Source organism: Oncorhynchus mykiss, chromosome 5, assembly GCF_057628025.1.
Source record: "Oncorhynchus mykiss isolate SJ-2025 chromosome 5, ASM5762802v1, whole genome shotgun sequence".
Taxonomy (NCBI): domain Eukaryota; kingdom Metazoa; phylum Chordata; class Actinopteri; order Salmoniformes; family Salmonidae; genus Oncorhynchus; species Oncorhynchus mykiss.
The window spans coordinates 9,356,538-9,428,626 of NC_143026.1; the positions used below are offsets into that span (position 1 = coordinate 9,356,538).

Here is a 72,089-nt window from a genome sequence, read left to right on the forward strand (position 1 = left end):
ATATATATATATATATATATATATATATATATATATATATATATATATATATATATATATTGTAACCAAAATTATTTAAACGGCCTCTAAATATGGCATCAAATATGGCATCATATCTAGTTTTGATATATTTTAGTCAATAGAGGACACTCTTGTTTTGCAGGGTCACGTCATTGTTATAAATGTACAATATATGGTGGTGTATGTTAGCTCACTAAAGAGTTGACTTTGATTACTTTAATGCAAAAATCTTTAACATTAATGTTTTTTTTTTCTAGAATCATATTTGTACTCGAAATGTTTCCATCTAATTAAAATATTAAAAATGGCCATCAATCAAAATTCACAATGTTTTAAATTCTTCCATTGATATGAATATCTCATTGTTACTGTGTTCCCCGAAAAAGATTTGCGACTTCAGGAGCATCAGACTTGATATGTCTACTGGAATAAAGAATCATTGGCTCAAAACAGAAAATGCTGGGTTTCAATTGGCTGCGTGGGCTTTCACTCACTGCACGCCGCCAATACACTTCTCCACTGACCTACTAACACAAATTCACGAGGCAGCGGTCACTTCGATTACTGTTCTCCTGGCAACAGGATATTATGCTCGAAGCACGATTGCAGATTTTTTTTTTTTCCTAAGTAGGGTTGGGAATATTCAGTAGGGTCTGTAGAATCTATATATGGGTTTTGTTTTGTGGGTTTTGTGGTCTAAACACCCAGCATCACTTTCTACTCCACCCATTCCATTGGTCCAATTCCAACACACTGTAGGGCCTATCAATTACATATTGGCTTATAGAGAAATACAATTGGCTAAAGTGTTATATTTTTTTTTTATTACCTCATTTTTTTCTTTATAAGCCAATGTGTTATTTATAGGCATTACAGTGAATGGAATGGTTGGAGTATATACTGCTGCTGGGTATATAGACCTAAGTATCCCCCAAAACACCATCTATAGATTCTACAGAGCCTATTGAGTACACCCAACCACACTTTAACAAAAGGCATATAGAATCGTTTTTTCTCTATAAGCCAATATGTAATGTATAGGCCCTACAGTGCATTGCATTGGGACCAATGGAATGGGTGGAGTGGAAAGCCCAATATTGTGAACATTGTCTGAACATTGTATTTTTTCGATATGGTTGTCTTAAAAAATGTTTTTAGAAGCATATGTGTAATTGTTTCCATAAAGTCCTTATTTCATTCGCTTCTAATCACAATAACATGTCCATTGATTAAAATCTAATATCTTAAATGAATTAGTTAACCACATTGCAATGTTTTGAAATGCGGGCTTTTATTTTGAAGAATTCTTCATTAGCATACGTCACTGTTTGTGCTGTTGGCAGAATACTAGTGTCACTCCGAAAGGAAAAGCGAAGCAGACAAGGAACGTTTCTCCAAATTTACTGGATTTTTACCTCCGGCAAAACTATTTGTTTTTGTAAATCAGAAACTCAGCCTATACTCTTTTACACGGTATACATCGGAAAACAATACTTTTTTTATCAACCTGATGCTTGAAAAGGTAATTTTTTATTTTAGTTAAGCGTTGGAAAGCCAGCCATACTGGTGGAAATTATGTTTACGCAGTCTAGTTGGCCGCCCTAACTATTTAGTCTCTATAGACAAAATCTCTAGCTATTGTATTGCACCATATTCATTCATTTTAAAAGTTTACCTGTTATTTTTTTAAAAAACGTATTACATTAACTCATAACAAGTGTATTACTGTGTAATTAGCTAGTCGGATAGCTGTGGTATCACGCATGATGTAACGTATGAGGTTCGCCTGCTTGGTTAGCTGTAACCGCTGGAGACTTCACATGTTGCTACAGGAGCGAGCGTGCGGGTTAGTTTGATATTTTGTATCATTTTAGGCTCGATAACTACCAGTAAACATTACGCGCAGACGGAACATGGCACAGTGACCTGGAATTCGATGTGGGTGGATTTGCTGCTGTCTCTCTGCGGATGGAAATAAGTACAAAAATGTTTAAAAAAATCTTATATATATAATAGCCTAATATGCCCGTGTTGGTAGCTGATCCAAGTACTGCTTTACATCACACCGTTGCAGTTTAAAATGGGCATTAGCCTACATACCCATACAGCAAGCAAAACATGCATGGGACTACCTATGTGTGATGCTTTCCATTGAGGAAATAGGCTTGGATAATGTACTTCAAGTAGACATGTATTTGTTCTTAGTGTTAGATAGTTTTTCTTTAAACCAATTTATCAGTCCTGTATAGGCTAACATTGCATAACCTCCTCAGCCTCAGAATTTGCTGGGGAGGGATGGAGTTGATCGCGCTTATTTTATAATCCTGACACAATGAAGTAATCAGGGGCAATGGGACATGACGGTGAACGAGCACCTCATTCTTTCGGGTCCTGTTCTGACTGACAATCAGAACATTCCGTCTCTGTTTAACGATTGAGGAACTTTGCACGCTACACCTATAGACTGTCTAGAGTTGTTGCCCATAGGCTAAAATGACTCACAAATCGAGCATGGTATCAAAAAAAGAGCGGGGAATCAATATTTGCGGAGTGTATTGTTCAATTTGGTACGCGTTTGGCGACATTGTAAGCAACCGTAGTATAAAACGTTATTGTACCGTTGTTGCCTACACTATTGCCGCGATATTGACTCAAGTTCATTCCAAAAAACAACTCCATTATAAATATATAGAAAAACATCGCAGACTCATTCGCACGTGTTTCGGGCCTTTAGTTAGCATAGTGTCAATTGTGAGAGTCTGACGTCATTGTTCCCTGATTTTGTTTTTATTTTGTTGTTTCTGTCCGACCACGTGTGATGATTATGACTGGACGCATTCCTTTGTTCCTTGTTTTTGGGAGTTATAGGAGCACGGTGTAGGCTTCAATATAGGAACACAATGTAACTACAGTATAGCTGTGTAGTTTTTTTTATTCCATTGCTGCTTAATCTGACTATAAGCCTAGGCGGTGGTTACTAAAGGACCACGCCTTTTGTAAAGCCCACGCATTTGGCTCCGAGTTGTTTATCTCATTCGATTTGAACGCACCGCCGAGTTTGACCATTGAAGGTCATTGTCAGGCAGTCTCTCAGCTCTTTTACGACTGGAGCTAAACATCTATGTTTAGGGTAGTGGGTTTACGGCACTAATAGATCTTGCTGTTCAACTGACTTGCCGCAAGAAAATAGCAAATAGCTTTTCCTCCTAGACTGTTTTGAAACGGGCATTGTTTCAGTGTGCATGACTTAATGCTTAGACCTCTGGCGATGACATCATTTGTAGAGCCTGAATGGGGTCGTGCGCGCTCAAAAATCGCATAATTTTCGTCACTCTCTGACCAATGGATTTCGCAGTTGTGTCATCCTATAATGTCAGAGTAGTCTTGTCCTCCATTCGTCCTGGAAAACGTTGTACTTGTTACACGCATCTACTTTGTCTGTAGATACAGATGGACAGTCTAATGTATTTATGATCATGTTTTTACCTAATTCCTACACTGTACTTTTAGAAGGAGAAAGAGAGAGAGGGAGAGAAAGAGATCAAGAAAGACTTGCTTTGGCCATGTAAACATGTTTCCCATGCCAATAAACCCATTTGAATTAGAATTTGAGAGGGAGAGAGAGAATGGGACCCAACTAATGGTAATAGTTAATAAAACATTGAATCCACTGTAATACATTTTCTCTAGTGAAGAATGAAGATAGGGCATCTGATTGGTCTGTTATAATAGGGAAATGGAGACCTGATTCAGCAAGCATATCCCTCTTGATATTGTGATCTCAAGAGGTTGCAAAGTTTAACAGTTTATGTCCCCTCTTAGGATGAGTATCATCAATCAATCAAATGTATTTATAAAGTCTTTTTTAACATCAGCAGATGTCACAAAGTGCTTATACAGAAATACAGCCTAAAAACCCCAAACACCAAGAAATGCAGATGTAGAAGCACAGTGGCTAAAGAAAAACTCCCTAGAAAGGAGAGGACCTAGGAAGAAACCTAGAGAGGAACCAGGCTCTGAGGGGTGGCCAGTCCTCTTCTGGCTGTGCTGGATGGAGATTATAAGAGTAGATGGCCATTGAGGCAAGATTGTTCTTCAAGATGTTCAAACGTTCATAGATGACCAGCAGGCTCAGAATTGTAAGATGTGTGGCCAAGGGCCACCCTCAGTGGTGTAACCTGCTCACAGGCACCCTGTCAGTAAACAATACAGAATTAAGCAATAAGGCCCGAGGGGGTGTGGTATATTGCCATTATATCACAGCTAAAAACTTTTCTTACGCATGAGCCTGGATACAGCAATATTGGCCAAATACCACAAGCCCCTGAGGTGCCTTATTGCTATTATAAACTGGTTGCCAACATAATTAGAGCAATACAAATAAAGGTTTTTGTCATACCCATGGTATACGGTATCTGATATACCACAGCTGTCAGCCAATCAGTATTCAGGGTTCGAACCACCCAGTGTATAATAAAGAATGATACATACCTATACCTAAACAGTGTATTGGACATGGACTGGTGTAAATCTACTGTTAAGCAGGAGGTGAATGTTAAAAGACATTACATAAGCTTACTATGCAGACATTCCGTCATTTGTTACAAAGCTCAACTGAGCTCAGACATTAATTTTCCTCTGCTGTAAAAGTCGCTTTACATTATGGTGTAATAATACAAGATGTCCAAAGTCTAGATTACAAAATGGGTTTTAAATAATGGCGTGGAGGATATTTCACATCTCAAAACCGCTGAGGATTTCAGCTACTTTGAGAGTCAGTTATACTAAACGTTATGAGATTATTATGGCATCACGAACTCCAGATCCAGTTTTTCAAGTTCATCCACCTATGAGCTATAAGTTTGAAGACAAAACCATATTATGGTGCCTGGCTACTCCTTTTCGGGTATATATGATATGTTCTGCACAAAAAAATCCCCGTCAAACACAATACGTGCCCTTTATTACGCAGTATGTAGAAAAGGTCAGCGTGCACATAATCTTCAAGAATGTGTTTCTTACAGTACTCTATGAGTACTAAGCAACATCTATGTTTACTCAGCCGAAAGATTCATGTGATAGTGATGTACACTGTGACCAAGCACATGAAATGGAAGCCAAAGACAAATGTGAAAAGCCATCTGATCTTAAACTTTGATATCTAAAACTTCCCTTTTTCTTTTCTCAACAGCTTTGGTGAATTCTAAAGGACCATTCCCCTGTTGGAACTACCATTGTTGGACACAAATGTCATTGGTACCTTTTGGTTTAAGATAACGAGATGTCCAGTCAAAAGGACTAAGGACCTATGAGTTTCTTGAACACAAATATCCCAATCGTTGAAATATGCAGACCATCAAGAGTGAGCCACTGTCAAATGGCTCCTACAGCGGAGAGGACGCCCTGGTTCTGGCTGTGGCCCTTCAAGGGGCCGACAGGGATCTGATGGACCACAAGCTCTCCACCATGCCCTTCAAGGCCAAAGGCACCTCCTGCCGCAGGAAACGGGAGTTCATCCCCGACGAGAAGAAAGACAATCTCTACTGGGAGAGGCGACGCAAGAACAACGAGGCGGCCAAGCGTTCGCGGGAGAAGCGGCGCCTCAACGACATGGTGCTGGAGAACAAGCTGCTGGCCCTGGGCGAGGAGAACGCTTCCCTCAAAGGAGAGCTGCTGGCCCTGAAACTCAAATTCGGCCTGGTCAGCTCTGCGGCCTACACGCAGGAAGTGCAGAAGATCTCTGTTACAACGGCCGCCCTCTACCACGACTTTGTCTCGCCGGGCGAAGCCCGAGGCTCTTGCATCAGGGACCTAGAGTCCCCTCACCTGGGCAGCAGCTGCATATCGGTCATCAAGCACTCCCCTCACAGCACGCTGTCTGACATGGCCGAAATCTCTGCAGCGACCAAGGGTAGCATGTGCAGGACCCCCGAGATCATCAAGCAAGAGCCAGCGGAGCACAGAAGCTACGTGCGTGAGAGGAGCAGTCCATACGAACTGTACAGGAACTACATTACCAGCCCTTTCCCCGGGGTTTACTCCCAACCCTCCCCGTTCCTGCCGCTCACCAGGTCGATCAGCAACTCCCCGAGGACCTCGGACGACGGGGCCGTGAGTAAGTCCTCGGACGGCGAGGATGAGCAGCAGGTCCCCAAAGGCCCCATGCCACATGCCGCTGACCCGAAGAGCGTCATCGTATCCCGCCTCAAAGTGCCAGATGCTTGTTCGTCGGCTCTGCCCCACAAACTGCGGCTCAAGAACAGGGCCATTCCAATCAAAGTGGAGGCCATCGACCCCGACTACGACTCTTCTGGAAAGTCCTCCTCTCCCATCGACATGTCGGCCAGAGAAGACTACCAGAGGGGCCAGGGTGCTGTGGCAGACTACATGCAGTCGCCCCTCAGCCCCTTGTCACTCCAAGTGACCAACATCCGGGATTGGACCCACCGACCAGAGCACTGGCACAAAGACAGCTCAGAGAAGCCACAAAATGGCTACCAGAACAGGCTCTCCCCGGTCCCTGTCTCCAAAAAACTCACTCTGGACCTTGAAGACGGCTCCTACGCCCACTCAGACTCTGAGAACTTGTACTTAAAACGAGGCATAGCTGACCTGTCTGCAGAAGTTTTGTCTCTGAAAAGACTGATAACATCGAGGCAAGGGTCCGTGATAGAATCAACCAAAAGCACTACTGATCATGAGTCATTATCGAAAGGATGTTACTCAAAATGAGTTCTGTTTGCACAATGCCTTGTTTTCCACTGTATTTACTATTGCACTGTGCGGTTGATATGGTGTATAAACGCAGTACATTTAAAATGAATGGTGTGTTGTGCACTTGCTGTTGTAGTTCGGCGTATCTTCTCCATAACTCCACCTGTAACCCAAAGCCAAATGTCAGGCTGAGGCTACTGTACATGCACATTTTATGTCAACTTTTGAACGTTTTGTTGTAAATGGTGACTTTTTTTGTTGACAATAAATATGTGTAAGCACTGAACCGTGTGCGTGTGTGTCTTTTAGCAGTGTTATTTTCAGTTGATCTGTTAAGTATTTCAACAAACAGTTCACGACAAGGATGCAAATAAATCGTTGTCTCTGACACTGGTAGGATTAATGCAATACACTCATCGGAAACGGTTCATGTCCATTACAATCTCTGAAGAGTTTAGCAGGGGAAGCAGGGGAAAAACTACAGGTGAGACATGTACATGAAGGGAGCTCTGCAGATGCCCGCTTTTGTGTTCCCAACCCAGACAAGTTAAAGAAACACTACGTGAGTTAAATTGCTTATTGTTTACATACAATTTTGGATAGACTCTTTGCTGATTGGTTCCTAGTCATATACATTTATGATAATTATCAATTTCTTACAGTATATCATGAAACCAGACAAAGTATTAGGCCAACAATAGCCTATATGCTTTTTGCTGATAAGTGTGGGGAGGTGTTGCCCTTTCTATCCATTGAGGTCATTTATGGGCAATATTTCTGTCCATTTAAGGGGACCCTTTTTGGCCCAAGAGCACCCCTAAGCAAAACAATAGTCTTTTTAACCATGAAAATCAGCTGACTAACATACAACTAACTATACAACCTTACCTTGAAATTAGAACATTACATTTACATATACAGTAAATTAATAATTATGAATAAATTAGTGCCATCTGAAGCCAACAAATATATCCCATTGAGAACTTGTTTTCTCACAGCAACCAGCCTAACTTGCATTTTGTCAATTATTTTTTTTTTGATTTCGGTCACATGGCCACAACTATAACAAAGTAAAGCATTGAAGACCATGTTGGCTCTGTCCCCAGTATCTTGGTCAAATCAAATAATCAAATCACATTTTATTAGTCACATGTGCGGAATACAACAGGTGTAGCCCTTACAGTGAAATGCTTACTTACGAGCCCCTAACCAAAAAAGCAGTACAAATAAGAATAAGAAATAAAAGTAACAAGTAATTAAAGAGCAGCAGTAAAATAACAATAGTGAGACTATATACAGGGGTGTACCAGCGCAGAGTCAATGTGCGGGGGCACCGGTTAGTGGAGGTAATTTGGGTAATATGTACAAGTAGAGTTATTAAAGTGACTATGCATAGATGATAACAACAGAGAGTAGCAGCGGTGTAAAAGAGGTGTGTGTGTGGGGGGGCGGGGGCAATGCAAATAGTCTGGGTAGCCATTTGATTAGATGTTCAGGAGTCTTATGGCTTGTGGGTAGAAGCTGTTAAGAAGCCTCTTGGACCTAGACTTGGTGCTCCGGTACCGCTTGCCGTGCGGTAGCAGAGAGAACAGTCTATGACTAGGGCGGCTGGAGTCTTTGAAATGTTTTGGGCCTTCCTCTGATACCGCCTGGTGTAGAGGTCCTGGATGGCAGGAAGCTGTGCCCCAGTGATGTACTGGGCCGTACGCACTACTCTCTGTAGTGCCTTATGGTTGGGGGCCGAGCAGTTGTCATACCAGGCGATGCAACCAGATACCATGCAACCAGATGCTCTCGATGGTGCAGCTGTAGAACCTTTTCTAGATCTGAGGACCCACCTGAGGAACCATGCCAAATATTTTCAGTCTCCTCAATTACATTATAAGATAATGCCTGGGATGTAAGTCTACAGACACGTAATAATAACAATATCTCATTAAATCTGGGTCAGTAATCCAGCCTCATCACAGCAAAAACTACTATACAGTCGGCATTCCTTCACTGGCTGACTAAGGTACTACTGAAATTATTGGTTTAAAGACTACAGTCTCAGTCATTTAAATTATTGAAATACCACATCATTTTCATGAATAGCCTACCTTAATGAGATTAATACAACTGTCTTTCTTAATCCATTATAACCATAAAACTAAGCCACAGGAGAACAATGGTGTCATGCAAAGTCATGTTTGCTAATAGCAAACTGCTTAATTTCATTGAATGTCATTCCTTGAGTACTGCACACAGGATCAAAGGGCAGTTACGATGTAAAGAGATACAGCACACTGCAGTGTTTACATTTTGTTGGTGGTTTCACTCTTTGATGGACAACCTGAGACCAATGCATCTTGAGTGCAGGCAACAATTCAAGTTGCTTCGTTTTTGTCCCATCTAATGCATGTTTGGTCAAAAAATGCGTTTGTGCCATAGCTCAGAATTTCACTGTAGTGTTTATTACGGCCTCGACGAAGATACACAGGTCAAAGTGATGGATTTCGATGGCGAGTTTTTTGTTTGTTTAAACAATTATGGAGAGAGCATTGTTTTATGGCTGTAACTAGCAGAGGGAATCCTATTCTGCGGCTGGTCACGTGGTCAACCCCACGTCACACTCGGTTCAAAGTTGAAAGTCAAAACAACACTGCAGCACGACAGTATGGCGGTTCTTGTGGGTTGCCGAGTACTTCTGCAAGCTATTCGACCCCAAACGGGTACCATCGAGGGAGTGCGCAGATTGCAGGAGCATACGAAGTCTTTGCACAATGTCCTCAACAACAAACTACAGTACATTCGTCCGACAAGCAATGGAGCGACCCGTCATTACAGCTCCGATATTAAGGATGACTTGAGCATTAGATATCTGGACGGAGAAGATTCAGGTAGCTAGCCATTGCCATTAGTGTATAAAACAATCCCAAATCGTGTTGTTGGTGTAAGACGACTTTGTTTCAGGAAGTGTGTTGCCAAATCAAAAAGCTATAACAACTCAACGCGACACGCTTGAGTTGCCTGCAGATAAAGCTGCTCTGTTAGCTGCTACGCTATCTATCGCTCAACGTCTTAACTGTCAAAAACAATGTTGCAGTGACTAATCCTTGAAAGAGAAACATTGTTTCTTAAAATATGTTACAATGTCCTATGCTAATTACCAAACGTTGAAAGAAAACGTATAGAACGAATCCTATTTCACTAGTGTAGACTGTAAAGTGAATGCTGTGGTGAAACCACTAATCATATCACTTGGTCCAAGCTTCCTGACATCTAGGCTCTTTATACCAGCCGGTGTCAGAGGAAGGCCCCCATAAATGGTCAGGTTACCCTAGTCCTAGACTGTTCTCTCTGCTACCGCACGGCAAGCGGTACCGGAGCGCCAAGTCTAGGACCAAAAAGCTCCAAAAACAGCTTCTACCCTAAAGCTAGAAGACTGAACAATTCATAAAATCGCCAACCGGACAGTTTACATTGACCCCCCCTCCATTTTGTACACTGCTACTACTCTCTGTTTGTTTGTTACCTATGCATAGTCACTTCACCCCCAACTACATGTACAGATTACCTCACCTAGAACAACTAATCAAATGGCCACCCGCCTTTGTTTTTACACTGCTGTTACAAGCTGTTTGTTATCTATGCAAAGTCACTTTACAAATTACCTCGACTAACTTGTATCCCGCACATTGACTCGGTACCGGTACCCGCTCTCTATAGCCTCGTTATTGTTATGTCCTTTTCTTGGTACTTGTTAATTTAATTTAATTATTTTACCTTAGTTTATTTCTTGAACTGCATTGTTGGTTAAGGGCTTGTAAGTAAGCATTTCACGGTAAGGTGTCTACCTACGCCTGTTGTACATGACCTATTGCCTACATAGCGGATTTGAATGACTGACACATAACACTAAAGAAAGCTTAAATTGCCAATATTTTCTTTATTTTAGTATTTTTTGGTGGGGACTATTTTGGTAAAACGATTCCCAACTGATCCAATTGTAAAACTAGATAAATCATCTCCAAAAAAGATTTGTCACATTTTCTCTAGCTATGTCAGAGATAACTATCCAGAAGTCAACTACGTACAACATCCATGTTCAAACTGACTGCAAGGTATTTGTCAGTGTCAATTACTTGACTGCAAAATCTCACCACTTCCCAACTTTGTGATCTTGTCCTAATGTCAATATAAAGGATGATGAGTTTGGTGTTATCCCTTCAATCCCCAGTCCAGGACTTGCCAGTTAATGTCAAAAGTATTTTGCTCAATTCCTCGCCTGCTTATCGAAATGTCAGAGAGAGTACTGCTTCCCTCTGACGTCTTTCATGACCCCCCCCCCGCCTTTTCATGAACCCCCCCCCCCTCGCCTTTTCATTACCCCCCCCCCCCCCCCCCCCCCCCCGCCAATTTCTGCTGCTGCTAATCGCTGTTATCAATGCGTAGTCACTTACCCCCTACCTACATGTAAATATTACCACAATTACTTAACTATCCTGTACCGTGCACATTGACTCGGTACCGTTACCTGTGTGTGTATATATATATATATATATATATATATATATATATATATATATTATTTAACCTTTAACTAGGCAAGTCAGTTAAGAACTAATTCTTATCTACAATGACGGCCTACCGGGAACAGTGAATTAACTGCCTTGTTCAGGGGCAGAATGACAGATATTTACCTTGTCAGCTCGGGGATGATTCAATCCAGCAACCTTTCGGTTACTGGCCCAAACCTCTAACCACTAGGCTATAGCCTCATTATTGTTATTTTGTGTTACTTTAAGATTTAAAAAACTACTTGAGTTTATTTAGTTTATTTTTCTTAAAACTACATTGTTTGTTAAGGGCTTGTAAGCATGCATTTCACTGTGAGGTCCAGGATTTTCCTTGCCGCCTCAATCAAAACAAATCAAATGTTATGTCACAGGTGTAGGTCACACCTGTTGTATTCGGCGCATGTGACATAACATTTGATTTGTTTTGATTGAGGAGGCTAGGAAAATCCTGGAGGATTCTAGAAAAACACTTTTGAGATTCACCCAATGGTCATTGGCCTCTGTCTGGAGACGTGGAACCAAGAATACATTCCCACAACCCTCTGTGGGCTCAGTGCCATAGTGTTATTGATGGTATTCAGTATGATCACAGACGTAGTATGTCATGGTGATGTCTCATTATTCTATAGGACACATTTATACAATAAGGGATCATATCGATTTATGGCGCACCAGATTATATAATTTCCATGTTATATCATAGTACTATGGGTGTACTATATTCAATCATAGTGCTGTGGTACTGTACTATATTATATCATAGTGCTATGGCACTATACTATATCATGCTACTATACTATATCATAGTACTATGGTGCTGTACTATATTATATAGTACTATGGGTGTCTATATTATATCGTAGTACTATGGTACTGTACTGTAGTATAGTACTGTACTATATTATAATATTATGGTACTGTACTCTATTTTATCATCGTACTATGTTACTGTACTATATTATATAGTACTATGGGTGTACTATATTATATCATAGTACTATGGTACTGTACTATATTATATAGTACTAAGGGTGTACTATATTATTTCATAGTACTATGGTACTGTACTATATTATAGTACTATGGTACTGTACTATATTATAGTACTATGGTACTGTACTATATTTTATCACGGTACTATGGTACTATATAATATCATATATCATGTTTGTTATTCATGGCCCCCACTCTGTCTGCTATTCATGGCCCCCCACTCTGTCTGCTATTCATGGCCCCCCACTCTGTCTGCTATTCATGGCCCCCCACTCTGTCTGCTATTCATGGCCCCCCACTCTGTCTGTTATTCATGGCCCCCCACTCTGTCTGCTATTCATGGCCCCCCACTCCGCCTGCTATTCATGGCCCCCCACTCCGTCTGCTATTCATGGCCCCCCACTCCGTCTGCTATTCATGGCCCCCTCTCCGTCTGCTATTCATGGCCCCCACTCTGTCTGCTATTCATGGCCCCCCACTCTGTCTGTTATTCATGGCCCCCCACTCTGTCTGCTATTCATGGCCCCCCACTCCGCCTGCTATTCATGGCCCCCCACTCTGTCTGCTATTCATGGCCCCCCACTCCGCCTGCTATTCATGGCCCCCCACTCTGTCTGCTATTCATGGCCCCCCACTCTGTCTGCTATTCATGGCCCCCCACTCTGTCTGTTATTCATGGCCCCCCACTCTGTCTGCTATTCATGGCCCCCCACTCCGCCTGCTATTCATGGCCCCCCACTCCGTCTGCTATTCATGGCCCCCTCTCCGTCTGCTATTCATGGCCCCCACTCTGTCTGCTATTCATGGCCCCCCACTCTGTCTGTTATTCATGGCCCCCCACTCTGTCTGCTATTCATGGCCCCCCACTCCGCCTGCTATTCATGGCCCCCCACTCCGTCTGCTATTCATGGCCCCCTCTCCGTCTGCTATTCATGGCCCCCACTCTGTCTGCTATTCATGGCCCCCCACTCTGTCTGCTATTCATGGCCCCCCACTCTCTGATATTCATGGCCCCCACTCCGTAGTCCTAACGTTTCATCTATCTTTTAGGGATTGTCGTCTTTGGGATCAATCGACCAAAGCAAAAAAATGCCATCAGCAAAAACCTTGTCATTCAGGTATGTATGGACATCCGTGAGGTAGCCTACACATAGTGTGGCTGTCATTAGCTCCCGTTTTGATTGTGTTCTCCGTTAGATGACTGAGGCTGTGGAGAGTGTAAAAAAGAACAGCAAAGTGAGGACTGTCATCATTTGTAGCCTGGTGCCTGGGATATTCTGTGCAGGTACACAACAACTTTATATATCTTGGGTGACAATAGGGGTCAGACAGTTGGAACTATACCCATGATGCATTTACTGTGTAAGTGATAGTCTTAAAAATAAATACAAATCTATGGGTATGTTGTTAATTTAAAGGCTGACATTTATTTGTGTACATTTGAAAATATCCTGCATGTATTTATAACTCACTGGGGTGTGGAATCAGTTACCGCTAGCCGTAATCTGTGTACATTTTTGTTGCTTTTATGGTGTCTGTAACTGTAGCGAAGATGCTGGCGGAAAAGCTGGGGGGGCGGGAGAGAGCACATTTTCATTCTATTACATGATTTATTGGATGACAATGACATGTTGTTTTCTCTGTACAGGTGCGGACCTTAAAGAGAGGGCCAAAATGCACCAAAGTGAAGTTGGACCCTTTGTGTCCAAGGCAAGGGCACTAATCTCAGAACTCGGTGAGGGAATTGTTGACGACTTATTTTATAGGGACGGTACCAGTATCGCAATATTTTTTTCCCAATACAAAAACAAAAAAAAAATGGAAACACGAAGCAGACCAAACTCTTTGCTACTTTAAACAGACATATGTTTTGTATTATAGAAATTAGATTTCCGCAGGGGCGTGGACATCGACTCATAAGGGGTTAAAAAAACTGCTGTATGTAAAATATTGTGTGCTATGGCTTGGAAAATCAGGTAATGTGACTCTGGATGAAAACATAATGATGTTTGTTTTTCTTCCAACATTAGGGACGTTTTTCCTAAAGAAGTTAAATCCGCTTCGTGTTTTGTTTCCTTTCCACGATACTAACTAGTATCGCGATACTGGTATTGTCGCGGCCCTGTTGTCGCGGCCCTAGTATTTCGCAGAAATTAGTCTGGACATTATGTCCCAAATTGTTTCATGTTCACAAAGCAGCACATGAATCATTTCATCATCCTCAAATCCATTCGAGTCATTGATGATAATTGCTCATTTCCTGTGGTTATAAATTCATGCCAGGTGGACTGGAATGAGATGACTCATTCCATTCCATTTTTAGAGTCTTGTTATTCACTAGGCCAGGGGTATTCAACTCTTACCCCACGAGGTCCGGAGCCTGCTGGTTTTCTCCTCTACCTGATAATTAATTGCACCCACCTGGTGTCCCAGGTCTAAATCAGTCCATGATTAAAAGGGAACAATGAAAAAAAAGGTCCAGAGTTTAGTTTGAGGGCACCTAGCCTATATGGGATAAACACTGAGCTGCCACACTGCACCTACAGTGCATTCGGAAAGTACACAGTCCCCTTGTCTTTTCCCACATTTTCCCCTTCTAAAATTGATTAAATAGTTTTTTCCCCTCTTCCACCTACACACTATACCCTCTAATGACAAAGCAGAAAAAGGCTTTTAAATAACAAAATGGAAATATTACATTTACATAAGTATTCACCCCCTTTACTCAGTACTTTGTTGAAGCACCTTTGGCAGAAATTATAGCCTTGAGTCTTCTTGGGTATGACGCTACAAGCTCGGCACACTTCTATTTGGGGAGATTCTCCCATTCTTCTCTGCAGAACCTGATGGTCACTTCCCTGACAAGGGCCCTTCTCCCCCAATTGCTCAGTTTGGCCAGGCAGCCAGCTCTAGGAAGAGTCTTGGTGCTTCCAAACTTCTTCCATTGAAGAATGATGGAGGACACTGTGTTCTTGGGGACCTTCAATTGTGCAGAAATTTGTTGTGACACAATCCTGTCTCGGAGCTCTACAGACAATTCCTTCGACCTCGTAGCTTGGTTTTTGCTCTGATGTGCTCTTCCAACTGTGGTACCTTTATATAGACCGGTGTGTGCCTTTCCAAATCATGTCCAATCAATTGAATTTACCACAGGTGGGACTCCCAAGTTGTAGAAACATCTCAAAGGTGATCAATGGAAACAGGATGCACCTGAGCTCAATTTCGAGTCTCATAGCAAAGGGCCTGAATGCTTATGTAAATAAGGTATTTCTGTTTTTTATTTCTTATACCTGTTTTTTCTTTTTCATTATTCGGTATTGTAATGTCATTATTGGGGTATTGTGATGTCATTATTGGGGTATTGTGATGTCATTATTGGGGTATTGTGTGTAGATTTGATGAGGGGGGAAAAAAACAATTTGAATCCATTTTAGAATAAGGCTGTAACGTAACAATATGTGGAAAAAGTTAAAGGGTCTGAATACTTTCCCGAATGCGCTGTATGTATTTACACAAGGTTCAGTTCTTCAGGGAAATGTGTTCATATTGTCTGTACACATTTTACTCTGTTGTGATTGAGGGCTAAGGACTCATTGCTAATTCATAGAGTCATTTATACATATTTCATTTTGTTATTGTTTTATGTTGTGGATGTGTGTGACACATGACTGTCTTCAGAGAGATGATCGATGGCATGTCTTCTTATTTGTGTCTACTGGAGGAAAAATGCTTTCCATCCATACTCCATTTTGACAAATACCTTCGTTTCTGTGTAGGCAATCTGCCCATGCCAACGATCGCAGCTATCGATGGAGCCGCCCTTGGTGGTGGTCTGGAGATTGCGCTGTCCTGTGACATCAGAATTGCCTGTAAGTAACCCATTGTGCTAAAATGGGTGTGCCGGTGCTTGTATGTAAACAGGTACATATAGGTAAGCAGGTAGCCTAGTGGTTAAGGGTTTTGGGCCAGTAACCGAAAGGTCACTGGATCGAATCCCAGAGCAGACTAGGTGAAAAATCTGTCGATGTGCCCTTGAGCAAGGCACTTAAACCCTAAATTGTTCCTGCAAGTCGCTCTGGATAAGAGAGTCTGCTAAATGACTAATATATAGGGGTGTAGCATAGACATTACAGTACACACAGCTAGAATTTCTCTAGAGCCTCCAAAGATTCATACTAGCAAAACAAAGTGTTGACACAGTGTCTTTGTGCTGGGTCGATTATAAGACATGATAACATTCCTGTTCAACAGAGTTAATGTACATGTTTTTTCAAATACTGTACTTCTCTAGTTGACAAAGGATCACGAGCAAATATAAGAGAGTGCACATGCCCCCACATGCCCTGATGAATGAATAGACTGTACAGAACAGATTTAGTAGAATTTACCTGACCTATATTTTGTTTCCCCACATTGAGAGATTAGACTATGGCAGTTGGTTGATTCATTTACTGATGAAATTAGTATAATTTGATTTAGCGTTATGATATTTGTAAGATGAATGCCTATCTAAAACATCACTGTATTTGATCAAATTGTTGTTGAACGTACATGTTGTTGTCCTCGTCAAGCGTTTACAAGTCCCTTCTATTGAGATGCACACGGCTTCCATTCGCTGGAGCGAATCAACGCTCCATCTTCAAAAATTACCAAGTAACAGCTGTCAGCATGTGCAATGTTTTTCCTCAGCCTCAGAATTAAATCTGTTCCTTGTTTCTAGCACGTCACTCCCCTCCCCGTACGAGAGAGCTGCGATATTCCCTATTCTTTCACACATGTTCTCTGATGAGTTTATTAGCATCTATTTTAAGCATCGGATTGGATGGGGGGAGGGGGATGTGTTCGCAGATGAAAGTGGCTTTAAAGTTTCATGGCATCATAGCACCACAGATTGGATGTGATCATCATGATGATTGGATGTGATCATGATGATTGGATGCGATCATGATGATTGGATGCGATCATGATGATTGGATGCGATCATGATGATTGGATGTGATCATGATGATTGGATGTGATCATGATGATTGGATGTGATCATGATGATTGGATGTGATCATGATGATTGGATGTGATCATGATGATTGGATGTGATCATGATGATTGGATGTGATCATGCATGTCAGACTTGAGTGACTGAAGAGTCCTCTCTGAATGAATCAACTGTCGACAGCCATAGTGGTTGTCATTGTTGTTAGTGAGGGATGAAACTAAAGTATTTTGTGAGGGCCGACTCAGTAGCTGTGTGGTTCTTGGTGCCTGGGTGGGTGCAGAAAACATTTTACAACCTAGAATGTATAAGTCCCTCCTTTATTTACATTAAAGATACCTGCAGCAGTTCTGTGGCCTGTAAGCCAAAAGGTAAACACCAAAAATAAGGGTGCATCAACGGCATGGTAGTTATGTTTTTAACCATTGCCGTCTGTTACCGATATGAATATATTGTGCATCCTTACAACAAAAAAAAAGTCACTCACATTTCACACCCTATGTAGGGATGGAGAGCAACTTACACCCTCTCTCTTGTTTCCCTTGTTTTCGCAAACAACCAACTAGACTTAAAATCTTTCCATATTTCCCTTGTTTTTAAACAACACCTGCAATGGTAAGAAAGCATACCCAAACACGCTTCAGCCCAGCTTGAAACTAAAAGGGGAATCGGGTGCTCGACCCAGGGACTCCCCAAAATATTCTTTACCCCAGGACACGTCAACTGGTGAAATAAAGAAAACAGAGCACTTTGTTTCTGCATTATTCATTCAATATTTATTGGCAGGACATGAACAGGCTTACCTTCCTGCAATGGATTCACTTTATAAGTTACTGACTATTCAAAACTGGGTGGTTCGAGCCCTGGATGCTGATTGGCCGACAGCCATGGTATATCAGACCATATACCACGGGTATGACAAAACATGTATTTTTACTGCTCTAATTATGTTAGTAACCAGTTTATTATGGCAATAAGCCATACCACGCGTTGCGTAGCGCCGAAGAACAGCCCTTAGCCGTGGTATATTGGCCATATACCACACCCCCTCAGGCCTTATTGCTTAAGGATAAGTCCCTCTAAATATACATATTCAAGCCAAGACATGTTGGATTTGTTAGTTTGCTCTGAGCCGATGCTGGAATTCCCTTTCTATTGAAAGGAAATGGATCAAAGATGTTTGTCTAGAACTGATTGATTCCAGATATTCTGACTGTCACATTTCCCTTTTTCTGTAGCTAACAATGCAAAGCTCGGCCTGACTGAAACAAAACTCGCCATCATTCCAGGAGCAGGTAAGGTTTAATTTCCTAGAGTGCTGTTGGGCCTTTGTGTGCTAAGACTACAATTCGTGAAATTGACAATCAAACCAAAAATGCTTACCTTTCAAATTTGATCACAAGCGATATGGTGAATATACAACCACTTTCTAAATTACACAGTTTTGTATTTCTAAGAAATGTCAATCTCAAGTGCATGTTGTTGTTTGAAATAAATTGCGGCATTTGTCCAGGCGTGACGTGTGGCGACATTCTCTCTCTTGGCTGTTAACACGTCCTACGTCGATGGGCCACATGGCCTTTTTCTTTCCCAGAATCCCTGAGGGTTCTTTATTTAGTATCCCTGGTGTACCAACTCTCAAATGTTGACCAGATATGAGGTTGACTGGGTCAATTTGGATAAAATGGTGCAGCGCATGACAATGTACACAGAGATATATTTTGGTTGCAGAATTGTTTAATGTGGCAAGAAAATCAAAGCTTAAGACAGTGTCTGTGTCTCTGTCTAACCTAAAAGAAAAGCTGCTCCGATATGTAAGCAAGGGAGAGAGATGTATCCTTGTGTCCTAGCCATGTATGTGGAAAAATGCCTGTTTGTTTCCTGCCTTTTTATCATCAATTGTAACCAGGAAGGAACACACTTCTCATTTGTTCGCCTACAAATGTACACAACCTTGACCTGCTGTGGGTCAGCCTTTTATTAGGAGAAGCTTACACTGACTCATTCTAGCACATATTCCTCAACAGTTTTTATGGCACATACAGTATGCTACCCAAACTCTTTGGACATCACTTAACCAATATAAGTGTGCCATATTTGCAACATGAATTGATGAGTAGTTATAAGGGAGGTCACAGTAGGGAACTAGGTCAATCCATGTCTGATTGAGCTACACTGGTGTTGAACCCCCTCCAATGATTGTTTAATAAAACCAGCTTACTTCTCTCCAGTCTTAAGAGTTGAGAGGCATCTACAGAGGTCTTGTGTCTGTTTATAGCTATTAGCTGCACAGCCACCCAAAGGGGAATGGAGAGAATTCTGAAGATGTGTAGACTGCTAAACCTGTCGAGCATAATGAAACGTAGCTCTCTATGGGAGACTGCATCTAACGGCTTTAATGAAGTGACAGCTGCGTTCATATAGATGATGTCGCCGTAGTCTAGGACCAGTACGAAAGTCGACTGAATGATCCTCGTTCTACTATTGAGCGAGAGGCTTGACCTGTTTCTATCTTTCTTGTTTTTATAGAAGTCCCTTTTTATTCTCAGATTAATAGTTAACTCATCAATGTGTTTTTTTTTTAAAAAGACAACTTGTTGTCTATCCAGATACCCCCCCCCCCCACCACCAATGTGCCACCAATGACATTTCTCTCACTCAAATGTATGGAGCACCATGTTGGACCTATCTGTCACAGAGATGTACATTTGTCTGTCGGTGTGAATTCTGTTCGGACAGGTGTTCTGACAGGTGTTCTACATTACATAGAGTATGTCAGTCATTTCTGAGGCACCACCAGCCCATTGCTGTACGATTCATCAGGGTTGATGTCAGACCTTTGTCCGTCTCTGTTCAGTCTCATCCAGGGATTCAGGTGCCCTTTGTCTTCGTCTCTCGCAAGGCCTAAGGGATTTAGCTCTTGACATTTCGCTGGCTGCCTCTCCGAAAAACAATTTCTCTCTCTGCTGATCCTCTCCTCACACTTTTTTTATTTTTGTGGGATATTTGACAGCCACAGTTGTCACACGTTTCATTATTTTTAAAGTCAAATTTGACTATTGAGGATTGACCTAATGAACTGTCAATGGTTCTAAAATGTATCATTGAAGTTTTACTAGTGATTTGTTTTCATTACAGTATCAATCGTGTCCACGGATAAGCTCTTGCAGCATCGAATGTTTCCCAAAATAACAGATTTGATGTCGACGGATTCAAACCCAAATGAACTTTAGGAAGACAGCTGGTGATTTGCATCTCATTGTTGCACTATTTACTTAAACCTCGTGTAAATAACCTCTGCCTTCTCGCTGGGCATCGTTTAACATTTTACCTATCACTTCCCCTTAAAAATAATGTTCTAAGGATTATTTGGGGATTCTTTTTTGGAGTGTGGGGGGGGATGAAAGGTCCTCTAAATTAAGAGCTCTTGAGGTTCTCCAGTATCCACAGCTGAGAAACTGAAGGAAGTCAGTCCAAGGGTGTGTCCCAATCATATCTCCTTTCTCCTGAAGTGTGCACTTGCGTTGGATTGGTGTAGCCAGAGGCTAGTGGGAGTGTTTCCACCGTATTTCTGACACATGTCATTTCCTTTAAATTCAGTGAAGGGAATGGAACAAGTGCACACTCATGGAGGAAGGAGAGATAATTGGGACATTATTAAACACTATCCTCCCTCCCTCTCCATCAGGCTGAAAGGAGATTCTAGAGCCCTGTAGAAGCTGTCATTTTATTATTTACCACCAACATTTTCACAAAAGTAGTTTTTTCCATTTAGTTTTTCCAGGTTTCAGTTTTCCATTTTTTCTCTCCAGATTTTTGCTTTCAAAATCACACTTTTTGAAATAGAAAAACAACAAAAATGTATTTTTTAAGTCCACAACATTAACCCACTTCAGTAGACCACTTTTTTTTAACTCCGGGGAAAAAAATCTAAGAAATGTAGATTTTTTAAAAACATTTTAGTAATTTAGCAGAGGCTCTTATGCATACATCCAGAGTGATTTTACAATTAGTGCATTCATTTTAAAATTGCTAGGTGAGATAACAACACATCACAATCGTATCAAGTACATTTTCTCTGAATTTTGGGGGGTAGTTACCTTTTTAATGCAAGTGCAGACCAACCATTGTTTTGGTGGTGTTTCTTTAGTGCTCATGGGATTGCAGAGTTTGCAAAACAAATGTCCACTGGAAGGATGCCAATACTCATAATTTAATTCTGCAAGGTAAGGCATAGGCTACTTTGTAGTTAACATTTAATTGAAAAGGTTTTTGGGAAAGCCTTTCCATCTACTAGCAGACAGTTATCGTTAGCATTATTGCTAATGGCTACACAAAGTGTAGACTAGACATACCTGCGCCTCGCAACACACACTGACGGGAATTCCTGTGCCCTTTAAGAAAGTTGCAGGAAAATACCAATCACTGATGCAAATTTGTTCATGTCTTATGATTAACTTGGCCAAATTAAATAATTGTCTATGAAGTTCAATACATTTAGTTGAGTTCCTTCTAAATTCAATACATTTTGTTGATATCAACACATTTTTGTAAATTGTTGAATTCCATTTTAATGTCTGGATTCTGTGATTCCGTTCGTGTTTTCCGCAACATAGATTTTATACGGGCCCAAAGCTTCACTACAACAGCTGAATAGACCCGTGACCAAGCTGCGGATCAGAGAAGACTGCCTGTCTTCTAATGAGGTTTCACTAATGCACCCAAATGCCTTTATTTATTTATTTTTAAATCTGTTCGGTCTCTATTGAAATTTGAGCGCGAGATATTCTTATCTAGGCCGGAGAGAAGGAGAGGGGGAGAGAGAGAGAGGATGGGAGGGAGAGAGAGGGGGGAGAGAGAGAGGGAAAGAGAGAGAGAGAGGGGGGGAAGAGAGAGAGAGAAGAGGGGGGGAAGAGAGAGAGAGAAGAGGGGGGGGAAGAGAGAGAGAGAGGGGGGGGGGAGAGAGAGAGAGGGGGGGGGGAGAGAGAGAGAGGGGGGGGAGAGAGAGAGAGGGGGGGAAGGGGGGGGGAGAGAGAGAGAGGGGGGGAAGAGAGAGGGAGAGAGAGAGGGGGGGGAAGAGAGAGGGAGAGAGAGAGAGGGGGAGAGAGAGGGGGGGAAGAGAGAGAGAGAGAGAGGGGGAAGAGAGAGAGGGGGGGGAGAGAGAGAGAGAGAAAGACAGACAGAGAGAGAGAGAGAGCGCTCCACCTGGTTGAAAATAGGTCACCAAATCCTTGGCACCCGTCCAAGTCTTTGGAGATTTATTCACCGCTGCCGCCGCACTCCCTGGAAATGTGGGGGTGGGGTGGCAGGGGAGACGTCAGCAGGATACAGTTTTTGTCTGGCAGGCGTGTCGTCCTGTGCCCTGGAAGACATTTACTCACTGGCCTGTTATTAAGCGGCGTCTATCTGAAGGGCTGTTGCAGTTACCCACGGAAATGTCTGGCCCCCTATGTCTGACCACTGGCCCTCCAACCTGTCCGTCTGGGAGTGCGCTGTCTCTCTCTTTGTGTGTGAGCTGTCTGTGTGTTGTGTGAGAATTTCCATGAGAAAAATGTGGGGGAAGATTTTAATTTACTGGCTGTTTTCAGAAATGTACCGGTGCGTAAATAATTAGCATTCATCTTAACATACCATGCAACTCCTGTAATCAAATAAAACATCATTTTCAAACGTTTGCCAAAATGTAGTTTTGCGAGATAACAACATTCTAAACACTGCACCTGATGTGAACGGTACGTAACAGAGAGGAAAATCTCCCTCATAGGTACACTTCAACTGTGAGAGACGGAATCTAAAACAAAAATCCAGAAAATCACATTGTATGATTTTTAAGTAATTCATTTTCATTTTATTGCATGACATAAGTATTTGATACATCAGAAAAGCAGAACTTAATATTTGGTACAGAAACCTTTGTTTGCAATTACAGAGATCATTCGTTTCCTGTAGTTCTTGACCAGGTTTGCATACACTGCAGCAGGGATTTTGGCCCACTCCTCCATACAGACCTTCTCCAGATCCTTCAGGTTTCGGGGCTGTCGCTGGGCAATACGGACTTTCAGCTCCCTCCAAAGATTTTCTATTGGGTTCATGTCTGGAGACTGGCTAGGCCACTCCAGGACCTTGAGATGCTTCTTACGGAGCCACTCCTTAGTTGCCCTGGCTGTGTGTTTGTCATGCTGGAAGACCCAGCCACGACCCATCTTCAATGCTCTTACTGAGGGAAGGAGGTTGTTGGCCAAGATCTCGCGATACATGGCCCCATCCATCCTTCCCTCACTACGGTGCAGTCGTCCTGTCCCTTTTGCGGAAAAGCCTCCCCAAAGAATGATGTTTCCACCTCCATGCTTCACGGTTGGGATGGTGTTCTTGGGGTTGTACTCATCCTTCTTCTTCCTCCAAACACGGCGAGTGGAGTTTATAACAAAAAGCTCTATTTTTGTCTCATCAGACTACATGACCGTCTACTATTCCTCCTCTGGATCATCCAGATGGTCATTGGCAAACTTCAGACGGGCCTGGACATGCACTGGCTTGAGCAGGGGGACCTTGCGTGTGCTGTAGGATTTTAATCCATGACGGCGTAGTGTGTTACTAATGGTTTTCTTTGATACTGTGGTCCAAGCTCTCTTCAGGTCATTGACCAGGTCCTGCCGTGTAGTTCTGGGCTGATCCCTCACCTTCCTCATGATCATTGATGCCCCACGAGAGGAGATCTTGCATGGAGCCCCAGACTGAGGGTGATTGACCGTCATCTTGAACTTCTTCCATTTTCTAATAATTGCGCCAACAGTTGTTGCCTTCTCACCAAGCTGCTTGCCTATTGTCCTGTAGCCCATCTCAGCCTTGTGCAGGTCTACAATTTTATCCCTGATGTCCTTACACAGCTCTCTGGTCTTGGCCATTGTGGAGAGGTTGGAGTCTGTTTGATTGAGTGTGTGGACAGGTGTCTTTTATACAGGTAATGAGTTGAACCGGTGCAGTTAACACAGGTAATGAGTGGAGAACAGGAGGGCTTCTTAAAGAAAAACTAACAGGTCTGTGAGAGCCGGATTTCTTACTGGTTGGTAGGTGATCAAATACTTATGTCATACAATAAAATGCAAATTAATTACTTAAAAATCCTTACAATGTGATTTTCTGGGTTTTGTTTTAGATTCCGTCTCTCACAGTTGAAGTGTACCTATGATAAAAATGACAGACCGCTACATGCTTTGTAAGTAGGAAAACCTGCAAAATCCGCAGTGTGTCAAATTCTTGTTCTCCCCACTGTATGTGAGAATGCTATTCATTAACTACAGCTCAGCGTTCAACACCATATTGCCCTTTTTAGCTCGTCAATAAGCTAACAACCCTGGGACTAAACACCTCCCTCTGCAACTGAATCCTGAACTTCCTGACGGGCCACCCCCAGGTGGTAAGGGTAGGTAACAACACATCCGCCACACTGATCCTCAACACGGGGGCCCCTCAGGGGTGCGTGCTCAGTCCCCTCGTGTACTCCTTGTTCACTCTTGACTATACAGCCAGGCACGACTCCAACACCACCATTAAATTTGCAGATGACACAATAGTGGTAGGCCTGATCACCGACAATGACGAGACAGCCTATAGGGAGGTGGTCAGAGACCTGGCCATGTGATGCCAGGACAACAATCTCTCCCTCAACGTGATCAAGACAAAGGAGATGATTGTGGACTACAGGAAAAAGTGGACCAAGCACGCCCCCAATCTCATCGACGGGGCTGCAGTGGAGCAGGTTGAGAGCTTCAAGTTCCTCGGTGTCCACATTACCAACAAACTAACATGGTCCAAGCACACCAAGACAGTCGTGAAGAGGGCACGACAAAACCTATTCCCCTTCAGGAGACTGAAAAGATTTGGCATGCGTCCTCAGATCCTCAAAAGGTTCTACAGCTGCACCATCGAGAGCATCCTGACCGGTTGCATCACTGCCTGGTATGGCAACTGCTCGGCCTCCAACCACAAGGCACTAAAGAGGGTAGTGCGAATGGCCCAGTACATCACTTGGGCCAAGCTTCCTGCCATCTAGGACCTCTATACCAGGCGGTATCAGAGGAAGGCCCAAAAAATTGTCAAAGACTCTAGCCACTCTAGTCATAGACTGTTCTCTGTGCTACCGCACGGCAAGCGGTACCGCAGCGCCAAGTCTAGGTCCAAGAGGCCTCTAAACAGCGTCTATCCCCAAGCCATAAGACTCCTGAACATCTAATGGCAAACCAGACTATTTGCATTGCCCCCCCCCCCCCATCCCCCCCATCCCTTTTCACCGCTGCTACTCTCTGTTGTTTTCATCTATGCATACATTGAGGGGGAAAAGTATTTGATCCCCTGCTGATTTTGTACGTTTGCCCACTGACAAAGAAATGATCAGTCTATAATTTTAATGGTAGGTTTATTTGAACAGTGAGAGACAGGATAACAACAACAAAAATCCAGAAAACGCATGTCAAAAATTTTATAAATTGATTGGCATTTTAATGAGGGAAATAAGTGTACGTACGTACCCCTGCTTAAGAAAGCACATGTACATGCCCGTCTGAATTGTTCACTTTTTTTTAAATGCAAATTGTCTGGGTAACCATTTGACGATATGTTCAGGAGTCTTATGGCTTGTGTGTAATGATCGTGGGTCAGGTTTGTCTGTTAAAGTTGAGGGTGCGTGCACACCTGAGCACATATAGACATAGCCTACCTGACCTGCTGCTCATAAATGTAAGGAAGTGTCCATTGGGGATGTCTGATTGTCTTAACTCACCTCGTCCACCACTAATAAGCTCTGCTTCTCAGTCATTTTTTTTCCTTCACCTCACACAGTAAGTCAACAACGTATCTATTGCGAATGATAGCCTTATAGTTCCTCACAATAGTCCTATTTGAAAAGTATTTTCAACAATCTCCCCCTCGATAATCACCAAGCCTCATGTAAAAGAGCAAAATATCATTATCTGATGATTCCATATATCCAGTAGAAACATCTTAAAATATATTTTCCTTGCTCAAAAATAGCTGTCTGTCCCTAAGCTCACTGGCAAATATACCTCTGGAATAGACTAGTTTATACAATGTTGCAAGTTCGCTAGAGACAGCTTTTGGCTGGATCCAGTTGATTGATTTGATACAATGTTGCGCTTCACTAGCAGTAGCTCAAGTCAAGACAGATAGAAGGGCAGACAGACAGGCTTGTAGAGAGATTCATGTGATTGAATGAACCTGCATTTTAATCAGTATATTTTCTACTGTTTTTATTTGTCGGCTTTATGTCTTTTTACTTGGTTGACAATGGAAGTTATAGGTCAACGGCTGCATTGGCCATCTCAGAGTTCCATGTGCTCGTTTAGGCTATTTATCTGCCAATGATCACGGTTTATCACTGTGTCCATATAGCAGAGGCCAATGATCACTGTGTCCATATAGCAGAGGCCAATGATCACTGTGTATCACTGTGTCTATATAGCAGAGGCCAATGATCACGGTGTATCACTGTGTCTATATAGCAGAGGCCAATGATCACTGTGTATCACTGTGTCCATATAGCAGAGGCCAATGATCACGGTGTATCACTGTGTCCATATAGCAGAGGCCAATGATGACGGTGTATCACTGTGTCCATATAGCAGAGGCCAATGATCACTGTGTCCATATAGCAGAGGCCAATGATCACTGTGTATCACTGTGTCCATATAGCAGAGGCCAATGATCACTGTGTATCACTGTGTCCATATAGCAGAGGCCAATGATCACGGTGTATCACTGTGTCCATATAGCAGAGGCCAATGATCACGGTGTATCACTGTGTCCATATAGCAGAGGCCAATGATCACGGTGTATCACTGTGTCCATATAGCAGAGGCCAATGATCACAGTGTATCACTGTGTCCATATAGCAGAGGCCAATGATCACGGTGTATCACTGTGTCCATAAAGCAGAGGCCAATGATCACGGTGTATCACTGTGTCCATATAGCAGAGGCCAATGATCACGGTGTATCACTGTGTCCATATAGCAGAGGCCAATGATCACGGTGTATCACTGTGTCCATATAGCAGAGGCCAATGATCACAGTGTATCACTGTGTCCATATAGCAGAGGCCAATGATCACGGTGTATCACTGTGTCCATAAAGCAGAGGCCAATGATCACGGTGTATCACTGTGTCCATATAGCAGAGGCCAATGATGACGGTGTATCACTGTGTCCATATAGCAGAGGCCAATGATCACGGTGTCCATATAGCAGAGGCCAATGATCACGGTGTATCACTGTGTCCATATAGCAGAGGCCAATGATCACAGTGTATCACTGTGTCCATATAGCAGAGGCCAATGATCACGGTGTATCACTGTGTCCATATAGCAGAGGCCAATGATCACTGTGTATCACTGTGTCCATATAGCAGAGGCCAATGATCACTGTGTATCACTGTGTCCATAAAGCAGAGGCCAATGATCACTGTGTATCACTGTGTCCATATAGCAGAGGCCAATGATCACGGTGTATCACTGTGTCCATATAGCAGAGGCCAATGATCACGGTGTCCATATAGCAGAGGCCAATGATCACGGTGTATCACTGTGTCCATATAGCAGAGGCCAATGATCACGGTGTATCACTGTGTCCATATAGCAGAGGCCAATGATCACTGTGTCCATATAGCAGAGGCCAATGATCACGGTGTCCATATAGCAGAGGCCAATGATCACGGTGTATCACTGTGTCCATATAGCAGAGGCCAATGATCACAGTGTATCACTGTGTCCATATAGCAGAGGCCAATGATCACAGTGTATCACTGTGTCCATATAGCAGAGGCCAATGATCACAGTGTATCACTGTGTCCATATAGCAGAGGCCAATGATCACGGTGTCCATATAGCAGAGGCCAATGATCACGGTGTATCACTGTGTCCATATAGCAGAGGCCAATGATCACAGTGTATCACTGTGTCCATATAGCAGAGGCCAATGATCACGGTGTATCACTGTGTCCATTTGCTGGTGTTCTCGATTTAGTTGAGTTTTTACTTTTATATTTGTACCGTTTTCATTAAGATTTATACAGTATGATTAACCACGTGATTTTGAGAAACAAAAACATAATTATTGAAATTAAACTGTTCCACATGTGCACATGAAAATCATAACTGGCACGTAAATCGCTAGAAATCGTAGCTAGAATACATTATATGCTTCCCCAAACTTTGAAGTCTTTATAATGCTTCTATGGTTGGATTTTCAAGGTAAAACCTGAAGTAAGACATTCAGGTTTCAAACAGGTTTTCAGATTTTTTTGTTGTTGATAAAAGCCGTTGATTACCGGCTAACGGAAACCCTGGTGTGGGTGGGTGTGTGTGTGGGTGGGTGGGTGGTTGTGGGTGTGCGCTGTCTGTAAATAGTCATTAAGGATGTAACCATATTTTGTGTCTTCATTTTTAGCCCCAGTCAGAGTGTAGCCCCAGTCAGAGTGTAGCCCCAGTCAGAGTGTAGCCCCAGTCAGAGTGTAGCCCCAGTCAGAGTGTAGCCCCAGTCAGAGTGTAGCCCCAGTCAGAGTGTAGCCCCAGTCAGAGTCTAGCCCCAGTCAGAGTGTAGCCCCGGTCAGAGTGTAGCCCCGGTCAGAGTGTAGCCCCGGTCAGAGTGTAGCCCCGGTCAGAGTGTAGCCCCGGTCAGAGTGTAGCCCCGGTCAGAGTGTAGCCCCGGTCAGAGTGTAGCCCCGGTCAGAGTGTAGCCCCGGTCAGAGTGTAACCCCAGTCAGAGTGTAGCCCCAGTCAGAGTGTAGCCCCAGTCAGAGTGTAGCCCCAGTCAGAGTGTAGCCCAGTTACTTCCTCACTAAGGAAATGGAGCACACTTGAATGCGAGATGAGTTAGAGCTATTTTCATTGCTCTCTGTTTTGTGTGTTTTATTATAAAAATGAACGAGTTGTAGTCTCTATTTATAATCAGCTGAAGCTTAATAACGGAAGAAGATATACACTGACACACAGATCTAGATTTAGGACATGAGAAAACACCGGCCCAGAGGCCACCACCAGTTAGGTTAGAACCACCTATTAGAACCACTGATTAGAATCACCAGTTAGAACCACCGATTAGAATCACCAGTTAGAACCACCGATTAGAATCACCAGTTAGAACCACCGATTAGAATCACCAGTTAGAATCACCAGTTAGAACCACCAGTTAGATAGCTAACTTTTGAATCCATTAGACTTTTGACTCCATTGGCACCCAGCAAGCACATTCACTGCCATCTTCTGAGGGCTTTGTATGTCTTAAAAACAAAGGGACCTTTGACTGATGCCGCTCTCTCTCCTCAGCGAGTGACAGAAGCCAAAAATCAACAGGCTAGTCCAGTGGTCACCAACCTTTTCTGAGTCAGGATCACTTTCTCAGTCAAAAAGCAAGCTGAGATCTACAGCTCAGATTATTTTTTAAACTTGTAACATTAACTTAATAAAAATGAGGTTTATGTAGTGGGCCTAGTACATTACCACAGCATATTGGCTACATGCCTGGCCTGCCATTCTTTTCTTTTCTTCTCAGGCGATATTATATTTAAAACGCTAGCTTTGATAACAAAATATATCAGTTGGTGTAGCACTTGTGAGGTACAGCTGAGCATACATTGAAATAATTTGCAAATAATTAGCTTTTCTATTTTACTGGCCTGATGGCACCTACATCTGATAGTCATGGTGCTTTCAAGACAACTAGGAATTCGGACAAAACAAGATCAAAACATGACGTCAATGATCTAATGGTCAGAAAGTCAGAGCTCTAGAAAAATATAAAAAAAGTTTCCGAGTTGGATGACCATTCGAAACTATTTTTCCCAGTCAGATCTCTATTTTTATTTTCTTCCAGAGGTCCCAGTTGTCTCGAACGCACTGAAGTCGGAAGTCAGAGATTTCCCAGTTGTTTTTAACACGGCATTCGTCTCAGAGGAGGGAGGAAGCGAGCAGCAGAGGGTCTGCCTCACACGGTCCCTGCTTTCTCCTTCCTTTCCTCCGGTGAGACTGACCAGAGAGAGGAGACACCGTCTTCCACGTGATGGCGAACCCTGAATCGCACCGCATCTGCCTCGTGCACAAATTCATGTTGTTCCTATGATCAGAGAAAGTGAAATATTCCTCGATATTAAAGTAGACGAGCTGCTAATAATAATAAAAGGCAGGGCTATCGATACACTTGGCTACTCGTTTGTTGCAGGGCCAGTGGAAGTGTACGGAGGAGTTTTGTAATAGTTTTGAATAAAGACAGTCTTGACAGTGCTGAATACAAACTTAGACATGAATTCACTTGTAAAAACAGCAGCTCTTTGCTGTAATCTTTGACAGTTTCTCTCTGGTCAAGGTTTTAAGTTATGAATCTCACGTTTTTAAAAAAAATGTATTTGTCCTTTTTTTTTTTTAAACTAGGCCAGTCAGTTAAGAACAAATGAACTGCCTTGTTCAGAGGCAGAACGACAGATTTTTACCTTGTTAGCTCGGGGATTCGATCTTGCAACCTTTCGGTTACTAATCTAACACTCTAACCACGAGGCTACCTGCTACCCACGTAACTTAGTATCAAACTTTGCTTGTGGTTGTGGAAACTGTATACACAGTGATTTGAGCTATCTGATTGGCCAGAGCATTAGGCGCACCACAGATCTCCCGGTCTACCGGGTAGGCGGAGTATGTCTGAATCAAGTGCATCTACATAAACACAAAAAAATCAGTTCAAACCTTTATCGTTGGCTTTTCTACTGAAATGTTTGATCGCCATCGATTGTTATTGAAAGAAAATACAGGTAGGCTATAACCCCATCTTCTCATAAAATTTGCTCATGAAACAGTAGTTTCACATCAGTAGATCTGCGTATTCCCACAAAACTGATTGTGATCAGATGGGTTGGTATGCGCAGATGCAGCTCACGTAAAACGTGAATAAATATAATTCACGATTGACAGTGATGATGGACTATTTTGAAATTAGATCTAATTTAAATGGTATTAAAAATAGAAACATTTCCGTGAGCCGATATGTGTATGTATAGACAGACATTGCATTGCAACTTTGATTGAGAAATGATGTCATTTTTTAAAAACCGCTTGGCACCTGAAGAAATGGCACTACACCACTGGTCCCTCTACGTTTTGGCCTGTTGGCTTCCATTTAGTTCCTATTGAACACAACCCCAGTCCTCTGAACTGTTGTTGTTTACAGTAACCAAGGCTTGTCATTATCTCTCTATGTGATCCTAATGGGAATAGTGTTTCACTTAGTGCCTGACTGTGGTTCCCTATGTGAGGAGACACCCAATTGTAGTATAACAAATGTGATATTTTACTACTAACGACTACCGGTAAGTACCAACATAAAGTGTCTTAATAGGGTGTTAGGCCACCATGAGCCAGAACTGCTTCTATGCGTCTTTACATAGATTCTACAAGTGTCTGGAACTCTATGGGAGGGATGTGACATCATTCTTCCACGAGAAATTCCATCATTTGGTGTTTTGATGATGGTGCTTGGACAACTACAACTGTCTTAGGCACCGCTCCAGAATCTGACATAAGTGTTCAATTGGGTTGAGATCTGGTGTCTGAGACATACGTGCACACACACACACACACACACACACACACACACACACACACACACACACACACACACACACACACACACACACACACACAACACCTATGTAGAAGCACCTGCTTTCAATATACTTTGTACCCTGCATTTACTCAAGTGTGTCCTTTATCTTGGCAGTAGCTGTATATAAGTGTTTGAACACCTACCTGTATAGCCAGAACATAGAACAAAGAGTGGTTGTTTCACCTGCTAACCTGTGATGTTTGGTATTTGGAAAGTAAGTGGTTAACCCGTGAACTGAATTACTGTTGTATACAATGAAATAACAGCTAGAATGTAAAACCTCGCTGTGTAGGCCATTGCTATTGTAGAGAGTATTCCAAGCCTTAAATGCACGTCACTTTCAGTCATTTGCTAATCCGCTCACTCAGTTGTTACGAACGGGATATAATCAAAATAATGTTTCTCTCCAACTATAAACACGAAACAAAACCTTAAAAGGTCATGTGCATGCCATTCTCCCTTTGCCCTTCCAAAGTTCCCTACGTTGAAACCCTTAGCTCCCTGGCAAACCCTTTGGCAGCCGACTGAGTCATTTTCAGTGATTCAGCATTCAACGCCAAGGCCAGAGAGCGGTCTGTACAGAGACCTTGTTTTCACACTCAGACCTGACCTATCAGGTGACAGCGTGTCTTAGAGGTTGATGGTTGATGGATGCCTTGACATGTGAGGTGCAGTTCCTGGAAGGGGTCAGGAAGGGGTCAGGGAGCTCCAGGCATCCCAGGGGGATCTTAAAGGTGATGTGTTATCCGAGCTCAGGTGGATTATGCTGGGGTTAAAAGTCGAGGGCTGTCCAAGCTGTTTGGATTGAATAACGCTCCTTGAACAATACAGAAGTTGTATTCTTTCCACATTGTTGTATTGGAAATGTGTATTGTTGTAGTTTATAATGCCCCCATCTAAAGTATATTCCCCATGTATTGTTTTGTATTTGAGGGAATCTATAAGGAAGGAAGGTGAATTAACACATTAAGTGCAACTGAGCACTCCGTGGGTCTGTCTGTATAATGAAAGAATTTCAGATATTGCTTGTTTTCTTTGTACTTTATTTTTAATGATGTCGATATGCCTGGGAGCTGTTGTTATCAGGGGTTATCTGCCTTGCTACCACACTGGGAGCTGTTGTTATCAGGGGTTATCTGCCTTGCTACCACACTGGGAGCTGTTGTTATCAGGGGTTATCTGCCTTGCTACCACACTGGGAGCTGTTGTTATCAGGGGTTAACTGCCTTGCTACCACACGGGGAGCTGTTGTTACCAGGGGTTATCTGCCTTGCTACCACACTGGGAGCTGTTGTTATCAGGGGGTTATCTGCCTTGCTACCACACTGGGAGCTGTTGTTATCAGGGGTTATCTGCCTTGCTACCACACTGGGAGCTGTTGTTATCAGGGGTTATCTGCCTTGCTACCACACTGGGAGCTGTTGTTATCAGGGGGTTATCTGCCTTGCTACCACACTGGGAGCTGTTGTTGTGGGGGTTTAACTGCCTTGCTACCACACTGGGAGCTGTTGTTGTGGGGGGTTAACTGCCTTGCTACCACACTGGGAGCTGTTGTTATCAGGGGTTATCTGCCTTGCTACCACACTGGGAGCTGTTGTTGTGGGGGTTTAACTGCCTTGCTACCACACTGGGAGCTGTTGTTGTGGGGGGTTAACTGCCTTGCTACCACACTGGGAGCTGTTGTTGTGGGGGTTTAACTGCCTTGCTACCACACTGGGAGCTGTTGTTGTGGGGGTTTAACTGCCTTGCTACCACACTGGGAGCTGTTGTTGTGGGGGTTTAACTGCCTTGCTACCACACTGGGAGCTGTTGTTGTGGGGGTTTAACTGCCTTGCTACCACACTGGGAGCTGTTGTTATCGGGGGTTATCTGCCTTGCTACCACACTGGGAGCTGTTGTTGTGGGGGGTTAACTGCCTTGCTACCACACTGGGAGCTGTTGTTGTGGGGGTTTAACTGCCTTGCTACCACACTGGGAGCTGTTGTTGTGGGGGTTTAACTGCCTTGCTACCACACTGGGAGCTGTTGTTATCGGGGGTTATCTGCCTTGCTACCACACTGGGAGCTGTTGTTGTGGGGGGTTAACTGCCTTGCTACCACACTGGGAGCTGTTGTTGTGGGGGGTTAACTGCCTTGCTACCACACTGGGAGCTGTTGCTGTGGGGGGTTAACTGCCTTGCTACCACACTGGGAGCTGTTGTTGTGGGGGTTTAACTGCCTTGCTACCACACTGGGAGCTGTTGTTGTGGGGGTTTAACTGCCTTGCTACCACACTGGGAGTTGTTGTTGTGGGGGTTTAACTGCCTTGCTACCACACTGGGAGCTATTGTTGTGGGGGTTTAACTGCCTTGCTACCACACTGGGAGCTATTGTTGTGGGGGGTTAACTGCTTTGCTCAAGGGCAGAACGACCGATTTTTCACCTTGTTAGGTTGAGGATTCAAACGGGCAACCAGTAGGCCACCTGCCGACGTTGATAATAAAGACATTGATATTAAAGATGTTGATGATATAGACATAATTAATAAGATGCTGAAAATAGACATAATTAATAAGATGTTGATGATATAGACATAATTAATAAGATGACGATGATATAGACATAATTAATAAGATGTCGATGATATAGACATAATTAATAAGATGTTGATAATATAGACATAATTAATAAGATGTTGATAATATAGACATAATTAATAAGATGCTGATAATATAGACATAATTAATAAGATGTTGATAATATAGACATAATTAATAAGATGTTGATAATATAGACATTGGTAATGAGATAAGACGTTGTTAATAAAGACGATAATAAGATGTTGATAATAAGACGTTAAGACGTGGGTAATAAGACGTTAATACGTGGATAATAAAGAGGTGGATAATAAGACACGGACAATAAAGACGTGGATAATAAGACACAGACAATAAAGCCACAGATAATAAGACGCGCATAATAAGACGCGCATAATAAGACGCGCATAATAAGACACGCATAATAAGACGTGGTTAATAAGACGTGGTTAATACGACGTGGTTAATACGACGTGGTTAATACGACGTGGTTAATACGACGTGGTTAATACGACGTGGATAATACGACGTGGATAATACGACGTGGATAATAAGACGTTATAATTAATAAGATGTTGATAATATAGACATAATTAATAAGATGTTGATAATATAGACATTGGTAATGAGATAAGACGTTGTTAATAAAGACGATAATAAGATGTTGATAATAAGACGTTAAGACGTGGGTAATAAGACGTTAATACGTGGATAATAAAGAGGTGGATAATAAGACACGGACAATAAAGACGTGGATAATAAGACACAGACAATAAAGCCATGGATAATAAGACGTGGTTAATAATACGCGCATAATAAGACGCGCATAATAAGACACGCATAATACGACGTGGTTAATAAGACGTGGTTAATAAGACGTGGTTAATAAGACGTGGTTAATACGACGTGGTTAATACGACGTGGTTAATACGACGTGGTTAATACGACGTGGATAATACCACGTGGATAATACCACGTGGATAATACCACGTGGATAATACGACGTGGTTAATACGACGTGGTTAATACGACGTGGATAATACGACGTGGATAACTACGACGTGGATAATACGACGTGGATAAGACGACGTGGATAATACGACGTGGATAATACGACGTGGATAATACGATGTGGATAATAAGACGTTATAATTAATAAGATGTTGATAATATAGACATAATTAATAAGATGTTGATAATATAGACATTGGTAATGAGATAATAAGACGTTAATAAAGACGTTGCTAATATAGACGATAATAAGACGCTGTTAATAATACGCGGGTAATAAGACATGGGTAATAAGACGCGGTTTAATAAGACACGGTTAAAAAAAGACACGGTTAATAAGACGCTGTTAATAATACGTTGATAATAAAGACATTGATAATGAGAGGGTAAAGATATTGATAATGAGATAATAAAGACATTGATAATGAGATGGTAAAGATATTGATAATGAGATAATAAAGACATTGATATTAAAATAATAAGTGCCCTTGTCATCTGAGGGGATTTCCGAAATACTCAGGGAAGTGTGGTTCCTGTGCACTATTTGGCACCCTTTTCCCTATATAGTGCCTTACTTTTGACCAGAGCCCTATTAGAGTAAAAGTGTTGGTCACCAGTATGTTGGAAATATGGTGTCTTTTGGGATGCAGCCGTGTCCCGGGCAAACTTTTACCAACTATGACACACCTAAATTCTAAGAATACAGTATCCTTACACAGAATCTTGGCATGTTCTTTAATGAGAAAACCAGTTAGGATTTACGGGAAAAGAAATGAAAGCTCATTTGTTTGGCATGGCCATGACTAGGGATTTTCCAAATTTGTTTGCCTCATAGTCTGCTGGTTTCCAAGTGAGCTCTACGTGGATCAATGCATACCGTGCTTTGACTAAAGTCTGGACTGCAATGCCATCATTTTATGATTTCAATTAGTTTACAGCCTAGTAAACTAATTGACATTTTCGTTATGTGTCAGACTACCTGTCGCCATTGGCGTCGGCTAATTGGGATCCTGACAAATCTAATAACAAATAATAATAGAAAGTATTAATGCCTTCTTATTGTTTGGTAAGTATGTTGTGTCATACCAGAATTAGGCCTAATTCTGAAAGACTTTGATGCGTAATGAAGGTGTAATGAATCTTACGTAGTCCTTCTGTTTAAGTATTACTCAACTGTGAATGTTACAATCTTCATTTTATATCAACAGTGATTTCCTGTGATGATGGTGTTTGCATCAGCTCTGATTCTAAGAATTCAGGATGTGCTTTACTCCTCTCAGGATGTAGTGGTTGCCAGGATGCAAATTGGACAGAAAACATTCTACCTTGTTATTAATTTCTTGACATTGCCAAAGAAGCTTTTCTTTTATTTCAAAAAAAGGTAATTCACCATTTCTGAGAAATCTGAATTTCCTCTGTACTAATGACAACCTCATCCCCATTTAGTTTATTTTAGAAAGGGTGACCAAAAGGTTAGAGCGAGCAGCGAAAAATTGCTGCAGTGAAATATTTTAATACAGCTAGTTGTTCAAAGGGTTGTCTATTCAATTTGCCTTTCACACAGTTCCAATTTCGCTTTTTTGAAAGCACACTTAGTAACCGGGTTCAAAGTTTTCTGTAGAGATTTTTAAAAAGTGCACTTGGAAGTATTGTTCAAACCTGAGAATACTTATTCCCTTTTTCATTCCTTGTCATCTGGTACCTCTATGAAGACTGTGGTTGAATCCCAAATGGTCCCTATATAGTGCACTGCTTTTGACCCAGGAATAGAGTGCCATTTGGGATGCATATTTAATATATAAATACCAGACACCAATACTGAGAACATGGTGTTATGACATGTTTTGCTCCCAATCATAAAGTGTGCCAACATGTACCACGTGCTGTGAAGTGCAACATACTGTATCTGTGAAGTACCACATACTGTATCTATAAAGTACAACATACTGTATCTGTGAAGTACAACATACTGTATCTGTGAAGTACAACATACTGTATCTGTGAAGTACAACATACTGTATCTGTGAAGTACAACATACTGTATCTGTGAAGTACCACATACTGTATCTGTGAAGTACCACATACTGTATCTGTGAAGTACCACATAGTGTATCTGCATGACTCCACTGACCCAGTTCCAGGTCTCCTCATAACAGTCAGTGCTTGGCCCAGATCCTTTTAAAAGAGCCTCTTTGTCTCAGAAGTAGGCGTTTTTAATATCACAGGCCCATTATTAATGTCCAGCAACCCTGTGGGGATAACAGACAGGACATTATATAAGCATATCTAAAAGCACTGTATCAGGTAACTCAGTAGCATAGTGGCATGGGGTTTGCTCCCCCCCCCCCCCCCCTCCTCTTTGACCTACAGTAAACAGAGAGACAGTGTAGGAATATAAGTATTTGTTTGGTGCAGATAATAAAAAATGTTTCTCTTGTTTGTGAGCACGCTTCGGAACCATAGTTACGCATTTGCCACGGTCAGAGTTCAAAACTGGGCCAACTGAGATAGAACTCAATTGATGAACTGGATAATGGCAAATGTTGTCAACAGCAGTGTGAGCAGAAATGTTAACAAACCCAGGTTGAATGGAGCGCCTTGAAATAGGCTAGCACAGTAGAGCCCTGTTGCCTAGTGATGAGCAACGGTAACACAAGAAGTAGATCCCTGCCTGTAACTATATATATATATATATATATATCTCCCTATTTTTCCCCTGAACAAAGTTCCAAGCATGCGCCAAGGTACATGTTCGTGACATTGCTGCCAAGTCTCTCGCAAAGCATCCTGCTACAGTAAAGTAAGTTTTGTTTAGTAAGTTTTGTTTTAGTTCCACAGTTGCTGTCAACAAAAACATGGCCCCATGTAGGCAACACTTTATGTAGGCCACAAAGGAGGAATTCAGAGGTGAAATGTAGCCTAGATGTGTAAGTTTGTATTGCTCACTTTTAAATTATTATTATTATTTTATTTTTTTTACAGATTATGCTCATGAAAGTGATGGGTTATTGAAACCATTAATAAAGCATTAATCAAAGGAGTTACCGGAAGTTACCATGTGTTGTACCATGCTCTGTACAATTTGGAGTGTATTTTGTAATTTATTTAGAATGGTTTGCTTTCCAAAGCCATGTGGTTTTTGTTTTGTGTCTAATGAAATAGAGATCGCATTCTATTTACTTTTCAAGATTGCAATACAGCGATGTTTCTTGGGGGGGGGGGGGGGGGGGGTCAAAGTGGGGCTTGGGTGGTGGGCGTAGGGGGGACTTGGCTGTGGGTGTGAGCATGTGGAGAGAGCATTTTGAAGTTTTAAAGCCAAAAATTTAACACATTTTGCTTTTGGGCTTAGATTAAAAAAATATATATATAAAAAAATATATATTCTTCAATTCTACACATTTTGGCTGGGCTTGTGCTATCTGAGTGACTGAAACATTCTAACAAAATCACTGGGGGCCCCATGCCATGTCAAAAATACTTATTGTTAGTTTTCAAAGATCTTATTTAAAAATACACTGAGTGTACAAAACATTAAGAACACCTTCCTAATATTGAGTTGCACCCACTTTTGCTCAGAACAACCTCAATCTGTTGTGGCATGGACTCTACAAGCTGTCAAGCTTTCCACAGGGATGCTGGTCCATGTTGACCCCAATGCTTCCCACAAGTTGGCTGGATGTCCTTTGGATGGTGGACCATTGTTGATACACACAGGAAACTTTTAAGTGTGAAAAACTCAGCAGTGTTGCAGTTATTGACACACTCAAACTGGAGCGCCTGGCACCTACTACCATACCCCGTTCAAAGCCACTTAAATATTTAATCTTGCCCATTCACCCTCTGAATGGAACACGTACAGTGCATTCAGAAAGTATTCAGACCCCTTGACTTTTTCCACATTTTGATACTTTAGAGCCTTGTTCTAAAATGGATTAAATAGTTTTTTTCCCTCATCAATCTACACTCAATAGACCATAATGACAAAATAAAAACAACAGGTTTACATTTTGTTTTGCAAATGAATAAAAAAAAAAAAAATGAAATCACATTTACATAAGTATTCAGACCCCTTTACTCAGTACTTTGTTGAAGCACATTTGGCAGCGATTACAGCCTTGTGTCTTGTTGGGTATGACGCTGCAAGCTTGGCACACTTGTATTTGGCAATGTCGTTGAGTGGCCCAGCCAGAGCCCGGCCTTGAACCCGATCGATCATCTCTGGAGAGATCTGAAAATAGCTGTGCAGCGATGCTCCCCATCCCAAATTATTTTCAATGTTTTCTTGTTTTACCGTGTGGATATAGGCAGCTGAAAAAACACCCTTTTCTATGCAGAAAACCCACTGTCCGTGTACAAGAGGTTGACATTTATCCATGTCATGTGAATATGACTTTGTAATTTGTAGAGGCCCATCCTTTTATTTAACCGGGCAAGTCAGTTAAGAACAAATTCTTATTTACAATGACGGCCTTCCCTTTGCTAAACCCGTACGACGCTGGGCCAATTGTGCACCGTTCCTATGGGACTCCCAATCACGGCCGGATGTGATACAGCCTGGATTCGACTACAGGGACTGTAGTGACGCCTCGTGCACTGAGATGCAGTGACTTAGACCGCTGCGCCACTCGCAAGCTCTAATTGATTTATTATTCATTTTGATCTTGCTCAAATGCTAGCATACCCTTGCATCACTACTATGATATTTGAGACTACTACACCATTTGCTACAGTAACTTCCTGATTGATGGATTAACCTAGATATCTACTTTTACATTTCTGTGCTGTTTTTATGGTAACTCTTTACATTAAGGTCATCTTTAATGAGGGTTGTAAAGTCATTGTAAGTCATTTTATTAGACAGTTATATTTTAGTTAATAGTATAGGCTAGTATATAAATCATTAACAAACAGTTACGATTTAAGTCTTTGGTTCGAACTGTGTGATTTTGGTGCTTGCAAAATAAACTAATAAATCCTTCACAACCCCCTTAAAGGTTATCTTAATGCAAAATGTTAATGGTTTTTATTCGTTCATTAAACAGTTTGGTTTTGTTAATCCTGTCACATGACCTGGATTTGAACCTTTTTATTTAAAGCTTTTTCATCAAACTGTCCCATTTTTGTCTTTTTATGGTAGATGGTCCAGCACCATTATCCAGCACCAATATCCAGCACCCATATCCAGCACCATTATCCAGCACCAAACCTTCCAGCACCATTCTCAGATCATTTGCTTTCATTTTTGGTCTAATTCTCATTTCTGGAAAAGGCTGAAAACAACAATATTCCCATTGCATTTGGATAAATGAATCAAATAAAATGACGTACAACACTGTATTAACCTAATTGTGGTACCTTTTGTATCGAAAGGGACATCTATCATAACCCAGCTGTATTGTAATAGCCTTCCATACTACACACTGGTATCCTGAATGTATTCAAATCAAACTTTGTCACATGCGCCGAATACAACAAGTGTAGACTTTACCGTGAAATGCTTTACTGACAAGCCCTTAACCAACAGTGCTGTTCAAGAAGAAGAAAATATTTACCAAGTAGACTAAAATAAAAAATAACAATAACAAGGCTATATACAGGGGGCACCGGTGGTACAGGCTAGTTGAGGTAATCTGTACATGTAGTTGGGGTTGACTATGCATAGGTAACAAACAAACAGAGAGTAGTAGCAGTGTACAAAATGGAGGGGGGGGGGGTCAATGTAAACTGTCCGGTTGGCGATTTTATGAATTGTTCAGTCTTCTAGCTTTAGGGTAGAAGCTGTTGAGGAGCCTTTTGGTCCTAGACTTGGCGCTCCGGTACTGCTTGCCGTGTGGTAGCAGAGAGAACAGTCTATAATTTGGGTGACTGGAGTCTCTGACAATTTTATGGGCTTTATTATACCTCATTGTACCTTTTTTCATCTTGTTACACATACACACACCGCTTGCCTGTGGGGTCCACGTGAGTGACAGCAGAGCATACTGTGGTGACATCACTAGTCCACCCGCCCAGGTTGTTATTGTGGGTTAACTCGGTGTGTGTGAGTGTATAAAAGAAACGTCCCTTTTTCAGGACCCTGTCTTTCAAATAACTTCACAGATCTTCATTGTAAAGGGGTTTAAACACTGTTTCCCATGCTTGTTCAATGAACCATGAACAATTAATGTACATGCACCTGTGGAACTGTCGTTAAGACACTAACAGCTTACAGACGGTAGGCAATTAACGTCACAGTTATGAAAACTTAGGACATTAAAGAGGTCTTTCTACTGACTCTGAAAAACACCAAAAGAAAGATGCCCAGGGTCCCTGCTCATCTGTGTGAACGTGCCTTAGGCATGTGGCCAGGGCAATACATTGCATTGTCCTTACTGTGAGATACCTAAGAAAGCGCTACAGGGAGACAGGACGGACAGCTGATCGTCCTCGCAGTGACAGACCACCTGTAACAACACCTGCACAGGATCGGTACATCTGAACATCACACCTGCGGGACAGGTACAGGATGGCAACAACAACTGCCCGAGTTACACCAGGAATGCACAATCCCTCCATCAGTGCTTAGACTGTCCGCAATAGGCTGAGAGAGGCTGGACTGAGGGCTGTAGGCCTGTTGTAAGGCGTGTAGGTCTGAAGAGCCTGGATCTCAATCCCATTGAGCACATCTGGGACCTGTTGGATCGGAGGGTGAGGGCTAGGGCCATTCCCCCCGAAAATGTCCGGGAACTTGCAGGTGCCTTGGTGGAAGAGTGGGGTAACATCTCACAGCAAGAATGGGCAAATCTGGTGCAGTCCATGAGAAGGAGATGCACTGCAGCACTTAATGCAGCTGGTGGCCACACCAGATACTGACTGTTACTTTTGATTTTGACCCCCCCCCCCCCCCCCCCCCCCCCCCTTGTTCAGCGACACATTATTTCATTTCTGTTAGTCACATGTCTGTTTATGTCTCAGTTGTTGAATCTTGTTATGTTTTTACAAATATTTACACATGTTAAGTTTGCTGGAAAATAAACACAGTTGACAGTGAGAGGACATGTATTTTTTTGCTGAGTTTTTATATAGTGCGTGTTGTTCCCAGGGTGTCAGCCAGCCGACACCACTTCTGCCAGCTCCTCCTATAGCCTAGTTTATGTCTAAGGCTGTGTCTGTTTCCATAAGATACAACATTTTGATTAAGATTCATTTTTAAATAAGACTCTCGAGTGTCTCAGTGGTCTAAGCCACTGCATCTCAGTGCTAGAGGGGTCAGTACAGACCCTGGTTCAAACCGGCCGTGATTGAGAGTCCCATAGGGGCGGCACACAATTGGTCTGGGTTTGGCCGGGGTTGGCCGTCATTGTATATAAGAATTTGTTCTTAACTGACTTTCCTGGTTAAATAAATAAATACAAATAATACATCTAAATTTAATTTAGCATTTGACATTTGATTAAAAAAGTACTTTTGATATAGATATTGAAAAATGTCTTCTGTTATAGTATATATAGTATGTGATAAATCACATTAAGTCAATGTTGTTCTAACGTACTTTGTCAAGTATTGTGACGTGGAATCTATGTGGAAAATACATTGGATTTGCAAAAAAGTTTACAAATTATATCTCCAATTTAACCAAAAATGAAAGTTAAGGAATAGGATTAATTTGTATTTATTTTTTATTTTTATTTCAGCTTTATTTAACCAGGTAGGCTAGTTGAGAACAAGTTCTCATTTGCAACTGCGACTTGGCCAAGATAAAGCATAGCAGTGTGAACAGACAACACAGAGTTACACATGGAGTAAACAATTAACAAGTCAATAACACAGTAGAAAAAAAAGAGTCTATATACATTGTGTGCAAAAGGCATGAGGAGGTAGGCGAATAATTACAATTTTGCAGATTAACACTGGAGTGATAAATGATCAGATGGTCACGTACAGGTAGAGATATTGGTGTGCAAAAGAGCAGAAAAGTAAATAAATATAAACAGTATGGGGAGGTAGGTAAAATTGGGTGGGCTATTTACCGATAAACTATGTACAGCTGCAGCGATCGGTTAGCTGCTCAGATAGCAGATGTTTGAAGTTGGTGAGGGAGATAAAAGTCTCCAACTTCAGCGATTTTTGCAATTCGTTCCAGTCACAGGCAGTAGAGAACTAGAACGAAAGGCGGCCAAATGAGGTGTTGGCTTTAGGGATGATCAGTGAGATACACCTGCTGGAGCGCGTGCTACGGGTGGGTGTTGCCATCGTGACCAGTGAACTGAGATAAGGCGGAGCTTTACCTAGCATGGAATTGTAGATGACCTGGAGCCAGTGGGTCTGGCGACGAATATGTAGCGAGGGCCAGCCGACTAGAGCATACAGGTCGCAGTGGTGGGTGGTATAAGGTGCTTTAGTAACAAAACGGATGGCACTGTGATAAACTGCATCCAGTTTGCTGAGTAGAGTGTTGGAAGCTATTTTGTAGATTACATCGCCGAAGTCGAGGATCGGTAGGATAGTCAGTTTTACTAGGGTAAGTTTGGCGGCGTGAGTGAAGGAGGCTTTGTTGCGGAATAGAAAGCAGACTCTAGATTTGATTTTAGATTGGAGATGTTTGATATGAGTCTGGAAGGAGAGTTTACAGTCTAGCCAGACACCTAGGTACTTATAGATGTCCACATATTCTAGGTCGGAACCATCCAGGGTGGTGATGCTAGTCGGGCGTGCGGGTGCAGGCAGCGAACGGTTGAAAAGCATGCATTTGGTTTTACTAGCATTTAAGAGCAGTTGGAGGCCACGGAAGAAGTGTTGTATGGCATTGAAGCTCGTTTGGAGGTTAGATAGCACTGTGTCCAAGGACGGGCCGGAAGTATACAGAATGGTGTCGTCTGCGTAGAGGTGGATCAGGGAATCGCCCGCAGCAAGAGCAACATCATTGATATATACAGAGAAAAGAGTCTGCCCGAGAATTGAACCCTGTGGCACCCCCATAGAGACTGCCAGAGGACCGGACAGCATGCCCTCCGATTTGACACACTGAACTCTGTCTGCAAAGTAGTTGGTGAACCAGGCAAGGCAGTCATCAGAAAAACCGAGGCTACTGAGTCTGCCGATAAGAATATGGTGATTGACAGAGTCGAAAGCCTTGGCAAGGTCGATGAAGACGGCTGCACAGTACTGTCTTTTATCGATGGCGGTTATGATATCGTTTATTACCTTGAGCGTGGCTGAGGTGCACCCGTGACCGGCTCGGAAACCAGATTGCACAGCGGAGAAGGTACGGTGGGATTCGAGATGGTCAGTGACCTGTTTGTTGACTTGGCTTTCGAAGACCTTAGATAGGCAGGGCAGGATGGATATAGGTCTGTAACAGTTTGGGTCCAGGGTGTCTCCCCCTTTGAAGAGGGGCAGCTTTCCAATCCTTGGGGATCTCAGACGATATGAAAGAGAGGTTGAACAGGCTGGTAATAGGGGTTGCCACAATGGCGGCGGATAGTTTCAGAAATAGAGGGTCCAGATTGTCAAGCCCAGCTGATTTGTACGGGTCCAGGTTTTGCAGCTCTTTCAGAACATCTGCTATCTGGATTTGGGTAAAGGAGAACCAACCTGGAGAGGCTTGGGCGAGTAGCTGCGGGGGTGGGGGGGCGGAGCTGTTGGCCGAGGTTAAGCCAGTAGCTCTGATGAAACTATCCGAGGAGTTTTGTTATTCAACCCCAAAATGTGTAACTCATCCATGGCCACATTTTGAGGTTATTGTAACTACAAGAGTTTTATTATGTAATCATACAAAGTCTTCACAATGTTGATAATCTGTGGAGAATCTCACTTGCACAATATACATTTAAAGTAACCCGAACTATAATCCAGGTCATTTGGTTCTGCTGTTATATGTGGTAACACATTATGTTGTTTTTTAAAAACAGACATTGTATTTCACATTTTAACTTTGTTTTGCTTTTAAATGGATGAATACGCAGTGATAACACCTTAAGATGACAACTAAACCAAAACCATTGTTTTTCTATTGGAATTTGGTTGTGCTTTTAGATGGTTGAAAGCATAGTGATAACACATTGGGAATTCAACAAACTTTTTGTAATTCGGTACTCAGCAGAGCTAAGGTCCGTTCCAGCAAGATTTCAGTTATTGAGGTATTTCACTATGTTACACTTGACGAATTGTCTGGTCATTTCAATCCTGAATTGACCCCAACCTTCTGTGGTAAACAGCAACATTGTACTAGACATAAGTCTATAGTGCTGGCTATTGGGAAGGGTTAATGTTGCGATTCTAGGAGCCTCATTTCTGCAGAAAGTGTCTTGACTCCTCACAAAGCTGTCACGAGTCCTCTTCAGCACCGACCTTGAACCTTTCTTTGAAGCCAAAATGCATTTTCACTTCACTTCGTTTGCTGTCCGGCTCACTGATTTCAAACACACGCCCCTAAAGGCAGCTCCTTGACATGATAGCACTGTGCAACACTATTTGCACTACATCATACTTTCTCAAGGCATGTCAAGACACTAACTGTAGCTTTTCCCCATTGTGCAATGTTTACGGTTCAGGCAATGGTTAAGCAATGAGAAAATTGACCAACCGCCATGAGGAAAATGGCATTGTGACAATGATTTCTCAGAAGTTGTTGCACCATTTTCCCCCTGGTGTATTTAAACTTAGTTACACAATGTTATGCAACGCTACGAGGTCAAGCCACAGAAGTTACCAGAATTGTGTGGTTAATAATGTAAGTGACGAGTGACACAACGATTCCATGTAACATCTTATCTCTCATCTGCCTTTTTCTTCACTTGTGTGTTTGTCAAGGATGTCTTGAATATGTTGTCTGAGAATTTGCAGTGCACTATCTTGCACTCTGTAGAATGGGTAAACAATAGCTACATTTTTTGGGCTAATCAAAATGTTTAGCCTTCAAAGTTCTGTTATTATGTTATGTTGTGCTATTTTAAGCTAACTGTTATGAGTTGATGAAGCAAGTAAGAAATTAGGCAATCCAAAGCAAAGAGATGGAGACAGAGACACAGAGAAAACAGTCCAAAGAGATGTAGACAGAGACACAGTCCAAAGAGATGTAGACAGAGACACAGAGAACACAGTCCAAAGAGATGTAGACAGAGACACAGAGAACACAGTCCAAAGAGATGTAGACAGAGACACAGAGAACACAGTCCAAAGAGATGGAGACAGAGACACAGAGAAAACAGTCCAAAGAGATGTAGACAGAGACACAGAGAACACAGTCCAAAGAGATGTAGACAGAGACACAGAGAAAACAGTCCAAAGAGATGGAGACAGAGACACAGAGAACACAGTCCAAAGAGATGTAGACAGAGACACAGAGAAAACAGTCCAAAGAGATGTAGACAGAGACACAGAGAAAACAGTCCAAAGAGATGTAGACAGAGACACAGAGAACACAGTCCAAAGAGATGTAGACAGAGACACAGAGAACACAGTCCAAAGAGATGTAGACAGAGACACAGAGAAAACAGCAATTGGCAACAAATGAGTGTTTGTCATTGCGCCATCAGGGTTCTGTGATAATTCATGCAGGCTCCTCCACGGGTAAACACTTTCCCATCCAAGTTCTTGTGTAAGAGTTGAGCAACAAGGACCGCTTCAAACCAACAAAAACAGATGGCATTTATTTACATACGAATGTCTGGAACAGCTACATTCTACATTCTACCTTGTGTATAGTTTACCTGTAATTTATAGAAATATACAATAATAATAATAATATGTAACTTTTTAGTGATGTCCCTTATTTTTTCCGCGTTATCATTTTGTCTTAGTCGACACAACGTGGGCTGTAGCAGCTGTCAGAATGATAACACAACTAACAGAGAATACTGTTGTCACCACCACTCCTCTGCCCTGTTCGATCAGCTCAACCTGATCAATTCAGAATGACTGAATACGTGTGAGCATCCTGTCCGGGAGGTGAGAATGTGTCTGTGATCACTGTCAACATACTGATAATACACGCTGCTAATTAAGTGACTGACCCATATTCACTCTAAGCCCTATATTACCAAGGAATTACACTGCCGTTTGTTTAAAAGGTCTTGTTTTATTTTCCTCCGGACTATGTGCATTGCATTGTTTGTATGTAAATGTTTCATTTCCTGTAGAAATGCATCCGGACTGAGGTTATTACCTTGGTGAGCAATGCCAAGAGCAATATAATCACCATTCTAGTCTGATAGGGAAGTTAGTCATAGTGTTAGTGTTAACTAACCTCCAGACGAGCTTCAATGCCATACAACACTCCTTCCGTGGCCTCCAACTGCCTTTTAAATGCTAGTAAAACTAAATGCATGCTCTTCAACCGATTGTTGCCCGCACCTGCCCGCCCGACTAGCATCAGTACTCTGGATGGAGAATTTGTGGACATCTACAAATACCTAGGTGTCTGGTTAGACTGTAAACTCTCCTTTCAAACTCACATCTCCAATCCAAAATTAAATCTAGAATCGGCTTCCTATTTCGCAACAAAACCTCCTTCACTCATGCTGCCAAACATACCCTCGTAAAACTGACCATCCTACCGATCCTTTTCTTTGGCGATGTCATTTACAAAATAGCCTCCAACACTCTACTCAGCAAACTGGATGTAGTCTATCACAGTGCCATCCATTTTGTCACCAAAGCCCCATATACTAACCACCACTGCGACCTGTATGCTCTCGTTGGCTGGCCCTCGCTTCATATTCGTCGCCAAACACACTGGCTCCAGGTCATCTATAAGTCTTTGCTAGGTAAAGCCCCGCCTGATCTCAGCTCACTGGTCACCATAGCAACACCCACCCATAGCACGAGCTCCAGCAGGTATATTTCACTGGTCATCCCCAAAGCCAACACTTAATTTGGCCGCCTTTCCTTCCAGTTCTCTGCTGCCAATGACTCAAAGGAATTGCAAAAATCACTGAAGTTGGAGTCTTATATCTCCCTCACTAACTTTAAGCATCAGCTGTCAGAGCAGCTCACCGTACCTGTACACAGCCAATCTGTAAATAGCCCACCCAAACTACCTCATCCCCATATTGTTATTTATCTTCTTGCTCTTTTGCCCACCAGTATCTCTACTTGCACATCATCTTCTGCACATCTATTACTACAGTGTTAATGCTAAATTGTAATCATTTTTGCCTCTATGGACTATTTATTGTCTTACCTCCCTACTCTTCTACATTTGCACACACTGTACATAGATTTTTATATTGTGTTATTGACTGTACATTTGTTTATGTGTAACTCCGTGTTGTTGTTGCTTTGCTTTGCTTTATCTTGGCCAGGTCACAGTTGTAATTGATAACTTGTTCTCTACTGGCCTACCTGGTTAAATAAAGGTGAAATAAATAAATACACATTTCAGGAAAGCTATCTACTTTAGCATTTTTAAGAGAAGCCCAATAAAAAGCACATTGCTGTTTATCTCAAATTTCTCCCTTTTTTTGTACCCCTCATTTAGTTCACCTGCTAGATATTTGATGCATCTAGATCTAGGCTTGACATAACTGCTGCCAAGTGCATCACAGCTCCTGCAAGATGAGGTTACTGTATATTCAGGTGGTGAAAAGCCAAGACCTTCTTTGTCTTTGTATTTCACCTTCCAGATATGTGACTTCCACAGACGGAGTGAGGTAATTGCTTGCCCTGAATGAGAAAGGTCAGGATTTACAGTGTCCTTTCAACAAGGAAGAAATTTAGTCACTACTGTACATGTTTTCCACCCCAAAAGATACAGAGAAGTGGAGTATTATAGAATGTTTAACCACGATCCACAGTCCAGTACATCACAGTCCAGTACATCACAGTCCAGTACATTACAGTCCAGTACATCACAGTCCAGTACATCACAGTCCAGTACATTACAGTCCAGTACATTACAGTCCAGTACATTACAGTCCAGTACATTACAGTCCAGTACATTACAGTCCAGTACATCACAGTCCAGTACGTCACAGCCCAGGAGGTCACAGCCCGGGAGGAACGTGCTATGACCCACAGCATTGTTCAAACACTGCTTTTCATCCTTATGTCATTTGTGGGGAATATTCCTTGTCAAATCATCACAATAAACTCAACTGAAAACTTCAACAAAGATGCACTGTAGACCAGGGGTCTCCTCTCCAGCTCCAAAGGTCCTGGACAGCTTCACAGAGTGCGCAGGCTTTCATTCTATGATTGGTTAATGTTTTAAATCAGGTGTGTTAGTGTTGTAGACTGTCTTTGGTTGTTATAAACCATGAATAATCCTACATGTATGAATAAAAACAGCCAGCTCTCACAAATAGAATTATAGCTCATATTTTGTTCTGTTTCAGCAGGCTAGCCATATTTATTCATTAACATAATGTTACTCACTGTAGTGTTTGATCTCTTCTCTTATTTCACCTCCTCTTCCTTCTCCTCCCCCTCCACCCCCCCTTCCTCCTCCACAACCTCCTCTTCTTTCTCTTCCTCCTCCACTTCCTTCTCCTCCACCCCCTCTTCTTCCTCCACTTCCTTCTCCTCCACCTCCTCTTCTTCCTTCTCCTCCTCCTCCACCCCCTCCTCCACTTCCTTCTCCTCCACCCCCTCTTTTTCCTCCACTTCATTCTCCTCCACCCCCTCTTCTTCCTTCTCCTCCTCCTCCACCCCCTCCTCCACTTCCTTCTCCTCCACCCCCTCTTCTTCCTTCTCCTCACCCCCTCTTCTTCCTTCTCCTCCACCCCCTCCTCTTCCTTCTCCTTCACCTCCTCCACTTCCTCCTCCTCCACTTCCTTCTCCTCCACCCCCTCCTCTTCCTTCTCCTTCACCTCCTCCATCCAGGTGGTACCCAGCGACTACCCAGGGCCATCGGGGTAGCCCTGGCTAAGGAGCTGATCTTTGCGGCGCGGGCGATTGACGGAACGGAGGCGAAGAGACTGGGCCTGGTCAGCCATGCCGTGGAGCAGAACAAGAGCGGAGATGCCGCCTACCTCAGAGCGCTGGACCTGGCCCGCGAGTTCAACCCAAATGTGAGTATATGATAAAGCATGTACGTACAGTGCATTCAGAAAGTATTCAAACCCCTTGACATTTTCCACATTTCGTTAACTTACAGCCTTATTCTAAAATTGATTAAAAAAATGTTTTTCTTCCTCCTCAATCTACACACAATACACCATAATGACAAAGCAAAAAACAGCTTTTTAGAAATGTTTGCAAATGTATTAAAAATACTACATTTAAATATCACATTTACATAAGTATTCAGACCCTTTACTCAGTACTTTGTTGAAGCACCTTTAGCTTCTTGGGTATGACACTACAAGCTTGGCACACCTGTATTTGGGGAGTTTCTTCCATTCTTCTCTGCAGATCCTCTCAAGCTCTGTCAGGTTGGATGGGGAGCGTCACTGCACAGCTATTTTCAGGTCTCTCCAGAGATGTTCGATCAGGTTCAAGTCCAGCCTCTGGCTGGGCCACTCAAGGACATTCAGAGACTTGTCCCGAAGCCACTACGACGTAGTCTTGGCTGTGTACTTAGGGTTGTTGTCCTGTTGGAAGGTGAACATTCGCACCAGTCTAAGGTCCTGGGGGCTCCGGATTAGGTTTTCATCAAGGATCTCTCTGTACTTTGCTCCGTTCATCTTTCCCTCGATCCTGACTAGTCTCCCAGTCCCTGCTGCTGAAAACATCCCCACAGCATGATGCTGCCACCACCATGCTTCACTGTAGGGTTTCCTCCAGACGTGACGCTTGGCATTCAGGCCATAGAGTTCAATCTTGGTTTCATCAGACCAGATTGTATCTCATGTTCTAAGAGTCCTTTAGGTGCCTTTTGGCAACCTCCAAGCGGGCTGTCATGTGCCTTTTACTGAGGACTGGCTTCCGTCTGACCACTCTACCATAAAGGCCTGATTGGTGGAGTGCTGCAAAGATGGTTGGCCTTCTGGAAGGTTCTCCCATCTCCACAGAGGAACTCTGGAGCTCTGTCAGAGTGACCATCGGGTTCTTGGTCACCTCCCTTACCGAGGCTCTTCTCCCCCCGATTGCTCCACCGGTCAGCCAGCTCTAGGAAGTGTCTTGGTGTTTCCAAACTTCCATTTAATAAGAATGATAAAGGTGACTGTGTGTTCTTGGGGACCTTCAATGCTGCAGAAATGTTTGGTACCCGTCCCCAGATCTGTGGCTTGACACAATCCTGTCTCGGAGCTCTACAGACAATTCCTTCAACCTCATGGCTTGCTTTTTGCTCTGACATGCACTGTCAACTGTGGAACCTTATATAGACAGGTGTGTGGCTTTACAAATCATGTCCAATCAATTGAATTTACACAGGTGGACTCCAATCAAGTTGTAGAAACATCTCAAGGATGATCAATGGAAACAGGATGCACCTGAGCTAAATTTTGAGTCTCATAGCAAAGGGTCTGAATACTTATGTAAATAAGGTATCAGTTTTTTATTTTGTATAAATTTGCACAAAAAAATGTAAACCTTTTATCACTAGGTCATTATGGGGTACTGTGTGTAGATTGATGAGGGGGAAAGTATTTGATCCATTTTAGAATAAGGCTGTAACGTAACAAAATGTGGGGAAAGTCAAGGGGTCTGAATACTTGACGAATGCTCTGTACATTGTACACTGTACAAACCAGAGTAAGCAGGGATGTTATTACACATTGGCTGTGTCTGAAATCGTGTCCCCTTACTTGATTATCAGCTGTGTCTAAAAATGTAATTTTCTTTCTCAATTTGTGCAGCGAATTCATACTAGATTTAAAAAATGAAATTACTTTTACATCCTGGCATATAAAGTGTACTAAATGTTTGGAAATTTCACATAATATAAAACGTTTTATTTTTGCATACCCAATCAGCGTACTCTTTACGAGTATGGGTGTTCCGACATGGCCGTTGACTCTGTGGTTTCCCTGAAATCAAACCTGTTCTCAGATTCTCCGAATAGGCTGCTACACTGAATGATTTGGAGTGTAGCACACAGTCGTGATGTATCAACTTCTTAGAAATAACACCTGAGCGAATGCAGATGTTGTACCTTTTATGTACGGATTAGATTTCTAGTGACCTGCAAAATTATACCGGGGAACCACCTGTTATATAGACTCAGGGTAGACACAACAACCATTGTTATCTTGTTATGGCTGAAATCCCGTTAACGGGATCGATTTGACAACAGCCAGTGAAAGTGCATGTCGCCAAATTCAAACAACAGAAATCTCATAATTAAAATTCCTCAAACATACAAGTATTATACACCGTTTTAAAGATAAACTTGTTGTTAATCCCACACAGTGTCCGATTTCAAAAAGGCTTTACGACGAAAGCATACCATGCGATTATGTTAAGTCAACGCCTAGTCACAAAAATCACAGCCATTTTTCCAGCCAAAGAGAGAAGTCACAAAAAGCAGAAATAGAGATACAATTAATCACTAACCTTTGATGATCTTCATCAGATGGCACTCATAGGACTTCATGTTACACAATACATGTATGTTTTGTTCGATAAAGTTCATATTTATATCCAAAAATCTAAGTTTACATTGGCGCGTTATGTTCAGTAATGTTTTGCTTCCAAAACACCCAGTGATTTTGCAGAAAGCCACATCAATTTACAGAAATACTCATCATAAACGTTGATGAAAGATACACATGTTATGCATATAATTAAAGATATACTTCTCCTTAATGCAATCGCTGTGTCAGATTTCAAAAAAGTTTTACGGCAAAAGTACACCATGCAATAATCTGAGTACAGCGCTCAGCCACAAAAACAAGCCATACAGATACCCGCCATGTTGTGGAGTCAGTAAAAGTCAGAAATAGCATTATAAATATTAACTTACCTTTGATGATCTTCATTGGAATGCACTCCCAGGAATTCCAGTTCCACAAAAAAAATTGTTTTGTTCGTTAAAGTCCATTATTTATGTCCAAATACCTCCTTTTTGTTTGCGCGTTTAGTCCAGTAATCCAAAATGCACAAGGCGCGAGCACTAGGTCCAGACGAAAAGTATAAAAAGTTCTATTACAGTTCGTAGAAACATGTCAAACGATGTATAGAATAAATCTTTAGATGTTTTTATCATAAATCATCAATAATGTTTCAACCTGACAATTCCTTTGTCTTTAGAAATGAAAAGGAGCGGAGCTCTTACTCACGCGTGACTAAACTAATGGCTTTCTTCCAGACCCCTCATTCAAACAACTCTTATTCGCTCCCCCTTCATAGTAGAAGCCTGAAACAATGTTCTAAAGACCAAAACTACAAACCTCAGATTTCCCACATCCTGGTTGGATTTTTCTCAGGTTTTTACCTACCATTTGAGCTCTGTTATACTCACAGACAGACTGTCTCACTCACAGACTGTCATTCAGACAGTTTTAGAAACTTCAGAGTGTTTTCTATCCAAATCTACTAATAATATGCATATCTTAGCTTCTGGGCATGAGTAGCAGGCAGTTTACTCTGGGCACGCTTTTCATCCGAAGGTGGAAATGGCGCCTCCCAGCCATAAGAAGTTATTTACATGTACTTTTGACCCTAAACAAACTATTGTTTTGCTTTGATCTCTTCAGGGTCCCATTGCAATTAGGATGGCAAAGTTGGCAATCAACCAGGGCATAGAGGTAAGACTCATACATACCGGTACTTCTTCCATCTCTGTAATAAGTGATCAAATGTCCCCAAATTCAGTTTTCAGTCAACATACTGGTCTCAAGTACAGTATTTTATAATTTGACCAAATCTGTTCATATGTTTATTATTGAATGGTTAGAGCACAGGTTAAGTCATTTTGATGTTCTAAGCAGACCTGGGTTCAAATCATATTTGAAATTGACCCCTTAGGAATTACCTTTTAAGGATGACCTCTTGTGTCTAGTAATAGTATTTGGGAATGACCTCAGGTCTAAGTAATAGTATTTGGGAATGATCTCCTAGGTCTAGTAATAGTATTTGGGTATGGCCTCAGGTCTAAGTAATAGTATTTGGGAATGATCTCCTAGGTCTAGTAATAGTATTTGGGAATGATCTCCTAGGTCTAGTAATAGTATTTGGGAATGATCTCCTAGGTCTAGTAATAGTATTTGGGAATGATCTCCTAGGTCTAGTAATAGTATTTGGGAATGATCTCCTAGGTCTAGTAATAGTATTTGGGAATGAGCTCCTAGGTCTAGTAATAGTATTTGGGAATGACCTCAGGTCTAAGTAATAGTATTTGGGAATGATCTCCTAGGTCTAGTAATAGTATTTGGGAATGATCTCCTAGGTCTAGTAATAGTATTTGGGAATGATCTCCTAGGTCTAGTAATAGTATTTGGGAATGATCTCCTAGGTCTAGTAATAGTATTTGGGAATGATCTCCTAGGTCTAGTAATAGTATTTGGGAATGATCTCCTAGGTCTAGTAATAGTATTTGGGAATGAGCTCCTAGGTCTAGTAATAGTATTTGGGTATGGCCTCAGGTCTAAGTAATAGTATTTGGGAATGATCTCCTAGGTCTAAGTAATAGTATTTGGGAATGATCTCCTAGGTCTAGTAATAGTATTTGGGAATGATCTCCTAGGTCTAGTAATAGTATTTGGGAAAGATCTCCTAGGTCTAGTAATAGTATTTGGGAATGAGCTCCTAGGTCTAGTAATAGTATTTGGGCCTCTTGGGTCTTGCTGCATTTAGGGATCGGTGCCACAAAGCATGGTGGAGGATTGAAGTAAGCATCTGATTCAGTATTCAGTGAGTCAGCTCACTTGCCAAAGGGATCCATGTCACATCTGAAGGCCGTCAGAGAAACCTGAGAGAATCTGTTGAGTGACTTCGTTATCCCAGAGGCCAATGGTCACAACTGACACATAAATCGCACTTTCTGACAGGTGCTGTGTCATTTGTAGACAGCCTGTTCTACCATGTTAATGTATCATAGGCTACACAAACTGCAAATATCCATATTGGGGCCAACTTTGACAAATGGTCAAATCACACGCAAGATCAGCCTGGTTTCATGTAGTTTTCTCGGGTTATATGAATACAGGTCAACAGCTGGCCCACTTGAAAGATGCACATTTTTAAACAGAGAGAAATTCTTCTGTGCATTCCTTTATAAAATTGCTCAACAACGATCTCTTTAAATGTAGGTTATTTTCTAAAGGAGAGTATGTTACAGGAGATATTTCTGGTTCAGTTAAATGTCAAGGTAACCAATGAAAGTAGGTTTCTCCTCTCTCTGTGCCGTCAAGGAAAATAAATGCTGCCCCTAATTCTGTATAATTCAACCTTTTAAGGTGTGAATTTGGAATGGGTCTTGATCTAGGTAGGTTTGTTAAAGTTGGTGAACATTTTACCAATGCACAGACATATGCTCAATACAGATATAGGATCGTCATTTGAGCCAGTTTGCGACGGCTAGAAAAGAATCCTACAGCAACAGGAAATGTCAATTATTATGTGGATTATACACTGAACAAAACTATTAACACAACTTCAAACATTTTACTGAGTTACAGTTCATAAAAGGAAATCAGTCAATTTAAATAAATTCATTAGGCTCTAATCTATGGATTTCACATAAATGGGAATACAGATATGCATCTGTTGGTCACAGATACCTTTTTAAAAAGTAGGGGCGTTGATGAAAAAAAACATTCAGCACCTGGTGTGACCACCATTTGCCTCCTGCAGCGCGACATGTCTCTTTCGCATACAGTTGATCAGGCTGTTGATTGTGGCCTGTGGAATACTGTCCCACTCCTCTTCAATGGCTGTGCAAAGTTACTGGATATTTGCGGGAACTGGTACACGCTGTCGTACATGTCGATCCAGAGCATCCCAAACATGCTCAATGGGTGACATGTCTGGTGAATATACAGGCCATGGAAGAACTGGTACATTTTCAGCTTCCAGGAATTGTGTACAGATTCTTGCGACATGGGGCTCTGCATTATCATGCTGCAACATGAAGTGATGGCGGTGGATGAATGGCACAACAATGGGCCTCAGGATCTCGTCATGGTATCTCTCTGCATTCAAATTGCAAGCGATAAAATGCAATTGTGTTCATTGTCCATAGCTTATGCCTGCCCATACCATAACCCCACCATGGGGCACTCTCTTCACAACATTGACATCAGCAAACCGCTCACCCACACGACACCGTACACGCGGTCTGCCATCTGTGCGGTACAATTGAAACCTCCAATCATCCGTGTAGAGAACACTTCTCCAGTGTGCCAGTGGCCATCATAGATGAGCATTTGGTGATGTCGACGAGCTCGCAGATGAGTTTCCTTGACAATTTGTGCAGTAATTATTCGGTTGTGCAAACCCACAGTTTCATCAGCTGTCCGGGTGACTGGTCTGAGACGATTCCGCAGGTGAAGAAGCCGGATGTGGAGGTCCTGGGCTGGCGTGGTTACACGTGGTCTGCGTTTGCGAGACTGGTTGGACGTACTGCCAAATGATCTAATACGACGTTGGAGGCGGCTTATGGTAGAGAAATTAACATTAAATTCTCTGGCAACAGCTCTGGTGGATATTCCTGCAGTCAGCATGCCAATTGCACACTCCCTCAAAACTTCTGTGGCATTGTGTTGTTTGACAAAACCGCACATTTTAGTGGCCTTTTATTGTCCCCAGCACAAGGTGCACCTGTGTAGTGATCATGCTTTTTAATCAGCTTCTTGATATGCCACACCTGTCAGGTGGATGGATTATCTTGGCAAAGGGGAAATGCTCACTAACAGGGATGTAAACAAATTTGAGAGAAATAAGCTTTTTATGCGTATGGAAAATTTCAGGGATCTTTTATTTCAGCTCATGAAACATATGACCAAGGCTTTACCATTTGCGTTTATGTTTTTGTTCAGTTTAATTAATGAACATTTTTGTAGGTGTTGATGCATTTTCCATAAGGGAAAATCAAGTCTGAAATTTCAGTGGAAATTACAAACGAGAGAAGCCTTTTTAAAACTCAAATAATACACTACAAGTTTTACATTTCCATTGCAGGAATGTTCTTCTGCAACAGGGTGATAAAATTAAGATGCTACATCTGTAGTTTCGATCCTGTAGGAATGACAGGAAACGATGAAACAAGGAAACCACATAGCTGGTCAAGAATAAAGATGGTAGAAAATAGCTATTTTATACGGTTTATATTGCTGCATATGTTTGTTATTTTCTCTAATATCTTGATATTTTTCAGGTGGATTTAAATACGGGATTAGCAATTGAAGAAGCATGCTATGCCCAGGTACGTCTAGTCATGAACAAGAACTTCAATTCCACAACCCTTCTGTTAAATAGCCCAAATACTGTTAAATAGCCTATATTCTGTTAAATAGTCCATATTCTGTTAAATAGCCTATATTCTGTTAAATAGCCCAGATGCTGTAGATTTATGACGCTTATTTTTCTGCTAGAACTATTTAGAATGTACACTTCTTTTTATATGCAGTTCACATACAACGATGCCACGATTTTGTCAAGGTTAGATAGTGTCTATTGACATAGTGTACCTCTTCCACCTGCTGCATATCTACGCTCACTTTGGACACCACTTTGAACAGTCTTCAGTTGTACATCAAACAACTCACACAGTATGACGCATAAAACAACAACCACCATCGCTCGCAGGATCACTCAAAATAGAACATATATGTTGTTGTCTTTCGTTTCCAAGGTGATTCCGACGAAAGACAGGCTGGAGGGACTGGCTGCGTTCAAGGAGAAGAGGCCTCCTCGCTTCAAGGGAGAGTAAACGCCACCCTGGGCCAATCAAGGTGGAGTAAACGTTCACCCTGGGCCAATCAAGGGAGAGTAAACGTTCACCCTGGGCCTATCAAGGTGGAGTAAACGCCACCCTGGGCCAATCAAGAGCAATCGCAAATGGCTACCTTCAGTTCTCCTCCTTTCACTGCTTCTGTCAGATTCCCATAAGATGGCAATATAGGCAGTACCATCCTCTCTATAACTGGAGTGGGGTGTCCTAACCGAGACGTGAGATGTCACATAAAAGTACTGTATCCGGACAGAGATAGAAGTTAGGGAGAGAACAACTTTACAGCTGATTTAATAACCAGAACTGCTAATCTGCATGATGACTTTATTTTTTTCAGTTTCTAATGTCATGAGTTGCCTTTCCTTGTTGTCGTGCCCAACATGTGGTCTGTCTGCTGTATGTTAACATCATCGAGTGTTTGTTCCTCAGTGATTCAGAAGATCAGAATAATTAAGAATTTGCAAATATGATGAGATGAGATTGGATCCTTAATATTACGCAGAAAAGAATAGTCCCCGAAATTCCCTATTTATTTGACGAGCGTGTGGTCGTCAGCGCATCCAATCCATTTTCTAATTACATTTCATGATATCAGGCAGGCTAACAGCAAATCACATGATAAAAGCCATGCACTTCCCAAGTTCGCTGTGTTTTCTAATGTTTGAATGTTAGAGAAAAAGGATCTGTTCCTAGATCACAGAGGAAACCTTTGTAGAGCTATCACAATAAAGTTCTGTCTCAAACTCTGTCACCTGTCTATGCTTCTCGTCTCATGTTTTGAAGCTACACATGACATACTGTAGTGTAAAAAGACCTTCTGCCAACCTTGGATCTAAACCCAGTTTCTTGACACCAAATGATTATCAATGTATTGATGTTTCATGACCTTTCACCCTAAGAGAAACTCTCTCATGAGAACAAGTCAGTAGTTTATGAAATGTACTGTTTAAATGCTTTCGGCCTTTTCCATGAAAAATTATCGGAGAATGGCTTTTCATAATATATATTTTTTTAACTAGGCAACTAAGTTAACTAAGAACAAATTCTTATTTTCAATGACGGCCTAGGAACTGCCTGTTCAGGGGCAGAACAACAGATTTGTACCTTGTCAGCTCAGGGGTTTGAACTTGCAACCTTCCGGTTACTAGTCCAACGCTCTAACCACTAGGCTACCCTGCCGCCCCATAAATTTCACTCTGAATGCATTTCAAAGGAAGTGGCTAAGTGGTTAAACATTAGTAGACCTTTCCTGAGATTATTTTATTTTTCTTGTGGGAAGGTTAATCTCATACTTCTAACAGTCAGTTGCAAAAACATTAGCATTTGGGCTGAAGGTTAGCCAATTTGTCTGCTTGAGGACATAGTTTCCTCAGGGCTGAAGGTTAGCCAATTTGTCTGCTTGAGGACATAGTTTCCTCAGGGCTGAAGGTTAGCCAATTTGTCTGCTTGAGGACATAGTTTCCTCTTGGCTGAAGGTTAGGCAATTTGTCTGCTTGAGGACATAGTTTCCTCAGGGCTGAAGGTTAGCCAATTTGTCTGCTTGAGGACATAGTTTCCTCAGGGCTGAAGGTTAGCCAATTTGTCTGCTTGAGGACATAGTTTCCTCAGGGCTGAAGGTTAGCCAATTTGTCTGCTTGAGGACATAGTTTCCTCAGGGCTGAAGTTAGCCAATTTGTCTGCTTGAGGACATAGTTTCCTCAGGGCTGAAGGTTAGCCAATTTGTCTGCTTGAGGACATAGTTTCCTCAGGGCTGAAGGTTAGCCAATTTGTCTGCTTGAGGACATAGTTTCCTCAGGGCTGAAGGTTAGCCAATTTGTCTGCTTGAGGACATAGTTTCCTCAGGGCTGAAGGTTAGCCAATTTGTCTGCTTGAGGACATAGTTTCCTCAGGGCTGAAGGTTAGCCAATTTGTCTGCTTGAGGACATAGTTTCCTCAGGGCTGAAGGTTAGCCAATTTGTCTGCTTGAGGACATAGTTTCCTCAGGGCTGAAGGTTAGCCAATTTGTCTGCTTTAGGACATAGTTTCCTCAGGGCTGAAGGTTAGCCAATTTGTCTGCTTGAGGACATAGTTTCCTCAGGGCTGAAGGTTAGCCAATTTGTCTGCTTGAGGACATAGTTTCCTCAGGGCTGAAGGTTAGCCAATTTGTCTGCTTGAGGACATAGTTTCCTCAGGGCTGAAGGTTAGCCAATTTGTTTGCCTTCAAAAAGTATTCACACCCCTTGACCTTTTCCACATTTTGTTATTACAGCCTGAATTTAAATTGGATTCAATTGAGATTTTGAGTCACTGATCTACACAAAATACCCCATGTCATTTTTTATACTAGTATTCAACCCCTTTGTTAAGCCTAAATAACTTCAGGAGTAAAAATCTGCTTAAAACGTAATATAATGAGTTGCGTGGACTAGCTCTGGGTGCAATAATGGTGTTTAACGTGATTTATAAAGGTCCCTCAGTTGAGCAGTGCATTTCAAGCACAGATTCAATGACAAAGACGAGGGAGGTTTTCCAGTACCTTGCAAAGAAAGGCACCTATTGGTAGATGGGGGGGGAAAAATACAGCAGACATTGAAGATCCCTTTGAGCATGGTGAAGTTATTAATTACACTTTGGATGGTGTATCAATACACCCACCCAGTCACTACAAAATACAGGTGTCCTTCCTAACTCAGCAGTTTCCTTCCTCTCCATCTACTAAGGGAATTTCACCATGAGGCCAATGGTGATTTTTAAACCAGTTACAGAGTTAAATGATAACGATAGGAGAAAACTGAGAATGGATCAACAACATTGTAGTTACTCTTCAATACTGACCTAAATGACAGAGTGAAATGAAGGAAGCCTGTACAGAATAAAAAACATTCCAAAACATGCATCCTGTTTGCAATAAGTTTGTAATACTACAACAAATGTCAGAAGAAAATTCACTTTTTGTCTTGAATACAAAGCATTATGTTTTGGGTAAATCCAACACAACACATCACTGAGTACCACTTCATATTTTCAAGCATGGTGTTGGCTGCATCATGTTATGGGTATGCTTGTCATCGGCAAGGGACTAGGGAGTGTTAGCCACTTTGTCTGCTTAAGGACGTATAGTTTCCCTCAGAAATGTTCTATTTATATTTTATTTAACCTTTATTTAACTAGGCAAGTCAGTGAAGAACATATTCTTATTTACAATGATGGCCTACCAAAAGGCAAAAGGCCAGGATTAAATAAACATTTAGGACAAAACACACATCACGACAAGAGAGACAACACTACATAAAGAGAGACCTAAGACAACAACATAGCATGGCAGTAACACATGACAACAAAGCATGGCAGCAACACAACATGACAACCACATGGTAGCAACACAACATGGCAGCAGCACAACATGACAACCACATGGTAGCAACACAACATGACAACCACATGGTAGCAAATCAACATGATAACCACATGGTAGCAACACAACATGACAACCACATGGTAGCTACACAACATGACAACCACATGAGAACAACACAACATGGCAGCAGCACAATATGGTAGTAGCACAAAACAGGGTACAAACATTATTGAGCACAGAAAACAGCACAAAGGGCACGAAGGTAGAGACAACAATACATCACACAAAGCAGCCACAACTGTCAGTAAGAGGAACTGTCGGGAACTAGAAGCACAAGCATTTCGCTACACCCGCAATAACATCTACTAAACACGTGTATGTGACCAATAACATCTACTAAACACGTGTATGTGACCAATAACATCTACTAAACACGTGTATGTGACCAATAACATCTACTAAACACGTGTATGTGACCAATAACATCTACTAAACACGTGTATGTGACCAATAACATATACTAAACACGTGTATGTGACCAATAACATCTACTAAACACGTGTATGTGACCAATAACATCTACTAAACACGTGTATGTGACCAATAACATCTACTAAACACGTGTATGTGACCAATAACATCTACTAAACACATGTATGTGACCAATTCATTTTGATTTGAAGTACTGTTTATTAACTGAGCTGGAACTGTGCTCCAAGGGGTCATGGGGGTGGGGGTGTCACCTTTTACTGCGGCATTTTGGGATTGATTAGCCAACATGATGTAATGCTTATCTTATAAACACAGAGGGAACAGGGAAATAATTTGCATTGTTTTTCCTCACGATCCACATTCGGCACATAAAGCTAATTTCTTTCATATAAATCTAGCCGCTTATCAAGGAAGTTAACACAGAAGTTGTACAGACGCAAGATCAATCTGTACACAATCTGTTTAAATTATTTTTTTGCTCTTGTTTCAGCAGTTTGTGTACATAGTTTTGTCTTTGACTTAACGATCATAAAAAAGGTTTTAAAGTAGTGATGGGATGGGTTAGTCGGAAATATTAAGCAAACATGCCCCGTTACGGGGCGGCAGGTAGCCTGGTGGTTAGAGTGTTGGGCCAGTAAAAGAAAGGTTGCTAGATCAAATACCCGAGCCGACAAGGTAAAAATCTGTCGTTCTTCCCCCGAAGAAGGCAGTTCCTATGCCGTCATTATAAATAAGAATTTGTTCTTGACTAGATTGCCTAGTTAAATATTCTATTTTACAAAAGAGCAATAAAACTTCAACAGGGTATGAACTGTGTAGGCGTTTGAACAGGTTGGAGCCTGATAACGTCTCATGATGCAACAATAATACAGTTGGAGTCGGAAGTTTACATACACTTAGGTTGGAGTCATTAAAACTCGTTTGTCAACCACTCCACCAATGTATTGTTTTATAGTTTTGGCAAGTCGGTTAGGACATTTACTTTGTGCATGACACAAGTCATTTTTCCAACAATTGTTAACAGACAGATTATTTAACTTATAAATTCACTGTATCACAATTCCAGTGGGTCAGAAGTGTACATACACTAAGTTGACTGTGCCTTTAAACAGCTTGGAAAATCCCAGAAAATTATGTCATGGCTTTAGACGCTTCTGATAGGCTAATTGACATAATTTGAGTCAATTGGAGGTGTACCTGTGGATGTGTACCTTCAAACTCAGTGCCTCTTTGCTTGACATCATGGGGAAATCAAAAGATATCAGCCAAGACCTCAGAAAAAGGATTATAGACCTCCACAAGTCTGGTTCATCCTTGGGAGAAAGGTACCACATTCATTTGCTAACACATGAGAATGCAGGGCATGTTTCATTTCATATCATGTCAAGTTTCTTTGTTTGGGCCAACCGAGTGCCGCATCGGTCTAAGGCACAGCATTGAGTGCTAGCTGCGTTACTACAGATCCTGGTTCGATACCGGGCTGTGTCGCAGCCGGCCACAACCAGGAGACCCATGAGGCAATGCACAATTGACCCAGCGTCATCCGGGTTAGGGGGCGGTTTGGCCGGCCCGGTTGTCCTTGTCCCATCGCGCTCTAGCGACTCCTGTGGCGGGCCAGGTGCATGCATCCTGACCCGGTTGCCAGTTGTACGGCGTTTTCTCCAACACATTGGTGCAGCTGGCTTCCGGGTTAAGCGAGCATTGTGTCAAGGAGCAGTGCGGCTTGGCGGGGTTGTGTTTCGGAGGATGCACGGCTCCCGACCTTCGCCTCTCCCGAGTCCGTACAGAAGTTGTAGCGATGGGACAAGACTGTAACTACCAATTGGATACCACGAAAAGGGGTCAAAAAAAATATCAGGTAAACCGATTCAAAGCCGTTTCATCGCAGCACATGACGTGCTGTTTTGTCTGAAAGCTCGTAGAAACTCTTCTCAATGATAAGAGCCTCTATTATGGTTAGTGAGCCTGCAGGGAAAACAGTGACTGCATGGGCAAATCATGAACTTAACCCATTTCCCCCTGTCACAGTGAACAGAAACCCAGAGTATTGTTCTTATCACAAACAGAGCCTCTACCCTTATTGAACAATTCTCCCGACCCTTTTCCAGGTGTTGTCAACCAAACTTGAGAGACATTTCACCACTGTAGACCATTTCACCACTGTAGACCATTTCACCACTTTCACCACTGTAGACCATTTCACCACTGTAGACCTCACCACCAGGCTACTGTCCCCCTTAGTCAGTGTGACAGCACTGGCTCTCCCAACTGTCCCCCTTAGTCAGTGAGAGCACTGGCTCCCCCAACTGTCCCCCCTAGTCAGTGACAGCACTGCCTCCCCCAACTGTCCCCCCTAGTCAGTGAGAGCACTGGCTCCCCCAACTGTCCCCCTTAGTCAGTGAGAGCACTGGCTCCCCCAACTGTCCTCCTTAGTCAGTGAGAGCACTGGCTCCCCCAACTGTCCCCCTTAGTCAGTGAGAGCACTGGCTCCCTCAACTGTCCCCCTTAGTCAGTGAGAGCACTGGCTCCCCCAACTTTCCCCCTTAGTCAGTGAGAGCACTGGCTCCCCCAACTGTCCCCCCTAGTCAGTGAGAGCACTGGCTCCTCCAACTGTCCCCCTTAGTCAGTGAGAGCACTGGCTCCCCCAACTGTCCCCCCTAGTCAGTGAGAGCACTGGCTCCCCCAACTGTCCCCCTTAGTCAGTGTAACAGCACTGGCTCTCCCAACTGTCCCCCCTAGTCAGTGAGAGCACTGGCTCCCCCAACTGTCCCCCTTAGTCAGTGAGAGCACTGGCTCCCCCAACTGTCCCCCTTAGTCAGTGAGAGCACTGGCTCCCCCAACTGTCCCCCTTAGTCAGTGAGAGCACTGGCTCCCCCAACTGTCCCCCTTAGTCAGTGTAACAGCACTGGCTCCCCCAACTGTCCCCCTTAGTCAGTGAGAGCACTGGCTCCCCCAACTGTCCCCCTTAGTCAGTGAGAGCACTGGCTCCCCCAACTGCCCCCCTTAGTCAGTGAGAGCACTGGCTCCCACTCTCCTATGCTCTAAAGTTAAACAACCGAGGGCGACACACACACACACACACACACACACACACATGAGGAAGCACAGTTGACCACCACACAAAGAGACCCAGCTGCCAGCTCATAGCCTGTGTGTTTATAGGCCCCGGGGTCCAGGCCTACGTGTTCCTCCACCCCCTTTCAGCTGTGCTGACGAAATACCTTGCATTCCTTCCTGGAATAGAGAGGCCACAGAAGCAGGCTGCCACAGCCCTGCGGGGCTTTGCCCGGTTGAAGGCAACGCAGTCGTAATAGTCATCAGTGGAGGCAGGGTTGACAGGCATGGCTGCATTTAACAAGGATTTGTTTGTTTTAGAGTGATATACAGGTAACTGCCAAAATAAAGGAAACACATTATGTCACCTTGGCATCGGTTCTACAAGTGTCTGGAACTGATTCTTCCATCATTTGTTGTTTTGTTAATGGTGGTGCAAAACTCTGCCTCGGGTGCAGCTCCAGAATCTCCCAGAAGTTTTCAATTTGGTTGAGATCTGGTGACTGAGACGGCCATGGCATGTTTACCTAATTTTCATGCTCATCAAACCATTCAGGGCCCAGCTAGCAATGAGGAACTGGCCCAGAAGTGGCACTGTTCCAGGGGGCCGGAACTGATTGAATCGGGACGGAATCGGGTGTCGGACTCGCCCCGGAATCAAAATGAATGACTGCCCAGAATCATCGGGCCGTTTCCGTCTACATCGGGCCGTTTCCGTCTACACCGGGCCGTTTCCGTCTACACCGGGCCGTTTCCGTCTACATCGGGCTGTTTCCGTCTACACCGGGCCGTTTCCGTCTACATCTGGCCGTTTCCGTCTACACCGGGACGTTTCCGTCTACACCAGGCCGTTTCCGTCTACACCGGGCCGTTTCCGTCTACACCGGGCCGTTTCCGTCTACACCGGGCCGTTTCGGTCTACCAGAATTCAGCCGACTTTGCCGGCATCTTACTAGAACCCCCCAGAAGCGGCCCGATGCAAATTTAAATAAATTTATACAAATTGCTCGATTTAGTCATTTTAAATATTACTGTTACACATTTTATGCATACAAATTATACCCATTCACCCCCCAAAAATTATGTCGGAGGAATCACCATACACCTGGTGACCGTGTCAGTGTGCATGCGCCTGGCCTGTCACAGGAGTTGCTACAGCACGATGGGACAAGGACATCCCGGCCAGGCCAAAACCTCCCCTAACTTGGATGACGCTGGGCCAATTGTGAGTCACCTCATGGGTCTCCCGGTTGCTGGGCTAGCATCGAACCAGCATCTGTAGCCACACAGTTTGCATTGTTTTTAAGACCGCTGCGCCACTCGGAGAGGATCCATCAACAAAGTTTTTAATGCTTATCAATTGCATTGCACAAAGTATCAAAATACTAAAATACAACTTAAACAGGACTCTTAAAGAATGTAATTTAAATGTTAATTGTGTTTTATGATCACAGAAAAAAATATGGATAAATAAAGAAATAATGAAATGTTAATTATACAAAGCAGCCCATGTAATCATCTGCCAGAGAGTAGCCCCAATCGGCCCGGCCCCAAGTAATACATTTGGGCCAGATAACTCACACCGGAATCGGCCCAAGCCCCAAGTAATACATTTGGGCCAGATAACTCACACCGGAATCGGCCCGAGCTCAATCCCCGCATCCTAGCCTTAAGTAATACTGCCGAAGGCGGCCAAGACTCTGGCCACATGACGTCGGTCGAGTCTGACTCTCAGCCGAGTGCCCCGACTCTCAGCCGGAATCGGCCCAGATCCAGTGTGCTAGCTGGGGGACTAGTCGTACCCTGTGGATGAGGGCATTATCATCCAATAGGTGCATAGCCATGGTTGCCAAAATAATGGCTACCATAATATAATAATGGCCTACCCAGCATTTTTATACAGTGCATTCTGAAAGTATTCAGACCCCTTGACTTTTTCCACATTTTTTTTAATGTTACAGCCTTATTCTATAATGGGTTAAATAAAACAAATTGCTCATCAATCTATAAACAATGTAGGTTTTGTGGTGGTGCTGGAGGTGATTCATTTCATATAGGGGTGGTGCTGGAGTTGATTCATTTGATATAGGGGTGGTGCTGGAGATGATTCATTTGATATAGGGGTGGTGCTGGAGATGATTATTTTGATGTTGGAGTGGTGCTGGAGATGATTCATTTGATATAGGTTTGGTGCTGGAGATGATTCATTTGATATAGGGGTGGTGCTGGATATGATTCATTTGATATAGGAGTGGTGCTGCAGATGATTCATTTGATGTTGTGTGTAGGAGAACAGCTGTTTATGGTGGTAAAGTGCTTTTTATCTGCAAAGAATGGTGAGCATTTCTCACTTTAGATCTGATGGAAAGTGATTTGGTTTTCCCAAGGAATAGATTATAGTCCTAGTAAGGAATAGATTATAGTCCTAGTAAGGAATAGATTCTAGTCCTAGTAAGGAATAGATTCTAGTCCCAGTAAGGAATAGATTATAGTCCTAGTAAGGAATAGATTCTAGTCCCAGTAAGGAATAGATTCTAGTCCTAGTAAGGAATAGATTATAGTCCTAGTAAGGAATAGATTATGGTCCTAGTAAGGAATAGATTATAGTCCCAGTAAGGAATAGATTATAGTCCTAGTAAGGAATAGATTATAGTCCTAGTAAGGAATAGATTATAGTCCTAGTAAGGAATAGATTATAGTCCTAGTAAGGAATAGATTCTAGTCCTAGTAAGGAATAGATTCTAGTCCTAGCAAGGAATAGATTATAGTCCTAGTAAGGAATAGATTATAGTCCTAGTAAGGAATAGATTCTAGTCCTAGTAAGGAATAGATTCTAGTCCTAGCAAGGAATAGATTATAGTCCTAGTAAGGAATAGATTATAGTCCTAGTAAGGAATATATTATAGTCCTAGTAAGGAATATATTATAGTCCTAGTATAAACTCACCCAGCTATCCAATGATGTCGTCTTCCACGTGTAATGTTAGCCACTTGACATGTCTTTGGTAGCTTTTATGTGTGTGAATGTACTGAATGTGTCGTGTGTGTGTGTTTTCGTGCGTGCGTGCATGAGTGTATATCCATGTCAGCTCTAGTTTAATAATAATCCTCTCCATTGGTGTCAGTGATTTTGAAACCCTAGCTGCTGTTAAGACTGGGTGGTGAAAGGCCATGAAAGGCCCCATCAAGGAAGAACACATCATGAAAGGCCCCCATCAATGAAGAACACATCATGAAAGGCCCCCATCAATGAAGAACACATCATGAATGGCCCCCATCAATGAAGAACACATCATGAAAGGCCCCCATCAATGAAGAACACATCATGAAAGGCCCCCATCAATGAAGAACACATCATGAATGGCCCCCATCAATGAAGAACACATCATGAATGGCCCCCATCAATGAAGAACACATCATGAAAGGCCCCCATCAATGAAGAACACATCATGAAAGGCCCCCATCAATGAAGAACACATCATGAATGGCCCCCATCAATGAAGAACACATCATGAAAGGCCCCCATCAAGGAACAACACATCCCTTTATCAATGTCCCTCCTTCCTGCTGTCACATTCCTGTCCACTTCCCAAATGGCATTTTGTTTCTTATGGGCCCTGGTCAAATGTAGTGCACTACATAGGGAATAGAGAGCCATTTGGGGGCAGCCCTGCTGGGCTCCTACAGTCCAGCTCTCCCTCCCAGGACAGCTGCTCTCTCTCTCTTCACATGTGTGCTATTCCGGGGGAAGATCTTTAAATAGACTCTCTGTTTCACAGTCTGTGCCCCCCCCCCTTACCAACAAGTGCCGTCAGCTCTTCAAGCCAAGGGCTTGGAGTGCTTGCGAGTCAGCAACTGTCCCACTGTTTATTCCTATCCCTCTCTCTCTGTCTCTCTCTCTCCCACTCCCTATCTCCCTCTCTCTCACTCTCTCCCACTCCATATCTCTCTCTCTCCCTCTCTCTCTCACTCTCTCCCACTCCATATCTCTCTATCTTTCTCTCGCTCTATCCCACTCCATATCTTTCTCTCTTTCTTTTTCTCCCTCTCTCTCTCTCGCTCCCAATCCCACTCCCTCTCTCTCTCCCTCTCTTTCTCTCTCTCTTACTCTCTCCCACTCCCTATCTCCCTCTCTCTGTCTCACTCTCTCCCACTCCATATCTCTCTCTCTCCCTCTCTCTCTCGCTCTCTCCCACTCCCTCTCTCTCTTTCTCTCACTCTCTCCCACTCCATATCTTTCTCTCTTTCTTTTTCTCTCTTGCTCTCTCTCCCACTCCATATCTCTCTCTCCCTCTCTTTCTCTCTCTCTTACTCTCTCCCACTCCCTATCTCCCTCTCTCTGTCTCACTCTCTCTCCCACTCCCTCTCTCTCTCTCCCTCTCTCTCTTTCTCTCGCTCTCTCCCACTCCATATCTTTCTCTCTTTCTTATTCTCTCTTGCTCTCTCCCACTCCATATCTCTCTCTCTCCCTCGCTCTCTTTCTCTTGCTCTCTCTCCCACTCCCTATCTCTCTCTCTCCCTCTCTTTCTCTCTCTCTTACTCTCTCACCCTCTGTCTTTCTCACCCCCTGTTGAGTAACTGACCTCCCATATGGTTTGCAAAGACTCTATGATGCCCCCCTTTGAAATGAAACCATTTTCATAGATTGAGCCATCTAACCGTTGAATTAATTCAGCATGTCTGTTCTGTGTAACCATACTCTGAACCAAAGCACATGTACTTATATTACCAGAGCTTAGCGTAGCTTCTTGTTTCTTGTTGTTGAAACTGGAATGACATCAAATGTGTGTCAATTGGCCTATTTAATGGTCCCCAGGTCCTCATTTCAGAGTTTGGGGTCAATTCCTTTGCCATGCCTTATAGAAAACCAAAGGGCCCGTTTCAATTACAAAATTACATTTGAAATCATTTACGCCTGCCGACTTGAACCAGAAGTATTTTTATTTTGTCCTCAACAGAAAGAAATGAATAAGAAGGGGGATGAAACAAGCAGAGTGTCCTTGTCCTTTCATCCGTGTGTCCTTGTTTGTGTTCCACCCTCTATTCAGGGTCAGTCTCACCCTTGTCTCCCCATGCTCTCAACCCTCTTTCAGTTGAAGGCCTTCAGTTGTTCACCTGACTAGATATCCCCATTTACCATTTCCCTTCTTCCCCATACCCCATTCTATGTTCGGTGTGTTACCTTACGTTCACGTGTTTCGAACATCTGAGATGAACTCCAGTTGCTCGGCAACCCAGCAAAGAGAAAAATATTTAGCGCAGGCCTAATAACTACGGTGAATGACGCAACCGACACTTATAATCGTCTTTTAAGGGCTCTATTCAGTCTGTATCGCTGAAGTGGTACAGGTTTGCGTGACAGAAATGTAAAAGTCATTTTAGATTGAGCTGACATATGCACCGTTTATCGTGAATGCGGTCTCCGCCAACGCGGGAATGTTGCCTTTAAATTTCAATGGGGCTTCAGCTCTGAACTTCTGCTTTACGGATTGAATAGAGCCCAAAGTCTTCCTTTAGTGGTCTAGCTAGATCTTCTTAACATTTAGCTCTGAAAATACTTGTCAGTGCATCAGATCCTAGCCATACCTCCAAATGAATAGCAGCCATACCTCCGTATGAATAACAGCCATACCCCCATATGAGTAACAGCCATACCTCCATATGAATAACAGCCATACCTCCATATGAATAACAGCCATACCTCCATATGAATAACAGCCATACCTCCATATGAATAACAGCCATACCTCCATATGAATAACAGCCATACCTCCTGTGAAGATAGGATTGTGATTGGGTCTAGTGGGTCTTGATGTCGCCATGGAAACTACCACCTTGCTGAAAACCATTAATTAATTACAGTGATCTGTGTGCAGAGACTAGGCCTTGTCTGATTCATTCAGCCTTTCCATGTTGCCACGGTGAAAAGTTGTTGCTCGTGCTGTTTTTAGAAAAAAAACCGTTGATTGCACTACGCTAATTTAAGTCATATGACTATATCAGACTATATCAGACTTCTTTGGTGTTGTTTTGATCACACATAAAACTTTTCCATACTTGACTTCGGCCTCCATTTAATGAAAAGATACACTATTAAAAATGTAATTTACGGCCTCCCGGGTGGCGCAGTGGTTAAGGGCGCTGTACTGCAGCGCCAGCTGTGCCATCAGAGTCCCTGGGTTGCGCCCAGGCTCTGTCGTAACCGGTCGCGACCGGGAGGTCCGTGGGGCGACGCACAATTGGCCTAGCGTCGCCCGGGTTAGGGGAGGGCTTGGTCGGTAGGGGTGTCCTTGTCTCATCGCGCACCAGCGACTCCTGTGGCGGGCCGGGCGCAGTGCGCGCTAACCAAGGTTGCCACGTGCACGGTGTTTCCTCCGACACATTGGTGCGGCTGGCTTCCGGGTTGGATGCGCGCTGTGTTAAGAAGCAGTGCGGCTTGGTTGGGTTGTGTATCGGAGGACGCATGACTTTCAACCTTCGTCTCTCCCGAGCCCGTACGGGAGTTGTAGCGATGAGACAAGATAGTAGCTACTACAACAATTGGATACTACGAAAAAGGGGTAAAATAAATAAATAATAATAATAATAAAAAAATATATGTACACACTCAGGGGCGCAACTTTGGTTATAGTAGGGGGACACCTGGGGAACAGTGGGTTAATTGCCTTGCTCAGGGGCAGAACAACAGCTTTTCACCTTGTCAGTTTAGGGATTCGATCCAGCAATCTTTCGGTTACTGGCCCAACGCTCTAACCACTAGGCTACCTGACCCCCCCTCTAACCACTAGGCTACCTGCGTATGGGGTACACCAGTTATCACTCTGTGAGCTGAGCTATCTTGTCTTACATATAGTTGAACACTTCACACACCTTTAAGAATGTTACATTAACGACTGTGTTTAACTCAATCACAGTTTCACGATAAT

At 42.6% G+C, this 72,089-nt stretch overlaps 2 protein-coding genes and 1 long non-coding RNA gene across 4 annotated transcripts; 2 read left to right on the plus strand and 1 right to left on the minus strand.

Annotated features, from left to right (window-relative positions):
- Nucleotides 1-5,367: 5,367 nt before the first annotated feature.
- nfil3 (nuclear factor, interleukin 3 regulated) lies at nucleotides 5,368-6,840 on the plus strand. The gene is given in 2 exon segments (XM_021601575.3): nucleotides 5,368-6,652; nucleotides 6,655-6,840. Coding segments are annotated over 2 exon segments (1,347 nt in total). The 3' UTR covers nucleotides 6,717-6,840.
- Nucleotides 6,841-7,854: 1,014 nt separating this feature from the next.
- LOC149983160 (uncharacterized) lies at nucleotides 7,855-11,044 on the minus strand. Its single transcript, XR_016495857.1, has 2 exons — nucleotides 10,878-11,044; nucleotides 7,855-8,573 (listed from the first exon to the last, which is right to left on the minus strand). It is a non-coding gene; the product is annotated as an uncharacterized LOC149983160 (long non-coding RNA).
- auh (AU RNA binding methylglutaconyl-CoA hydratase) lies at nucleotides 8,958-59,032 on the plus strand. Of its 2 annotated transcripts, XM_036976707.2 has the most exons (10): nucleotides 8,958-9,614; nucleotides 13,338-13,405; nucleotides 13,485-13,572; nucleotides 13,936-14,022; nucleotides 16,064-16,156; nucleotides 18,516-18,572; nucleotides 50,328-50,515; nucleotides 54,086-54,136; nucleotides 57,706-57,753; nucleotides 58,183-59,032. In XM_036976707.2, the coding sequence occupies exons 1-10, from the start codon at nucleotides 9,392-9,394 to the stop codon at nucleotides 58,258-58,260; spliced, it is 981 nt and encodes a 326-aa protein (XP_036832602.1). In that variant the 5' UTR covers nucleotides 8,958-9,391; the 3' UTR covers nucleotides 58,261-59,032. The 2 variants fall into 2 exon arrangements, with proteins under 2 accessions (XP_036832602.1, XP_090089780.1); XM_090233654.1 differs by lacking the exons at nucleotides 50,328-50,515; nucleotides 54,086-54,136; nucleotides 57,706-57,753; nucleotides 58,183-59,032 and adding an exon at nucleotides 40,663-40,860.
- The last annotated feature ends 13,057 nt before the right edge of the window (nucleotides 59,033-72,089 follow it).

Excerpts from the sequence above, each read along its gene's own strand:
- auh (XM_036976707.2), top strand. The coding sequence starts at position 9,392 with ATGGCGGTTCTTGTGGGTTGCCGAGTACTTCTGCAAGCTATTCGACCC. Across the intron at positions 54,137-57,705 it reads CAATCAACCAGGGCATAGAG|GTGGATTTAAATACGGGATT; the intron begins GTAAGACTCATA and ends GATATTTTTCAG. Across the intron at positions 57,754-58,182 it reads AAGAAGCATGCTATGCCCAG|GTGATTCCGACGAAAGACAG; the intron begins GTACGTCTAGTC and ends TTCGTTTCCAAG.